This window comes from Procambarus clarkii, chromosome 13 (genome assembly GCF_040958095.1).
Source record: "Procambarus clarkii isolate CNS0578487 chromosome 13, FALCON_Pclarkii_2.0, whole genome shotgun sequence".
NCBI lineage: Eukaryota > Metazoa > Arthropoda > Malacostraca > Decapoda > Cambaridae > Procambarus > Procambarus clarkii.
In genome coordinates this window covers 39,473,277-39,545,365 of record NC_091162.1, presented here as the reverse complement: position 1 = coordinate 39,545,365, position 72,089 = coordinate 39,473,277, and positions in this window count along the sequence as shown.

The following is a 72,089-nucleotide window of genomic DNA, read 5'->3' as shown; positions in this document are numbered from 1 at the left end:
GTGATTTGGTAAAATGCTATGCCCAAGATTACTATCCGAGTGCCGGCGGTGGGGTGGTTCAAATAGCCTCGGCTATCACCTCATTATGTCCGGTCGTGATGGTCAAGTGGATTAAGGTGTCTTGTACATACCAGTTGCGTTGCTCCTGGGAGTATGGGTTCGAGTCACTTCTGGGGTGTGAGTTTTCAGTTGCATATTGTCCTGGGGACCATTCAGGCTTGTTCGCATTTGTGTTCCTCACGTGTGCCCCAAAGAATGAGGTGATTTGGTAAAATGCTATGCCCAAGATTACTATCTGAGTGCCGGCGGTGGGGTGGTTCAAATAGCCTCGGCTATCACCTCATTATGTCCGGTCGTGATGGTCAAGTCGATTAAGGCATCTTGTACATACCAGTTGCGTTGCTCCTGGGAGTATGGGTTCGAGTCACTTCTGGGGTGTGAGTTTTCAGTTGCATATTGTCCTGGGGACCATTCAGGCTTGTTCGCATTTGTGTTCCTCACGTGTGCCCCAAAGAATGAGGTGATTTGGTAAAATGCTATGCCCAAGATTACTATCCGAGTGCCGGCGGTGGGGTGGTTCAAATAGCCTCGGCTATCACCTCATTATGTCCGGTCGTGATGGTCAAGTGGATTAAGGCGTCTTGTACATACCAGTTGCGTTGCTCCTGGGAGTATGGGTTCGAGTCACTTCTGGGGTGTGAGTTTTCAGTTGCATATTGTCCTGGGGACCATTCAGGCTTGTTCGCATTTGTGTTCCTCACGTGTGCCCCAAAGAATGAGGTGATTTGGTAAAATGCTATGCCCAAGATTACTATCCGAGTGCCGGCGGTGGGGTGGTTCAAATAGCCTCGGCTATCACCTCATTATGTCCGGTCGTGATGGTCAAGTGGATTAAGGCGTCTTGTACATACCAGTTGCGTTGCTCCTGGGAGTATGGGTTCGAGTCACTTCTGGGGTGTGAGTTTTCAGTTGCATATTGTCCTGGGGACCATTCAGGCTTGTTCGCATTTGTGTTCCTCACGTGTGTCCCAAAGAATGAGGTGATTTGGTAAAATGCTATGCCCAAGATTACTATCCGAGTGCCGGCGGTGGGGTGGTTCAAATAGCCTCGGCTATCACCTCATTATGTCCGGTCGTGATGGTCAAGTGGATTAAGGTGTCTTGTACATACCAGTTGCGTTGCTCCTGGGAGTATGGGTTCGAGTCACTTCTGGGGTGTGAGTTTTCAGTTGCATATTGTCCTGGGGACCATTCAGGCTTGTTCGCATTTGTGTTCCTCACGTGTGCCCCAAAGAATGAGGTGATTTGGTAAAATGCTATGCCCAAGATTACTATCCTGAGTGCCGGCGGTGGGGTGGTTCAAATAGCCTCGGCTATCACCTCATTATGTCCGGTCGTGATGGTCAAGTGGATTAAGGCGTCTTGTACATACCAGTTGCGTTGCTCCTGGGAGTATGGGTTCGAGTCACTTCTGGGGTGTGAGTTTTCAGTTGCATATTGTCCTGGGGACCATTCAGGCTTGTTCGCATTTGTGTTCCTCACGTGTGCCCCAAAGAATGAGGTGATTTGGTAAAATGCTATGCCCAAGATTACTATCCGAGTGCCGGCGGTGGGGTGGTTCAAATAGCCTCGGCTATCACCTCATTATGTCCGGTCGTGATGGTCAAGTGGATTAAGGCATCTTGTACATACCAGTTGCGTTGCTCCTGGGAGTATGGGTTCGAGTCACTTCTGGGGTGTGAGTTTTCAGTTGCATATTGTCCTGGGGACCATTCAGGCTTGTTCGCATTTGTGTTCCTCACGTGTGCCCCAAAGAATGAGGTGATTTGGTAAAATGCTATGCCCAAGATTACTATCCGAGTGCCGGCGGTGGGGTGGTTCAAATAGCCTCGGCTATCACCTCATTATGTCCGGTCGTGATGGTCAAGTGGATTAAGGCGTCTTGTACATACCAGTTGCGTTGCTCCTGGGAGTATGGGTTCGAGTCACTTCTGGGGTGTGAGTTTTCAGTTGCATATTGTCCTGGGGACCATTCAGGCTTGTTCGCATTTGTGTTCCTCACGTGTGCCCCAAAGAATGAGGTGATTTGGTAAAATGCTATGCCCAAGATTACTATCCGAGTGCCGGCGGTGGGGTGGTTCAAATAGCCTCGGCTATCACCTCATTATGTCCGGTCGTGATGGTCAAGTGGATTAAGGCGTCTTGTACATACCAGTTGCGTTGCTCCTGAGAGTATGGGTTCGAGTCACTTCTGGGGTGTGAGTTTTCAGTTGCATATTGTCCTGGGGACCATTCAGGCTTGTTCGCATTTGTGTTCCTCACGTGTGCCCCAAAGAATGAGGTGATTTGGTAAAATGCTATGCCCAAGATTACTATCCGAGTGCCGGCGGTGGGGTGGTTCAAATAGCCTCGGCTATCACCTCATTATGTCCGGTCGTGATGGTCAAGTGGATTAAGGCGTCTTGTACATACCAGTTGCGTTGCTCCTGGGAGTATGGGTTCGAGTCACTTCTGGGGTGTGAGTTTTCAGTTGCATATTGTCCTGGGGACCATTCAGGCTTGTTCGCATTTGTGTTCCTCACGTGTGCCCCAAAGAATGAGGTGATTTGGTAAAATGCTATGCCCAAGATTACTATCCGAGTGCCGGCGGTGGGGTGGTTCAAATAGCCTCGGCTATCACCTCATTATGTCCGGTCGTGATGGTCAAGTGGATTAAGGCGTCTTGTACATACCAGTTGCGTTGCTCCTGGGAGTATGGGTTCGAGTCACTTCTGGGGTGTGAGTTTTCAGTTGCATATTGTCCTGGGGACCATTCAGGCTTGTTCGCATTTGTGTTCCTCACGTGTGCCCCAAAGAATGAGGTGATTTGGTAAAATGCTATGCCCAAGATTACTATCCGAGTGCCGGCGGTGGGGTGGTTCAAATAGCCTCGGCTATCACCTCATTATGTCCGGTCGTGATGGTCAAGTGGATTAAGGCGTCTTGTACATACCAGTTGCGTTGCTCCTGGGAGTATGGGTTCGAGTCACTTCTGGGGTGTGAGTTTTCAGTTGCATATTGTCCTGGGGACCATTCAGGCTTGTTCGCATTTGTGTTCCTCACGTGTGCCCCAAAGAATGAGGTGATTTGGTAAAATGCTATGCCCAAGATTACTATCCGAGTGCCGGCGGTGGGGTGGTTCAAATAGCCTCGGCTATCACCTCATTATGTCCGGTCGTGATGGTCAAGTGGATTAAGGCGTCTTGTACATACCAGTTGCGTTGCTCCTGGGAGTATGGGTTCGAGTCACTTCTGGGGTGTGAGTTTTCAGTTGCATATTGTCCTGGGGACCATTCAGGCTTGTTCGCATTTGTGTTCCTCACGTGTGCCCCAAAGAATGAGGTGATTTGGTAAAATGCTATGCCCAAGATTACTATCCGAGTGCCGGCGGTGGGGTGATTCAAATAGCCTCGGCTATCACCTCATTATGTCCGGTCGTGATGGTCAAGTGGATTAAGGCGTCTTGTACATACCAGTTGCGTTGCTCCTGGGAGTATGGGTTCGAGTCACTTCTGGGGTGTGAGTTTTCAGTTGCATATTGTCCTGGGGACCATTCAGGCTTGTTCGCATTTGTGTTCCTCACGTGTGCCCCAAAGAATGAGGTGATTTGGTAAAATGCTATGCCCAAGATTACTATCCGAGTGCCGGCGGTGGGGTGGTTCAAATAGCCTCGGCTATCACCTCATTATGTCTGGTCGTGATGGTCAAGTGGATTAAGGCGTCTTGTACATACCAGTTGCGTTGCTCCTGGGAGTATGGGTTCGAGTCACTTCTGGGGTGTGAGTTTTCAGTTATATATATATGTATAAGCAATAAATAGTACCTTACAAATATAACGAAGTTTTCACTAAGAAAATGTAAAAGAGAGACATAAGCAGTAGAAGCATAGGGAAAAGCGCAAAATACTCCTTCCAAAGTACTAGGTCGCAGGACCATTAGCCCGCTAACAGGGCGGGCTCGCGCAGCTAAGGGCTCCACAGGGGTCCCGGCTAAGGGCGTAACGGACTGGCCCAGCTAATGGGCCTAGTACGGGGCCGACCGAGGGCATGGCGAAAAATTGCCAGAGAAAACGATAACAAGTAAAGCAGAGGGAGGGTAGAAGTAAGGCGACTAAAACCTGGACCTAATAATAAAGAACTTAAATAAGTAATAGTATGATACAGTAGGAACAACATTCAAGGTGTTGGGCAAGGCCAGAAGCCAAAAGGGGAATTGGCACGAGATCATTAACACTAAAAGTGACTATAACTAACATCAATAGCAAATAGTAACGAGTGGAGGATAACCCAGCCAACTCCACCGATGCAACCAAAGACCATACGCCAAGTAGGCTTAAAACAATAATATAGTAGCAGAAAGAACCCAGAATAACTCAAAATACAAATAATAGCAGGTTAACCGTAATAATATGAGCAGTATTAATAATACCATTTTTTTTTTTCCACCGAGGGCTGTCATTGATAGATCCAATACGTGAACATTAAATTTGATAAATAATAAATTTAAAGCATCACCTAACAGGTGCAAACTGGAAATGACAAGAGTAAGGTCAAGCACAACATAGAAATCACTGTATAAATAGATAAATAAGTAAATGTCCCACACTGGGGAGGAGGAAGTAAGCAGGGAAACCCTAACCTTAACAAACCAACAATAACGTAGCATGCACAACACGAACACTAGTGGTCAACAAGGGCAAAATAAGGGCTTAACAAACAACAGTTGCCAAATGTAAACTGTAAAATCCTGCCTCTGAACATCAGCAGCTGGAACACCTGCAGCTGGACATTGGCAACTGGTGCATCAACATCTGCCAAAGATAAATAAATAGTGGCAACTGGCCACCAGGGAAAACTTCGGTCATAAGTAGAAGTCCAACTGCAAGACAATTAGGGACCATATAGAACCTGGGAGCCAACAAGGGAATGGAGAGTATATTCGGCCGCTGCCGAAGATACAAAATTAGCGGCAACGGGCCAAGGGGGGAAACTGCAGCAGTAAGGGAAGTGCGACTGCAAATCAGATCATGCTCAAAATAATGCTGGAATATAACTCTTTAGAGAAAACGGGATTAATGCATGAAGCTGAAATAAATTACAATCAAATACAATAAACTGAAAGGAGTGCTAATAGGCACAACGTCGGCTGGAACGCTTCTGCTGGAACTTCTGGGGCTGGCACGTCGGCAGCTGGACCCTTGGGAGCTGGAACGCAGTAGGATGGGCATTATCAGTTGGGACCGCTTCAACTGGAACATCAGGAACAACTTCAGCCGTAGCACGGGAGCTGGTCCAACAACCGCTGGAACGCCAGCAGCTGGACCATGTTCCACCTGAACAGCAGCAAGCTGGGACAGCAACAGCTGTACCCACAGCAGCTAGAACACCGACTGCCGGGAATGTCAGCAGCCAGAACACCAACAGCTGCAGCAGCTGGACACCAAAATTGAGCAACAACGTAGGAAGAGAGTGGCGGCTCGGACACTATAGGGCTGCAGACGGCTGGACCAGCTGCAACAGACCCAACCGAGCATCGGCCGCTAGAACACAGTGACACGTCGCGGGAAGAACGTCGGCCGGACATCAACCCCTGAACGAAGGCAGCTAAGACGTCAGTGGCTTTGAAAACCTTCTGGGCTACACCGGGCAGACAAAACGTCTGGATAAACCAGCGGCCTGGGGGGCCACTGTGGCTTCCGGGCTACACCGGGCAGACAACACGTCTGGATAAACCAGCAACCTGGAAGGCCGCATATTTATATGACCAATATAAATAAGATACCTGAATAACATCGCCAGCTTAACTTATCACAGGAAGAACGTCGGCTGGACATGAACCCCCGAACGCAGACAGCGAAGACGGCAGCGGCTATGACAACCTTCCTGGCTACATTGGGCAGACAAAACGTCTGGAGAAACCAGCGGCCTGGGAGGCCGCAGTGTATTCCGGACTACACCGGGCAGACAACACGTCTGGATAAACCAGCGGCCTGGAAGGCCGCATATTTATATGACCAATATAAATATAATACCTGAATAACATCGCCGGCTTAACTCATCACAGGAAGAACGTTGGCTGGAGAGCAGGCCCTGAACGCAGTCAGCTTAGACGGCAGTGGCTATGACAACCTTCCTGGCTGCATTGGGCAGACAAAAACGTCTGGATAAACCAACGGCCTGGGAAGCAGCAGTATCTTCCGGGCTACACCGAGCAGACAGCATGTCGGATAACAAGCGGCCTGGGAGGCCACACATGTCTGGATAAACCAGCAGCCGGGAGGCTGCAGATTCTTTCGGGCTACACCGGGCAGACAAAACGACTGGAAACGTTTACTGGTACTGGTAAACGAAACTGGTACTGTCTAGCTGTCAGTACTTAATAACTTAATGACAAAGTCAAGAACACAAGTATAAAGGTAAAACGGTAAGTAAAATGACATGCACTTAGGCAATGCATAACTAGCAATAAATTGCTGATGGAACTAATAATAATACGAGTCCAAGATAAACTTAAAGGGAGAGGCATGAGGCCCGAAGACAGCGTCTAGGACATCCTAGCTGACTTAAGTTAAAGGTGAAGCATAAGTTAAACAAACATAATTGTAAACCAGTAAAGTAAAACATGCAGCAAGAGCGAAGTAAAATGCGGGAAATTTGCTGAGGAAACTAAACGTAAATGCAGGGTCAGAATAAACTTAAAGCAAGAGGCAAGGGCCCGATCCCTGCAACTATCACATCCTAGCTGACTTTACATAATAACTTAAAGGCAAAGCAGAAGTTAAACAAACAAATGTAAAACCAGCAAAGAAACATGCAGCTTGACACTGCATAAAATTCATTAATAAATTAAGGAAACTTATGGAAAATACAAGTCCATGAAAACTTAAGGCTAGGGGCCAGAGGCCTGTGACACAGCAGCTAGCCTAACCTAGCTGACTTTACCTAATAACTTAAAGGCAATAAGCAAAAATTAAACAAACAAAAATGTAAAACCAGCAAAAGAAAACATGCAGCTTGACACTGCATAAAATTCAGTAATAAATTAAAGAAACTTATGAAAAATACAAGTCCATGAAATAAATAAATAATAAATAAATAAATGTTTATTTAGGTAAGGTACATACATACAAGAAATTTTAACAAAGATTGGTTGACTTATAGGTAGAGCTAGTACATACAATGCCTAAAGCTACTATTACGCAAAGCGTTTCGGGCATGAAAAACTTAAATGACAAGCTTAATACTAATTGAGCATAAAGAGTAGAATGAAAACAAGAAATGAAAACATAGCTGAAAAAGCAGCACAAATACAATTATGTCGACAAACAGCGCTCTTTAAAAAAAACAGACATTGGTTGACAATAGAAGGGTAAGGTAGGTTACAGGGAATTTATTAGGTATAGCTTCGTTTTTATCTTAAACTGGTTGAGAGAGGTACAGTCTTTAACATGGTTGGGAAGGTCATTCCACATTCTGGGCCCCTTGATTTGTAGAGCATTTCTAGTTTGATTAAGTCGTACTCTAGGAATATCAAAACTGTATTTATTTCTGGTGTAGTGCTCATGGGTTCTGTTACAACCTTCTATGAAGCTTTTGAGGTCAGGATTGGCATTACAGTTTAGCGTTTTATATATGTATAATACACATGAGAGAATGTGCAGTGACTTAATGTCTAACATATTCAGAGATTTGAGTAGGGGCACCGAGTGATGTCTGGGGCCAGAGTTGGATATTGTCCTAATAGCAGCTTTGTGTTGAGTAATTAGAGGACGTAAGTGATTTTGGGTAGTAGAGCCCCAAGCACAAATACCATAGTTGAGATATGGATAGATAAGGGAGTAATAGAGAGTCACCAGGGCAGGGCGTGGTACATAATATCTGATCTTAGAAAGAATGCCAACAGTTTTTGAAGCTTTTTTTGATATATTTAGAATGTGTCCCTGGAAATTCAGCTTGTGGTCAATGAGAATGTCAAGGAATTTGCCATCTAGTTTGTTACAAATTTGGGTATTGTTTATTTTGAGATTTATTTGATTAGAGGATTTATTGCCAAACAGAATATAGAAAGTTTTGTCAATGTTAAGGGTGAGTTTGTTGGCAGTTAGCCAAAGATGGACTTTATTTAGCTCAGTATTTACTGTGGCATTTAGAGCAAGGGGGTCAGGACTGGAGTAAATGAAGGTTGTGTCGTCAGCAAATAGAATTGGTTTGAGGTGTTGGGAGGCATTTGGAAGGTCATTAATGTAGATGAGAAACTTAAAGCTAGGGGGCCAGAGGCCTGTGACACAGCAGCTAGCCTAACCTAGCTGACTTTACCTAATAACTTAAAGGCAATAAGCAAAAGTTAAACAAACCTAAATGTGAAACCAGCAAAAGAAAACATGCAGCTTGACACTGCATAAAATTCATTGATAAATTAAGGAAACTTATGGAAAATACAAGTCCATGAAAACTTAAAGCTAGGGGCCAGAGGCCTGTGACACAGCAGCTAGCCTAACCTAGCTGACTTTACCTAATAACTTAAAGGCAATAAGCAAAAGTTAAAACAAACCTAAATGTAAAATCAGCAAAAGAAAACATGCAGCTTGACACTGCATAAAATTCAGAATAAATTAAGGAAACTTATGGAAAATACAAGTCCATGAAAACTTAAAGCTAGGGGCCGGAGGCCTGTGACACAGCTGCTAGCCTAACGTAGCTGACTTTACCTAATAACTTAAAAGCAATAAGCAAAATGTTAAACAAACATAATTGTAAACCAGTAATAAATAAATGCACATGCAGCAAGACGCTGCATAATTTGCGGGAATAGTTAGCTGATGTAACTAAACGTAAATGCAGGGCCAGTAATCTTAAAGCAAGAGGCAAGGGGGGTGGGGGGCCGTACTCTGCGCCTCTCACAGCCTAGCCGAGTTACTTAATGGCTAACAATAGTTAAACAATCACAATTGCAAAACCAGTAAGAGTAAATAACATGCAGCTTGACCTGCATAAATTGCAGTAATAAATTGAGGTAAATTAATGGTACACAATACCAAGATAATCTTAAAGTCAACGGCATGAGGCTTAAATGTAACTCGGGAACCAGCACAACCTAGGTTGCTTTACTTAATAAATAACTCAATACAAGAAGCAAGAGTTTTAATAAGTTAATAAAACATGCACGAGGGCAATGCATAAATTGTAATAATAAATTGCAGAGAGAAACAAATCGTAGTTGCAAGCCCAAGAAAGGTAACAGCAAGAGGCTTGGACCCGCATCACGGGTCCAAGATAAATAAATTGCGGATAAATAAATTGCGAGGCATAACACATTGGAACTGAAAGACAATATAAAAATCTATATAGCCAGCGTTTAGAGTAGAGTAAACAACAGCACGAATAGGAGCTGGCTTGAGCATTAAATGTCCTGGAACAACAATAACAGCACTACCCAATATATAAACATAGGCATGGGGCGAAAGCAAAGGTAAAATTACAGTAAATATTGTAGCGTGAGGAAGCACGCTATGACTAACAGTCAGACTAAAGAAGCACTTATATAAAGAACATAAATAATAATTAACGGCTACACAAGAAGTCGCCCAAGCAGCAGACCTTACGTCGACTGGGTGAGTGAGCTTAAGGTACAGGGCTGAGCAGATGGGGGAGGTGGTGGGTGGGGGTTGGCCAGGCCTCCTCCCGATTGTGCTTCAAATAACAGCCACCTACTGGAGAAAAAACTAGTGCCCCATAACAACACCGAGGGTCACCTCCCCCTCTAGGTCCACTGCACCTGCATTTGGTCACCAAGGCTGAACCAACAGGCGTGCTTCAGGGGCGCGCCACGGAGGGACCGTGGCACGCCAACACAAACACTGTACCTTAAATGTTGAGAAGGGCAGGACGCCACCCTGACGGGTTGCTCTGGGTCGTTGTCGATAGGAACTGGTGTAGGGTCCATGCTGGGGGAACAGTTGAGCAGGCTAAACTTCTGTGTTTACGACTCACTGGGCAGCAGTGAGCAACGTTTTGTAAGAGAGCAGCTGCTGGCTTGTCGGGAAGAGGGGCCACGCATTCTGCGGCCGGGTTTATATAACCTCGGCTCGTTGCACGCGCAGCTTGGGCGGTTAAAGTCAGCTTCCAGACATACGTTTTCTCTTCCCTCAGAAAACCCACCGTTTTTGGGAAAAAACAGTGTTCCTAACTTGCCCGGGAGGTGTGAGGGAAGAAGCGTAATATTATGGGTAAGCAGGAGGATCGCCAGTGGCTGGACCAGTTGCATGAGTTGCAAATAAATAAAGTGTGACCAACAACTACTGGCCTTCTTTAGTGATTGTGGTATATCTGAAAAATTTAACCCGACCAATGCCAATACTTAAAATAACTCTGAGTGCCTGAGTCTAACCTAACTTAATCTAACCTTGTCCAAGGAGTTGTCTCTGCCTTACCATTTACCTAATGTTCTCTCATTCATATAATTTCCTCAGTAATCAGTCAAGTCTCCATGCACTTATGCAAGCATCTACCTCAATATCATTGTAAAATCTTATTCTTAAATCTAATTTTACCCTATTCTTTTTTAAATTTTAAATTTAATTGTTCTGATTTATGTTATTTATTGAAATTAATTATTGATCTCATTTTGTTCCCTTAATTAAGTTCATACTAGTTATAGGTTAAAGCCCTAAGCTAAATATAATCAATTATCTAAGATTATTTTACTTTACAATCATCATTTGTCAAATTTTGTATATATTCATCTTGACAGTCTCTACTGTTTTTTTTTGTTCTCTCCACCAAACTTGTGTATCCTTCATGGCTATCTAATGATCTTTATTCTACTTCTAATTGTTTCAATTCTTTTGTTTACTTGCATTTATTGTTGTGTTTTGCTATAATTATTCTCTAATTATAGCACACTTTGTATTTATATAAGCATTACCTCAGTGTCTTAGTAAAATCTTGCTCATAAATATAATCTTACCCTGTTATTTTTGTTTTTGCTTATAATTTTTAAATTTAATGGTAATTTGATTTATACACCATTTATTGTAATTAATTACTGAGCTCATTTTTTTTCTTTTTTTTCTTAAGTTCATACTAATTATAGGTTCACAACTAAGCTATATTAATTAATTGATTTTTAAGATTATCTTTACTTTACGATTATTATTTGTCTCTTTATTTTTTGCTACAGATTATTCTTGTCAGTCTACTGTTTTTTTCTTCTCTCTAAACCTATCTACTGTATCCTACCTGGCTATCTACGGGAATCTCTGCTCTACTTCTAATTATTTATATTTTTTTTGTGTATCAACGTTTATTGTTGTGTTTTGCTACAATTACTTTCTATTTACAGCAGTTTTAGTATTTAACTGTTCCTGTAATTGCTTTTCTTATTGTATCGTGATATTATTGTATCTATATGCTTATTGATATTGATCCTGATCGAAATCTTCTGTCCCATACCCACACAAATCAGCACATTGATCATCATTATTGCAGGTATTACACAGCAAATCTTGCAAAAAACAAACTCCTAAATAGCACCTGCTTATCAGTTTACAACCAAAATGTTAGGTCACTTTGTAAACATTTTGATGATATAAATGCACTACTCACAGCACTAGGTACTAATTTATCATTCATCATTTTAACAGAAACTTGGCTAATTAAAGACTATACCCAACTCTACAATTTAGTTGGTTATAAAGCCATTCATAACTGCAGGCCTAATAAAAAAGGAGGTGGCACAGCAATATATAATATATATATTATATATATATTATATATATATTATACAAAGATACCTTCATCTGCAATAGTGTCATCAGTGATAGAGATGACTATTGTGAATATACCTTTGCCAAGTTTTCCAGTAAATACCTTAAATCCTCTCTGACTATCGGTGCCATCTATAGATTTCCTAATACCAACACAGCTTCATTCTCAGATAACGTAAAGAATCTTATCATAAATAACAATCTCAACAAAAATCACATCATTCTGGGAGGTGATTTCAATATTGACCTGGGTCTTCAAAACAACCCTCAAGTTGACTATTTCCGTAACAGCATGCACTCCTGTATGCTAATCCCCACAATCACCAAGCCCACCCGAGTCACTCAAACATCTGCCACTACCCTGGATCACTTATGGACTAATATAATAGCTCCCCTTACATCTGGGGTAATCTATGACAGAACAACTGACCACTATCCTACCTTCCTCATAGCAAACATGGACACAGCCCCACCAGAAAGCAAGAAACTCTCATTCAGGCTACACAGTGAATCAGCTTTAGGCAATCTTTCTAATGCACTTCACAATATTAACTGGGAATCTGAATTTAATAATACACAGGATATAAACTCATTAACTAACCTCATTCTCTCCAAAACTCTAAGCCTCTACAACACTCACTGTCCCCTCCTTACCAAGCAAGTAACTGATAAAAGAAAAAATAACCCGTGGCTCACAAGTGGCATAATCAAATCAATCAACAATAAACATGAATATGAAAAGAAATTTAGGAGTGGCCTAGTTACAAAGGAAGTAGTTAAGAGGTACTCATCAGTGCTTACCAGTATCATAAGAAAAGCTAAACTTTCATATTATGAGACTAGATTCAAAAAGCAAAAGGCAACATGAAAAGCACATGGAAAACCATTTCTAATATCCTAGGAACTAAACAACACTCCTACAACCAGATAACACTCTCTAAGGATGGCCTTACACCGTCATCTGATTTAGAAATGGCGAATGAATTTAATAGCTTCTTTTCATCGGTTGGTGCTAACCTTGCCAGTAAAATCCCACAGACTCGGACACATATGAACACATATCTCTCAGGCAGCTATCCAAACTCTCTTCTCCTCTCACCAGTCAGCCCGACAGATGTTGTGTCCATCATACACTCACTAAAAACCAAAGCTGGGAACATCAGTGAAATACCATCCATTGTATACAAGAGCGCCTCCCAGGCCCTTGCGCCACCTATAACTCTGCTGTTCAACAAATTCCTTGAGTGTCATACCTTCCCTGATATCCTTATAAAGCAAGAATAACACCAGTTCATAAAGGAGGTAATCCGGCAGACATAAACAATTATAGACCAATATCAAACCTACCCATACTATCAAAAATATTTCAAAAAATTATCTACAAACAGCTTTACTCCTACCTCGTAAAATTTGACATTCTTAGCCCCTGTCAGTTTGGCTTCCGCTCCCAAAAGAGTACCAACGATGCAATTATTAGTCTCCTTGATATAATTTACTCAGCCCTTGACAAAAATGAGTTTCCGATTGGACTCTTCATTGACCTGAGAAAGGCCTTTGATATTGTTAATCACAATTACCTCTTACGTAAACTCCATCATTATGGAATTCGAGGAAATACACTGGACTATATCCAATCCTATCTTAGTGATAGACACCAATGAGTAGCCATCAATAATATAACCTCTCCCACTCTACCAATAACCGTTGGAGTGCCACAGGGCAGCATTTTGGGACCTCTCTTATTTCTTATTTACATCAATGATCTGCCTAACGTCTCTAACATTCTGAAACCTATATTGTTTGCTGATGATACTACCGTCATCTACTCTAACCCCAACCCACATACACTAAATAATGTTGTTAATAATGAACTAAAAAAAAGTCCATTTATGGATGTCAACCAACAAACTAACACTTAACATAGAAAAGACCTACTACATCTTATTTGGAAGCAAATCTATAAATGCAATTCAGCTTCAGATAGACAATGTAAACATTAGCAATAAAAATGATGGAAAGTTTCTTGGCCTATTCCTAGACAAGAGACTCAACTTCAGTACCCACATACAACACATAACTAAGAAAGTCTAAAACAGTTGGTATACTCTCCAAAATCAGATATTATGTACCTAACTCTGCTCTCATCTCTCTATATTATGCACTAATCTATCCCTATCTTAATTATGGTGTCTGTTCATGGGGTTCAACTACTGCAAACCACCTCAAGTCCATCATTACCCAGCAAAAATCTGATATCAGAATAATAACAAATTCTGCTTTCAGACAAAAATCAGCCCCCTTGTTTAACTCCCTAAACATGCTAAACATAATCTCACTCCACAAATTCTCTTGTGTCAACTACATTTACAAAACCCTGTTCTTAAATGCAAATCCTGCTCTGAAACTCTCCCTGGACAAATGTAATAGGACCCATTATCACCACACCAGAAATAAATATCTTTTTGATATCCCCAGAGTCAAACTTAATTTGTGTAAACACTCAATGCAAATAAAGAGACCCAGTCTATGGAACTCACTACGTATTGAATTGAAAAGCTGTCCAACTTTTGCATCATTCAAAAACAATACTAAAAAGTACCTAATTTCATCTTCATAGTTTTTTACCTTTTGCTTTAAAACTGCACTGTATCTATTGCTACCCAATCTCCCAATCTTTATGTACCCAATCTGAACATCTTTACCATTGCGATCATTGCTGTCTTCTTATATGTGCTGTCAATCTGCTGTATGGTGTCTATTAATCTTGTTTAAATTACCAATCAAGCTGTCAGTGTAATCAATCAGAGCTTTAATATACCAATGTGCTTTAATATACCTACTAATCTCTCTCATCTCTTTTTATTTTCTTGCAATGTATTTGTTATCATTTTATTAATTCTGACAGAATTTACCTACTTAAAATTATCTGTTAGATTAAGGACCTGCCCGAAACGCTGCACGTACTAATGGCTTTACAAGAGTGCAATTACTGTACTATGCTATGTATTCTCACAAACCCAATGTACCTTCTTGTATATAATTAAATAAAATAAAATAAAATAAAATAGAATGAGGAGGGGGCACCTGGCGGACAGAGATTGCAGCACATTTACCACAGCAGCGTTGTCGGACCTACACACAAGTCTCTTGTTTGCTAACACTGGTGCAAAGATGGATATCCCCATGTAGAAAGGGTAAAGTTCGAGGAGCGCAATGTTGAGCCGGCTCCAGGCCATGCGCCAGGTACCCCTGAACCAGGTCGCTCCGAGTGTGAGTCCGTAACCCTTGGAGGAAGCATCCGCACTCATCGAGAGGGACGTGGCGCATCCCCATCCACTGTCTGGTGGAAAAACCGTTATCCCGTTAAATGCGCCGAGGAAAGTGCGCTAGGCTCCCAAGTCAAGCTTCGCCTCTGCGTCCAACAGGCAGAGGTGTGAGGGACGTTGTACACCTCGTGTAAGCGGGTGGAGTCGTCGGAGGAAGGCCCGGCCCCCCGGTATGACCGTCGTGGCAAATTGCAGTTTGCCGATAATCCCCTGCAGGTCCCGCAGGGGGAGGCTCTCGGCCCCTAGGGCGTCTTCCACAGCAGCCATGTGTTTCATCCTCTTGTCGTCCGGCACCCTTGTCTCCATCCGTCGGGCGTCGATTTCAAGTCCAAGGAAGGTAAGGCATGGGCCCTCGGTCTTGTGGGGGGGGGGGGGGGCGGGCCAAGGGAACGCCCAGGCGCTCGCAGAGGGCAGTGAACACCCGCAGGCTCCGCAAGCACTCGTTGTAGGTAGAACTCACGAAGAGGAAGTCGTCCAGCACCTTCACGACATCCCGCATGGATCCATTGCAGGGCGCTGGAGAACGTCTCGAAGATCCTGCAGGAGGGAGCAGCCCCCATGCTGAGCATCTTCTCGTAGTAGTACCGCCCCCCGTAGGCGAAGCCGAGTAGGTGGTAGTCGCTGGGGTGGACCGGGACGATCCGGAACGCCTCTGCTATGTCGCACTTCGCCAAGTGCGCCCCCGGCGAGCGTCTGACCACCAAGGCCACCGCGTCGTTGATGGACTGGTAGCTAGGTCACTGTTGTTGACTCCCGCGGGATGTTGGCGTTCACGCTCTCGGAGGTATAGGGGTAGCTGAGGTTGTGCAGGAGCCTGTATTTGCCCGGCATAGACTTCTCTCTCAGGGCTATGGGAGAACACTTGAAGTTCTCAAATGGAGGGACCTCAAAGGGGCCCGCTATGCGCCCCAGGCTCAGTTCCTTGTCGAGCATAGGCATATATGTGGCAGGGCCGTAGTTGCTGGGGGGTTACGAGAGGAGAGGGGAGTCCGCGCCCCCTCGAAACCGAGTAGGAACCCCCCCCCCAGAAGCCTCCCACGACATAGTCCCGGAGGGGGTAACCCACCAGGAAAGCATCAAGTGCGTCTGCGTCCACTGGCATTGTGACGTGTGTCTTTCTTCCTGCCCCTGTCCTGTGGGGGGCGACGGGAACGCTTCTCCTTGGCGGTGGTGACTCGAGGTTGGGCCTGGGGGCATGGGCAGTAGGCAGGGTGTCGCTTGTGGCAGTGCGGGCAGTAGTGCTTGAAGGTGCAGGAGGAGACGGTGCAGCCTGTCCCAGTTGCATGGAAAGCGTAGCTGTATCCCGGTGGTAGTCCGTAGGCCCGTGCAGTGGAGAGCAAGCGTTCAGCTGGGGAGGCGATAGTGCGAGGCACCACCTGAATCCACTCCTGCCCGGCACGTTGTACCGACCGAATCTCCAGGTCAAGTCTTAGTGCAGTCCAAGTCCAGCCCGACCTCTCCTTGTCCCACCTGAATGCCTCGTCGTACCACATCCAGTCGCCACGGAGGTTGCGCTTCATGGACTTCACATAGCGGGCATAAGTGAAAAGCGCCCGCCCCTCGGCGGGATGTCGCTCCAGGTAGATTGAAGCAAAAATGTCAAAGCCGTGCCCCCACAGCTCCGGCGTCAGAGGCAGCAAGTTCTTAATGGACAACTGGGCCTCAGAGGGAGTAAATGGCGTGTCTCGGAGGGCCTGGCATCACGTTCATATGCCAGCAGCTCGCGCAAGTCGATGTACTTGTTTGCCCAGACTTTCTCTCGTAGGGCCTGCGGAACGTGCTCACCTAGCATGGTGACGGTGTTGCCTCGCGACCCCCAGGGCTGTCCCAGCCAAGGACTAGTGGAAGGGGGAAACGAGCTCTCTCTGCGGTACTCACTGTTGGAGGACGTGCTGGAAGAGCTGTGTCGGCGCCTTGCCGTGTGCCTCCTCGCCCTTGACCGTGGGCGGCGCACCGAGGGGGAGGCTGTGCGGGTAGGCCGGTCTGTGAGGGCGTCCGTGTCGGCTGCTCCGTCGGGGTTCGTGTTCTGCCATCGCCTCGAGTCGGAGGGGGGGCTCCGAGCCTGTGCAATGAGCGTCTGCAGCGTTGCCCAGTCGGCAGCCGAAAGTTGTGGGGGATGGTCAGCTGCGCCCCCCGTGGCCTTGCCGGTCGGGCGTGCATCGTGGATGTGGTCGCCGTCCGTGTCAGAGCCTCCCGAAGAGGTCTCCGTGGAGGGGGAGGCGAAGCGGGCGGGTTTCGCATTTTGCCCTGGGCGGTTGCATCCTGGCGCCCCTTCGTCACTGTCCTCTCGTTGATGCCGCCCTTGTCCTCTTCTTCGCCGCGGGGGTGTGGGCCAGCTTCTCCGTACTGCGGTGAAGGGAAAAGTAAGCGGGCGACCAGGGCAGGGACAGGTAAGGCAAAGGAAAACATAGCTAAACATTTATAAACATAGATAGCATTTATAAACATAGATAGCATTTATAAACATTAACAAGATAAACATTTATAACATTTATAAACATAAACATAGCACGGGTCGGAGGCTGAGTCAGGCTGAGTCGGAGGTCGAGGGAGGGGGAAGACGTATCGTGCGCGCTCCATTAAAATCGTGACATTAACCGGGATTCTTAGGACTACTGCCATAGATTACTGATTACAGATATAACAAAGTGCATAGTGACCCGCTGGAAAATTGAAAATAGTCATTAACAATAGAACTTTGTGTTAAATAGAGAATAAACGGGAGACCACGTGTGAGCCAGTGAACAAGGCTTTGTGTACATGCGTGTATTAGGAAAAAAAGAGGTCACCTGTACCGACCGGGGGACCAGCTTCGCTACCCTACGCTAAGTACCTGCCATAAAGTTTGAACAAAATAACATACATAATATTACAAATATACTGTATACATATAATATTATAAATATTAAACATATAAATATATATACATATAATTTTATAAAGAGTTAAAAGGACTGACATCAACAAGTGATCCATACAGTGAATTTCAAATACAACACAATACACCAGACAATGGAGAGATGTGGCGAGTGTTCGGGAGTACTGGGAAGACGTAATGCAGGCGTAACGTGCTGCATTTGTAACATAAGATTTCACCTGGGCTGTACAGAATTAGCTCCAGGATGCATAAAAAGGCAAGGAATTTACTGGGTTTGCAAAGAAGACAGATTAATGTTAGAGAACATAACTAAACTGATGAAAAACATTCCCGAGTCACAGAGATTATCATTCACAGACAAGCTACCAGTGATATATGCGGACTGGGAAAAGTCAACATTGGATAACGACCAAAACTCAGAAACAGATAGTTTAGAGAACCGCAGCAGTAGTGTGGAGGAGGAGACTATTGTGGTACAAAATAACAGCAATATTGCAGAGCCAGATAATATAAACGATGAGAGCAACAGTGAGACAGAGTGTATAGATGAAGGAATTGGGACGAAAAACGGAGATGGCTCCAATAAAGAGGTAGACAAGACAGTCACAGATATAAATACCTTGAAAAACGCAAAACCGGAACACATTTGCAAATTCTACGCTAAAGGAATATGCAAATATGGAAAATTAGGAGCAAAATGCCATTTTCTGCATCCTCGAAAATGCAGGAACATGTTGGAGAGAGGTACATGCCGTTTTGGAACAGGGTGTAGATACTTCCACCCTAAATTATGTCAATTTTCAATTAGGGACAAAAAATGCTACAATCTTCAGTGTCCGGAATTCCATGTGAGAGGTACAGAGCGTTATAGACGGGAAGATCAATATGACACTACTGGAAATTTTTTTAGAGGAAGGCAGAAACAGAGTGGTAAATATAAGAGAGAGGAACAGTCAGATGGAACCACTACAGGATTACAGAGGGGAACGGAGATACCCACAAGACTGGAATTCAAATTATCAACAAGCACACAGGTACTACACCAGACAACACCCGTCCTACTACCAAAACTGGACGAATCACTTCCAAAACGACACACCCTGGACGCAAACACTGTGGCCTCCTTACCAGAGCCTCAGATATTAACACCAAGTAAGGCTTCCAGCACTTCCACTAACACGATAACATCATTTATATTTGCCAACATCCAGGGTATAAAAACACGCAAATCCAACAAAGTTCACTTTATAGATGGTCTCCTTCATGAGGCAAATGCAGTGTTTGCAGCCCTAACAGAAACCCCCACAAAGGACTACCATGATAATGAAATATGGATCTCAGAGTACAATCTTTTCAGATGGGATAGGAAACACCGGCTTCAGGGTGGGGTCAGACTCTACAACAAAGACACACTCATCTGTACTGAGCTGCTAAGCACCTCAAATGATATGGTGGAGGTGCTGATAATCAAAATAGAGATTTTAAATGTAGTTATTGTCCTTGTATATAAGTCACCGGAGGCAAACCCTCAGCAGTTTAAAGACCAACTAATGAAAATAGAACACTGCTTGGAAAACCTCACAAATCCAGCTCCGAACATCATCCTGCTTGGGGACTACAACCTACGGCACCTGAAATGGAAGCACCTGGCTAATACAGTAATATCAGAAAGAATACCAGGAAGTAGCCTAAATGAACAGGCACATGCAAATGACCTGCTACGGATGTGCGACAGGTTTGCCTTAAACCAGCAAATAGTAGAACCAACTAGGAAGGAGAACACGCTGGACCTCATTTTCACTAATAATGATGAATTGATCAGGAACATAATGATTACAAATACCTATTACTCAGATCACAACTTAATGGAAGTTATGACAACCATGGGAAGTAGACCTTCAAAACCAGTCCAGATTCCCGGTGGAGGAGATTTCAGCAAATTCAACTTCAATAATAAACAGATAAACTGGGAGCAAATAAACCAGGACTTCACAGAAATAAACTGGGAAGAACAGCTGGAAAATGCAAACCTGAACCAGTGCCTGGAAAAAATAAGCTCAGTAGCACTAGAAATATGTTCAAACCGCATACCTCTAAGAAAAAAGAGGAAGAGATGCAGATTGGAACGGGAACGTCGTTCCCTATATAGGCGAAGAAAACGAATCGCGGAACAACTTGAGAGTCGCACTCTATCTCAAGAACGGCGAAGAAGGTTAGGAAGAGAAATAGAAACAATTGAACGGAAGCTACAAGAATCATACAAAACCCAGGAGAGGCAAAGAGAGCAAAAGGCCATCAGTGAAATAGAAAGAAATCCGAAATATTTTTTCTCCTATGCGAAATCAAGATAAAAAACCACATCTAGTATCGGGCCCCTGCGAAAGGGAGATGGAACTTTCACCGATGACAACAAAGAAATGAGCGAGCTACTGAGGACGCAGTACGACTCTGTTTTCAGCGAGCCATTAAACACACTAAAGATTGATAACCCAAATGAATTTTTCATGGATACGATACCAACATCAAATCATATATCAGACGTCACCCTATCCCCACTGGATTTTGAAGAAGCCATAAACAGTATGCTATGCACTTTGCACCAGGCCCGGATTCTTGGAACTCCATATTCATAAAGAACTGTAAAAAACCACTATCGCAGGGCCTCCACATTCTGTGGAGACAAAGCCTAGATACTGGCGTTATTCCTGATATACTAAAAACAGCAGAGATAGCACCACTTCATAAAGGAGGAAATAAGGCAGAGGCAAAAAATTACAAACCGATAGCACTAACATCTGTCCTGTCTGTGGGTGCAGTCTATAAAATTCCTAACACTGATGTGTCTGAATTCAACTCAAACCTTAGAAATCTAATACTAGATAACAGATTGAACAAAAACCATCTAATTATCGCAGGGGACTTTAATATTGACCTCTGCGAGCCTGAACACCCTACTGCTGTTAGCTTCCTCAACTGTATGAATTCCTGTTTCCTCATACCCTTAATCACTAGACCAACTAGAATCACTGATAGTACTGCTACGACTCTAGATCACATCTGGACCAACATAACCTCTCTGCTTACTTCAGGTATAATCACCGATAGCACTACAGACCATTACCCCACATTTCTCTTAACTAACATTAGCAAACCACCTCTAGAGACAAGGGAGTTAAGCTTTAGGCTGAGCAATGAAACTGCTATAAACTATTTTATAACTGCTGCTGATAATGTCAACTGGGAGTCCGAGTTAGGTAATATAGGGGACATCAACCTAGCAGTGCAATCTTTTCTATAAACAACTCTTAGCCTTTATAACACCCACTGTCCTATGCTTACAAAACAAGTCACAAGCAAAAGACTTAACAATCCTTGGCTTACAAAGGGAATACTTAAATCCATTAACAAAAAACACGACCTTGAGAAGAAGTATAGGCTAGGAACAGTCTCCAAAGAATTCTCAAAGAATTACTCGTTATTGCTATCTAAAATAATTAGACGAGCCAGAACTAAATACTATGAAGATAAATTTACCCAAATAAAGAGCAACATTAAAAAAACTTGGAGCACAATTTCACAAATATTGGGATCAAAGAAGATTTTAAATAACAAACCAACACTCCTTTCCAATAACGTTGGTCAGCTTTCAGCCTCTGATTCAGCTATTGAGTTCAATAGGTTCTTCTCTTCCATTGGGTCATCCCTTTCAAATGATATTCCATCTTCCTGTACTGATGTTAAGGACTATCTTACAGGTAACTATCCACAGTCTCTGTACCTAAAGCCTACTAGTTCCACTGATGTCAATGAAATAATCCTTTCCCTTAAAACCAAGTCTAGTGCCCTCGAGGAGATACCAACTTTAATTTACTAAAAAGCCTCCAGATCTCTAGCCCCTGCTATTGCATTGCTCTTCAACAAGTCACTTGAACTCCAAACCTTTCCTGACATTCTAAAAAAAGCAAGAGTAACCCCTGTCTACAAATGTGGTGATCTCACAGATGTTAACAACTACAGACCTATATCAATCCTGCCTAACTTGTCAAAAATATTCGAAAAGCTAATCTACAAGCAGCTTTACTCTTTTCTAGCCAAATACAATATACTTAGCTCTTGTCAATATGGCTTCAGACCCCCAAAAAAAGCACTAACGATGCACTTATTAGTATGATTAACTTAATTCACGCATCTCTTGACAAAAAGGAGTTTCCTGTTGGGTTATTTGTGGACCTGCGTAAGGCTTTTGACACTGTCAACCATCAAAACCTTCATCTTAAATTACATCATTATGGAGTCAGAGGACACTCCCTGCAATACCTCAAATCTTATCTTACTGACAGGCTCCAGTATGTTTCTGTGAATAATACAATTTCTCCCACCCTTCCCATCAACATTGGTGTTCCTCAGGGCAGCATACTTGGCCCTCTCCTCTTTCTCATCTACATTAATGACCTTCCAAATGCCTCCCAACACCTCAAACCAATTCTATTTGCTGACGACACAACCTTCATTTACTCCAGTCCTGACCCCCTTGCTCTAAATGCCACAGTAAATACTGAGCTAGAGAAAGTCCATCTTTGGCTAACTGCCAACAAACTCACCCTTAACATTGACAAAACCTTTTATATTCTGTTTGGCAATAAATCCTCTAATCAGATAAATCTCAAAATAAACAATACCCAAATTTGTAACAAATTAGATGGCAAATTCCTTGGCGTTCTCATCGACCACAAGCTGAATTTCCAGGGTCACATTCTAAATATATCAAAAAAAGTTTCAAAAACTGTTGGCATTCTTTCTAAGATCAGATATTATGTACCCCGCCTTGCCCTGGTTACTCTCTATTACTCCCTCATCTATCCATACCTCAACTATGGTATTTGTGCTTGGGGTTCTACTACCCAAAATCATTTACGTCCTCTTATTACCTAACACAAAGCTGCTATTAGGACAATATCCAACTCTGGCCCCAGACATCACTCGGTACCCTTACTCAAATCTCTGAATATGTTAGATATTAAGTCACTGCACATTCTCTCTTGTGTATTATACATATATAAAACGCTGAACTGTAATGCCAATCCTGACCTCAAAAGCTTCATTGAAGGTTGTAACAGAACCCATGAGCACCACACCAGAAATAAATACAGTTTTGATATTCCTAGAGTACGACTTAATCAAACTAGAAATGCTCTACAAATCAAGGGACCCAGAATGTGGAATGACCTTCCCAACCATTTTAAAGACTGTACCTCTCTCAACCAGTTTAAGATAAAAACTAAACACTACCTAATAAATTCCCTGTAACCTACCTCACTCCTCTATTGTCAACCCATGTCTGTTATTTTTTTTTTTTTTTTTTTTTTTAATCAACACTGTTTGTCAACCTATTGTATTTGTGCTGCTTTTTCAGTCATGTTCCCCCTTTTTTTTATCTTTATTTGTATTTGTTTTCAACACTTTTTATTCTTTATGCTCAATTAGTATTAAGTTCTAGATATTAATGTTTTTCTTGCCCGAAACGCATTGCGTAATAGTGGCTTTAGGCATTGTATGTACTAGCTCTATCTATATATCAATCCATTAATGTAACATCACTTGTATGTATGTACCTTACCTGAATAAACATATTTATTTATTTATTTATTTACATCGCACATCATAAAAAATTTTGAGAGAGTGCTAAGATGTAAGATCACAAAATACATGGAATCACAGCAACTCCATAACCCCGGACAACATGGTTTCAGAACAGGGCGCTCTTGCCTGTCGCAGTTGCTGGACCACTATGATATGGCATTAGATGCTATGGAAGACAAACAAAACGCTGATGTAATTTACACAGATTTCGCAAAAGCTTTTGATAAATGTGACCATGGTGTTATTGCACATAAAATGCGTTCAAAAGGAATTACCGGAAAAATAGGCAGATGGATCTACAATTTCCTGACCAACAGAACCCAATGTGTAATAGTCAACAAAATAAAATCCAGCCCATCAACCTTGAAGATCTCAGTCCCCCAGGGTACTTTGCTTGCTCCAGTACTTTTTCTCATCCTCATATCGGACATAGACAAGAACACAACCTATAGCACTGTATCATCCTTTGCAGATGACACTAGGATCTTCATGAGAGTAGGCAACATAGAGGACACGGCGAACCTCCAGTCAGATGTAGATCAGGTCTTTCTATGGGCTACAGAAAATAATATGGTGTTTAACGAAGATAAGTTCCAGCTCATGCGCTATGGAAAAAATGAAAATATAAAAACGGAAACCACGTACAAAACTCAGGCAAATCATAACATAGAACGAAAAGGCAATGTAAAGGATCTGGGTGTACTCATGTCGGAAGACCTTACCTTTAAAGAACACAATAAAGTAGCCGTCACAACTGCAAGAAAAATGACAGGTTGGATAACAAGAACTTTTCACACTAGAGATGCTATACCGATGATGATACTTTTCAAAACGCTTGTGTTCTCTAGAGTGGAGTACTGCTGCACAATGACAGCCCCTTTCAAAGCTGGAGAAATTGCTGACCTGGAGAGCGTGCAGAGATCCTTTACTGCTAGAATCCACTCAGTAAAACATCTAAACAATTGGGACCGACTAAAGAGCCTAAAACTGTACTCCCTTGAGCGCAGGCGGGAGAGGTACATAATAATTTACACGTGGAAAATATTAGAGGTGCTGGTCCCAAACCTGCACACAGAAATAACATTACATGAGACCAGAAGACATGGCAGGATGTGCAGAATACCCCCGTTGAAAAACAGAGGTGCCTGGTTGATCCGTCCGGCAACCAGGAGGCCTGGTCGACGACCGGGCCGCGGGGACGCTAAGCCCCGGAAGCACCTCAAGGTAACCTCAAGGTAACGGGGCCAGACGACAGGTGTCTGTTCAACCTGCGCCTGCCCGTCAAGTGCCATGAACCTGCCTCCCGGAGGTGTTGACACAACACTCGCCATACCCTTCACACCACCATGAAGAGCATTTGCCAAATGCTGCAATCAGTCCCACTCGCTGTTCAGAGCCATCTGGAGGTGATGTTCGCTCCAGCTGGCTGCCAAACTCACCACCTTTAAATTACGAAGTGCACAAGGGGACCGGTGCCAGACCGAAGACTCCTGCCATCATCCCAGTTCCCCCAGAAGAACCAGGTGCTGCATCTTCTGCCAGTGGTGGGCCTTCCCCTGATGTAGAGTGGCCACTTACTGGTTCTGGGTTAATGTCACCTACTGTGAGACCACCATCCACAGCTGGACCCCACAGTCAACTGGAAGTGGGGGGATAAGGAACTGGATCAAAATGAGACAGATCGCAACCTCAGCCTCCCTACCACCTCACCCTTGGGTTGCTCCACTGTTCAAGCAGTGGTTGCCCTTCGTGACCGATTGCAGGAACACCAGCAGCAGTCACAGCAGCAAACGGAGCGGCTGCAAGAGCAACTCCAACATGAGAAAAAATCCACCGCGATATTTCGATGATGCTCACGTGTATGAGGGGACTTGTAAGCAATGACTGCTAAACTTCCCCTTCCACCCCTGAACCCTCCAAACATGTGTTCGCTTGCCCATCAGGGGAAACTTCTAGTGATCTTGAAACCTTGTGTAGTGGAGCCCTTCCACGCAGGTTAGCTGCCAAAGTTGTGCTAAAGTATGTTCAAAACGACTCTATAGCTGGAAATGACCGACAAATTGTACTAGACCATTGGATGCAAATGTGTGACATTGGTAATAAACTAAGAAATGTTCCTGGACTTATATCGTAGTGCAATAGATAATATGTATATAGATAATATATATTAAGTGAACTAATAATATCAATAATGCTGACTTTAAATGCACAATTAACTAAGTTATCAGTCCTAAGCTGGAACATTGCATCCCTCAAAAAAAGGTTCTCAGATTTACATCACAAAGTAACACCTGAACACATCGATATTGTATGTCTCCAGGAGTGCAGAGTTCCCGCAAGATCCTCACCCCCGAAATTGCCCTCATTTGTTTCTTACAACCTCAGATCCAGTAACTCTTGCATTCTATACATCAAACAATCCCCATCAACTTCTGCCAGAAAAACAAACTGCCGGTCAACAGTATCATGGAGTAAGGATCTATGTGGGCAACTCTGTTCTCAATGTATTTAATCTATATGCTCCAGCAGGAAAGTTAAATTATATTGATCTTCCGGCCTGCGCTCAAGCAGAGCCCACCATCATTCTTGGTGACTACAATGCTAGACACAAGGACATTGGTGGCTCTCGCTTCAGTAACGGTAACGGGAATCAGCTGCTGTCGCTACTAAATAGTCACCAAGATGTGCAGATTGTGGGTGACCTTGAACCCACGCATATTTGTGGAGGCATTCTAGACCTCTGTGTTGGTTTCAACGTCTCTCACGTCTGGTGCACATCATCTATTGTAACAGATTTGTTGTCAGATCATCACCCTAGATTGACTGCTCTATGTATAGGAAATACCATCCTGTCCAGTGGGACTTTCAAACGCAAACGGCTCAGTGTTCCCCCTGCTCGACGTGAAGACTTTGTTGCTCATGTGTCAGAGTGGCACAGCACTTATGATCCCTCCACAGTCCAGACATTTAACGACGGTCTAGTACAGAGCATTCAGATGTTTGCTGATCCTTTAGGTCGGCCCCCTGCACCATCCAATAGTCGGAACGATATGAAAGGTAATAAACGCCATGCCTATTGCAATGACCCCAAACTGCGTACTTTGAAACGCACTGCCAGACGAGTTGGGCTTGCATATAGGGAAACACGTACGCCGGCAATGCTCAAGCTCTTTCAGAAAGCCCTAGCCAAGGCGAGGGAGCGCATGACAGAGCTCAGGCAAGATAACTGGGAAACTTTTGTTAACAGTCTCAACTCTTACACCCCCTTCAGCCAGGCATGGAAGGATATTAAAAGAATTAAAGGCGATAAGATCGGCCAAGTAGCACACCCTCACCCTCTACACAGAGCAAACGAGTTAGTCGATGCTTGGGCAACCACCCCTAGCTTCAATAATCTTCCCCCAGACATACAGTTCAGATTAAATGCTGCTTACGGAGATCGAGAAAGGCTCGTTGACTTCATGCTCCACAAGGAAGATGAATGCAACGTGCCATTTACTGAGTTTGAATTACTCGCGGCCCTAATCAAAGGTAAAGCCACATCCCCCGGTGAAGATGGTATCACTTATGACATATTGCGTCTGCTCCCTTTAGTACCAGGGAATACCCTGCTTGAGCTGTATAATATGAGCTATGTTACTGGGGAACTTCCTATCTCTTGGACCAACAGTATAATCATTCCAATTCCCAAGCCAAATCAAGAGAATGCTTTCCGCCCAATTTCCCTTACTAGCTGCATTTGCAAAACATTCGAGAGAATGGTCCTAAACCGTCTCCTCCATAGAATAAGAACCATGCTATCCCCCCAGATATATGGCTTCATGCATGGAAGGAGTGTGCATCATTGCATCACCACCTTTCTTACCCTGCACACTGAAAAGTCATATATACCACCTTCCTAGATCTTAAGTCTGCCTTTGATATTGCAAATAGACATGTTATATTGAGTGAGCTTGCAAGAATGAATATTGGTGGGCGGCTTCTTTGTTGGATCAGGGGTTACTTATCCAACAGGAAGTCATCTGTATTTTTCCAGGGGCATAGGAGTGTAACAAGAGACTTTGAACTAGGTACCCCGCAGGGTGGTGTCCTCAGTCCTACCTTATTTAATATCTTAATAAACACGCTGTTAAACTCTATGCCGAGCAAACCCAATTAACGTCCACATCATTAGCTATGCTGATGATATAATGATACACACCACTGGGTATGCTAATACGCAGAACACTCTTAACTCTATATTAGACTCATGTCAGGACCTAGGTTTAATTATCTCAGCAGAGAAAACAAAGATATTAAATCGGCGCCCACCCAGGCAGGGAGGAGCTGTTCGCAAGATGCAACTGTCTGATGGCTCCCAGCTTGACTATGTAAACAGATTCAAATACCTTGGCCTTGAGGTGCCACTGTATGGTCCTGTTGTTTTCAGACTCTGTCGTCAGTATAAAGAGAGGCTCCGAGCTCTCAAGAGTGTTACAGGTTATCACTCAGGCTATGGTGCCAATGTCACAATTGTCAAAATGATGTCCCTTGCATACATCAGATCTTTAGTGGATTATGCTGCACCTCTGCTTGTTTTGATGCCTGAAAGAAAACTTGGAGGGCTTGAAAAATTGCAGAACGAAGCCTTGAGGATAATCCTTGGGTGCCCTCGTACCACAAAGATACTTAATATGAGAAAGGAACTTAATATTCTGAGCGTTGTTGATTGTGTTACTGAAATTAACTGTCAAATTGGTATAAAAATGCTTAAGCTAACTCATCCTATTCCTTGCATAGAAGCCCTCCAGAATTTCTTTATTGAAGATCAGCATTGTTCCAAATAGATAACAAAAACTGGAACTCAACTCAGAATGTATCAGGTTCATGATTTGTACCTAGAGAAACAACAACAGCACTTTCCTGCACCGTGGGAGGTTACACCCTTTCCAGTTTTAATCCCTCCCTTTCCACCCAAGAAGTAAATTAGAGATCAGTCCAAGCTTCGTCTTGAGGCAAAGCTCAACGCCTTAAGCCATATTGATGCTCTGTCCACAGAGCATTCTCTCTCTCAAATCATATACACTGATGGTTCCCTACACCGCACCACGGGTGCAGCTGGAAGTGCAGTTGTTCTGACAATGGGCGATGGCTTGTACTTTGAGTGGGGAGTCCGTATAAACAACTGGGCCTCTACCCTTCAGACCGAACTATTTGCCTTGAACCTTGCACTGAAATGTGTACAAGTCTCCGAACTTGATACATTAATTGTAAGTGACTCCTTATCATTCTTAAATGCTCTCAACTCTTTAAGACATAACTGTAACATGCTCGTGTCCGAAGCTAGACACAAATACAACAAAATTATTAAAGATGGTAACAGAGTCCATTTCATGTGGTCTCCATCTCATGTTGGGCTCCGAATGCATGATAGAGCTGATAAGTTAGCCAAAGAATCTGCCTTTAAAGGAGCCGTTGAGTGTAACCTTGGATTGTCAATGAGCAATCTGAGAGCAGCAGTACACCGAGAACTTCAACAAGATCTTGTAGATCTGAGGCAAAGTGAAATTGACACCAGTAATTCCATCTATCATCATACTATCATGCAAGAGGAGCCACACATCTATGGATCATCCAATAAAATCAGCAAACTTCTAGATGTTACTACTGCTCGGCTTAGACTCGGTTACAAGTATCTGGGAATTCTCATTATCTGCTGATGTAGACCTGACCAAATGTAAACTGTGTCATCAAAATTATTCTCACACCCTCCGTCACTATGTGATGGAGTGCGAAAAGATACGTGAATTTAGAGACAATTCTATAACCAATGTTCTAGCGATGTGTAAATATTTCATTCAAAATGATCTGCTACCAGAAATTTTAGCCAAATATCCCCAGTTTGCTAACTGAAGGTAGTAACTGAGTGATTGTAACCCATCCACCGCTGCCCACTGGATGGGGGGCGGTGTGCAGGACAAACATATAAATTTTGACACTAGCTCTCCACATATGTCAGTTGCTTAATTTAGAACCTGTACTTGAGGTCGATCTCGAACCCATTGTTGATGTGACGACTTATATTGAATTTTGTAACTAGCTCATCAAGATTGTAACTTGCTTAGCTAAATGAATTGTGGGGTTCAGTCCCTGATCCCATTATGTGCCTCTGTAACCCATTGCTCTACCGTCCACAAGATGAGTATGGGGTGCATAATAAATGAACTAAACTAAAAAAAACATAGCATAGAGAAAAAAAATATATATATAATTAATAAATAATAATAATAATAATAAATAATTAATAATAATAATAATAATAAATAAATAATAATAATAATAATAATAAATAATTAAATGAGTAATAGTAACCAACGTCCCTGAAATAAAAGCCTGAAGGAAGCCCGAAACCCCGACGAAAAGACATTACAGAACAAATGATTGCAAGGAAGCTTAAGTGACATAACTAAACTGCGAAGTAAATTAATAATGATATTAATAGATAGAAATAAATAACGAAAAGGATCAAGACCAAATAATAAATAACAAATATGATAAAGTGTACTAATAATGAACAATTACTGATCAACATTGGTGTTCCTCAGGGCAGCATACTTGACCCTCTCCTCTTTCTCATCTACATTAATGACCTTCCAAATGCCTCCCAACACCTCAAACCAATTCTATTTGCTGACGACACAACCTTCATTTACTCCAGTCCTAACCCCCTTGCTCTAAATGCCACAGTAAATACTGAGCTAAATAAAGTTCATCTTTGGGTAACTGCCAACAAACTCACCCTTAACATTGACAAAACTTTCTATATTCTGTTTGGCAATAAATCCTCTAATCAAATAAATCTCAAAATAAACAATACCCAAATTTGTAACAAATTAGATGGCAAGTTCCTTGGCGTTCTCATTGACCACAAGCTGAATTTCCAGGGACACATTCTAAATATATCAAAAAAAGTTTCAAAAACTGTTGGCATTCTTTCTAAGATCAGATATTATGTACCCCGCCCTGCCCTGATGACTCTCTATTACTCCCTCATCTATCCATATCTCAACTATGGTATTTGTGCTTGGGGTTCTACGTACTACCCAAAATCATTTACGTCCTCTAATTACTCAACACAAAGCTGCTATTAGGACAATATCCAACTCTAGCCCCAGACCTCACTCGGTACCCCTACTCAAATCTCTGAATATGTTAGATATTAAGTCATCGCACAGTCTCTCATGTGTATTATACATATATAAAACGCTGAACTGTAATGCCAATCCTGACCTCAAAAGCTTCATAGAAGGTTGTAACAGAACCCATGAGCACCACACCAGAAATAAATACAGTTTTGATATGCAGGCGATGAGTCACAATAACGTGGCTGAAGTATGTTGACCAGACCACACACTAGAAATTGAAGGGACGACGACGTTTCGGTCCGTCCTGGACCATTCTCAAGTCGATTGTGATGAGGAGGTAGGGACAGACAATAAATAGGCAAGAGAGAGCTGAGTAGGAAAGTCAGGTGTAGGGGATAGTAGTAATGGAAACTGCAGCAGGCCTATTGGCCCATACGAGGCAGCTCCTATTATAACCACCGAAGGAGAAGTAATAGGGAAAAGAAGAGGATAGCAAGGGAGCGTAGGAGAAGACAATGAACAGAAAAAGGGAGAAGAGAGAAAGAAAAGGAAAGAGAAAGAAAGAAATGGAAGGGGGAAAGCTTATGTTAAGTCACGTTTGTTAGAAAGATTAGAGCATTTGAGTATATACTGTGAAAGGGAAGAGTCCACAGCAACAAAGCCAGGACTCAATTTCATGTTGGGTACATTGTTTATAAGAGCCGATTCTACAAGACGGCGTCTGTGTAGAGTAGAGACAGAAAAGATTATTTTCGAGGAAGACCAATCAATGGGATGATTAGAATCCCTCCCATGTGAGGGATTCAAATCAAGGGACCCAGAATGTGGAATGACCTTCCCAACCATGTTAAAGACTGTACCTCTCTCAACCAGTTTAAGATATAAACGAAGCACTACCTAATAAATTCCTTGTAACCTACCTTACCCCTCTGTTGTCAACCCATGTCTGTTTTTTTTTTTAAACAACGCTGTTTGTCTGTAATTATCTTTAATAATTTGTAATTGTATTTGTGCTGCTTTTTCAGCCATGTTCCCCCCTCTTTTACCTCTATTTTTATTTGTTCACAGCACATTTTATTCCTTATACCCATTAGTATTAAGCTTTAGTCATTAATGTTTTTCCTGCCCGAAACGTTTTGCGTAATAGTCACTTTAGGCATTGTATGTACTAGCCCTATCTATTAATCCAACAAACTTTGTAAAATCTCTTGTATATATGTACCCTACCTAAATAAACATTTATTTATTTATTTCATTAAAATACCCATGCAAAATATGGGACTGCAACCAACATGAATAAGTAAATAGTAACCCTCCTATTGAAAGCACCACTTGTGATTACAAATGTGAGAAAAGGGGGACTGAAGAATAATTAAGAGCCTAGCATAAGCAAGAAATAAAGGAAAATGAAGTAAGCAGGCAAATAATTAATAGGCAAAAGAAAAAAGCTAAAGAAACATATTTGTACTGGGAAGTAATGGAGAATTTAAAGTAATAAGTATCCACAGGGAAGAAAAGCATAGGTAATAATGAATATAAAAAGTATATAACTAATAATGAGGAATAAATAAATACCCATGAATGAAAAAGGAACTGAATAACCGAATAAATAAGTATTATTGCACAAACTTGAACCCATGTAAAGTAGACGTGGAAAAAAAGGGAATTAATTGAATTGAAACGTGACTGTTAAAGAATTAACAAGAATAAATTAACTTGTGATTTACAAAAGGAAGGAATGGGGGAAAAATAATAATTAAGAACCTAGCTTAAGCAAGGAATAAAAAGCAATAAAGTAAGCAGGCAAATAATTGCAAATAAAGCATAAAGAAACATGTACTGTGAAATAATAGATAAATTTAAAGAGTAATAAGTATCCAACAGGAATGAAAACATAGATAATAAAAAATATAATAAAGTTTATAACTAGTGATGAGGAATAAATAAATACCCGTGAAAGAAATTGGAGCTGAATAACTGAATAAATAAGTAATAACATGCTTACCTGTAACACTTGTACTGTAGATGTGGAAAAAGGGAATTAAATGAGTTGAAAAGTGACTTAAATAAGTTAACATGAATAAATAACTTGTGTTTTACCAATGTGAGAAATGGGGGGGGCGAATGAATAATTAAGAACCTAGCTTAAGCAAGGAATAAAAAGAAAATAAAGTAAGCGGCAAAAAATGCATACAAAGCGTAAAGAAACATATTTGTACTGTGAATTAAGATAATTTAATGAGTGATAAGTATCCAAATAGGAATGAAAAGAAGAATAAATAGAATTATATAACTAATAATGACGAATAAATGAGCGAACTACTGAGGAAGCAGTACGACTGTTTTCAGTGAGCCATTAAATGCACTAAAGATTGATAACCCAAATGAATTTTTCATGGATATGATACCAACATCAAATCATATATCAGACGTCTCCCTATCCACACTAGATTTTGAAGAAGCCATAAACAGTATGCCTATGCACTCTGCACCAGGCCCGGATTCTTGGAACTCCATATTCATAAAGAACTGTAAAAAACCACTATCGCAGGCCCTCCACATTCTGTGGAGACAAAGCCTAGATACTGGCGTTATTCCTGATATACTAAAAACAGCAGAGATATAGCACCACTTCATAAAGGAGGAAATAAGGCAGAGGCAAAAAATTACAGACCGATAGTACTAACATCGCACATTATAAAAATTTTTGAGAGAGTGCTAAGAAGTAAGATCACAAAATACATGGAATCACAGCATCTCCATAACCCCGGACAACATGGTTTCAGAACAGGGCTCTCTTGCCTGTCGCAATTGCTGGACCACTATGATATGGCATTAGATGCTATGGAAGATAAACAAAACGCTGATGTAATTTACACAGATTTCGCAAAAGCTTTTGATTAATGTGACCATGGCGTTATTGCACATAAAATGCGTTCAAAGGGAATTACCGGAAAAATAGGCAGATGGATCTACAATTTCCTGACCAACAGAACCCAATGTGTAATAGTCAACAAAATAAAATCCAGCCCATCAACCGTGAAGAGCTCAGTTCCCCAGGGTACTGTGCTTGCTCCAGTACTTTTTCTCATCCTCATATCGGACATAGACAAGAACACAACCTATAATACTGTATCATCCTTTGCAGATGACACAAGGATCTTCTTGAGAGTAGGCAACATAGAGGACACGGCACACCTCCAGTCAGATGTAGCTCAGGTCTTTCTATGGGCTACAGAAAATAATATGGTGTTTAACGAAGATAAGTTCCAGCTCTTACGCTATGGAAAAAATGAAAATATAAAAACGGAAACCACGTACAAAACTCAGGCAAATCATAACATAGAAAGAAAAGGCAATGTAAAATCAAAATCAAAATGTTTATTTAGGTAAGGTACATACATAAAAGAGATTTTACAAAGAGTGATGGATTTATAGTTAGGGCTAGTACATACAATGTCTAAAGCCAATATTACGCAAAGCGTTTCGGGCATAAAAAACTTAAATGACTAAAGCTTAATACTAATTGAGCATAAAGAGTAAAATGAAAAGATGGAATGAAAACATAGCTGAAAAAGCAGCACAACTACAATTCTGTCGACAAACAGCGCTCTTTAAAAAAACAGACGTTGGATGACATTAGAGGGGTAAGGTAGGTTACAGGGAATTTATTAGGTATAGCTTCGTTTTTATCTTAAACTGGTTGAGAGAGGTACAGTCTTTAACATGGTTGGGAAGGTCATTCCACATTCTGGGCCCCTTGATTTGTAGAGCATTTCTAGTTTGATTAAGTCGTACTCTAGGAATATCAAAACTGTATTTATTTCTGGTGTGGTGCTCATGGGTTCTGTTACAACCTTCTATGAAGCTTTTGAGATCAGGATTGGCATTATAGTTTAGCGTTTTATATATGTATAATACACATGAGAGAATGTGCAGGTGCACATTCTCTCATGAATGTACATTCTCTCATGAATGTGCTTACATCTGGGGTAATCTATGACAGAATAACTGACCACTATCCTACCCTCCTCATAGCAAACATGGACACAACACCACCAGAAAGCAAGAAACTCTCATTCAGGCTACACAGTGAATCAGTTTTAGGCAATCTTTCTAATGCACTTCACAATATTAACTGGGAATCTGAATTTATTAATACACAGGATATAAACTCATTAACTAACCTCTTTCTCTCCAAAACTCTAAGCCTCTACAACACTCACTGTCCCCTCCTTACCAAACAAGTAACTGATAAAAGAAAAAAAAACCGTGGCTCACAAGTGGCATAATTAAATCAATCAACAAAAAAACATGAATATGAAAAGAAATTTAGGATTGGCCTAGTTACAAAGGAAGTAGTTAAGAGGTACTCATCAGTGCTTACCAGTATCATAAGAAAAGCTAAACTTTCATATTATGAGACTGGATTCAAAGAAGCAAAAGGCAACATGAAAAGCACATGGAAAACCATCTCTAATATCCTGGGAACTAAACAACACTCTCACAACCAGATAACACTCTCTACGGATGGCCTTACACCGTCATCTGATTTAGAAATGGCGAATGAATTTAATAGCTTCTTTTCATCGGTTGGTGCTAACCTTGCCAGTAAAATCCCACAGACTCAGACACATAAACAGACACTGTTTATGTGAATGAATGTCTGACCAGGTTCAGGCAAAATCTCTTTTATAAACTGGGTGGTTTCTGAAAAAATTCCCCTAGAATTAAACACTGTTTTGTGCGAGATGGTAAAATTATAGCTAGGAGGACTGACACTGGAAAAACCTATTCAATAACCACTGAAGCTCACCTTAATTCTTTCCTCAGTGACTGTGGGATAACTGCTGTATAGCCTGAATTCAAATTATAATCTCATTTAACTACCTTTGTGTACTTTAGCTCTGCCTTTCCTTTCAAAAGGTTTTAACTTTAGTTAAAAAAAAAAATAATAATATAATAATATTGTCATCATTATTATTGTCTTTTTTCTGTTTACTCCCATGTTCCATAGTACACTGGCTTTGCCTGTGTCCTCTAGTATTAACTTCATTATCCAGTGTTCCTGAGTGTATCTCTATTTAAACTACCTCAGTTTGTAGTTTATTGTAATTGTAGTAACAATTATTTTGTTATTAATTATTCTAGTTCATTTTTTACATTCCTAGTTCCCATTAAGTTTTTTTTTTTAATTAAAATTACCATTAAGTTTATATTACTTTAGAATTTTTATTCTACTTTTTTCTTTGTTTTCTATTTTGTAATTTGCCATTCTTGCCTTGTTTTCCTGCAAACAGCCTTTTTATGCAGACAAGTATAGACCCAGAACTAAACCTCTTATCCACTATCTATGACAATTATCACTTCAATGATCAAAATTGCAGATATTTTACAGCACATGATGTAAACAATGTATTAACAGATAATCACAATATCTCTGTAATCAACTTGAACGTTAGATCCCTAGGTAAACACTTCGATGATGTTAGTGTCTTGATTGAAACTATTGACAACAAATTCTCTTTTATTATACTTACTGAAACGTGGTTGAAAGAGGATACTACTCAACTCTTTAACATGCCTAACTACTCGGCAATTCACAAGTGTCGTCAAATTCAGAGAGGTGGTGGTACTGCTCTTTACTACCACCAAGACCTAACATGCTTAAAAATAATTAGAACTAGAGACTGCTGTGGGGAGTATATCTTCGCCAGTTTCAGAGTCAAGGGTGCCGAGTCTGTCCTGTCTGTGGGTGCAGTCTATAGAATTCCTAACACTGATGTGTCCGAATTCAATTCAAACCTTAGAAATCTAATACTAGATAACAGACTGAACAAAAACCCATCTAATTATCGCAGGGGACTTTAATATTGACCTCTGCGAGCCTGAACACCCTACTGCTGTTAGCTTCCTCAACTGTATGAATTCCTGCTTCCTCATACCCTTAATCACTAGACCAACTAGAATCACTGATAGTACTGCTACGACTCTAGATCACATCTGGACAAACATAACCTCTCCGCTTACTTCAGGTATAATCACCGATAGCACTACAGACCATTACCCCACATTTCTCTTAACTAACATTATCAAACCACCTCTAGAGTCAAGGGAGTTAAGCTTTAGGATGCACAATGAAACTGCTATAAACAATTTTATAACTGCTGCTGATAATGTCAACTGGGAGTCCGAGTTAGGTAACATAGGGGACATCAACCTAGCAGTGCAATCTTTTCTTCAAACAACTCTTAGCCTTTATAACACCCACTGTCCTATGCTTACAAAACAAGTCACAAACAAAAGGCTTAACAATCCTTGGCTTACAAAGGGAATACTTAAATCCATTAACAAAAAACACAACCTTGAGAAGAAGTATAGGTTAGGAACCGTCTCCAAAGAATTCTCAAAAATTACTCGTTATTGCTATGTAAAATAATTAGACGAGCCAAAACTAAATACTATGAAGATAAATTTACCCAAATAAAGAGCAACATTAAAAAACTTGGAGCACAATTTCACAAATATTGGGATCAAAGAAGATTTTAAATAACAAACCAACACTCCTGTCCAATAACGTTGGTCAGCTTTCAGCCTCTGATTCTGCTATTGAGTTCAATAGATTCTTCTCTTCCATTGGGTCATCCCTTGCAAATGATATTCCATCTTCCAGTACTGATGTTAAGGACTATCTTACAGGTAACTATCCACAGTCTCTGTACCTAAAGCCTACTAATTCCACTGATGTCAATGAGATAATCCTTTCCCTTAAAACCAAGTCTAGTGCCCTCGAGGAGATACCAACTTTAATTTACAAAAACGCCTCCAGATCTTTAGCCCCTGCTATTGCATTGCTCCTCAACAAGTCCCATGAACTTCAAACCTTTCCAGACATTCTAAAAAAAGCAAGAGTAACCCCTGTCCACAAATGTGGTGATCTCACAGATGTTAACAACAACAGACCTATATCAATCCTACCTAACTTGTCCAAAATATTTGAAAAACTAATCTACAAGCAGCTTTACTCTTATCTAGCCAAACACAATATACTTAGCTCTTGTCAATATGGCTCCAGACCCCAAAAAAACACTAACGATGCACTTATTAGTAAGATTAACTTGATTCACGCAGCTCTTGATAAAAAGGAGTTCCCTGTTGGGTTAGTTGTGGACCTGCGTAAGGCTTTTGACACTGTCAACCACCAAAACCTTCTTATTAAATTACATCAAAATGGAGTCAGAGGACACTCCCTGCAATACCTCAAATCTTACCTTACTGACAGACTCCAGTATGTTTCTGTGAATAATTCAATTTCTCCAACCCTACCCATCAACTTTGGTGTTCCTCAGGGCAGTATACTTGGCCCTCTCCTCTTTCTCTTCTACATTAATGACCTTCCAAATGCCTCCCAACACCTCAAACCAATTCTATTTGCTGACGACACAACCTTCATTTGCTCCAGTCCTAACCCCCTTGGTCTAAATGCCACAGTAAATACTGAGCTAAATAAAGTCCATCTTTGGCTAACTGCCAACAAACTCACCCTTAACATTGACAAAACTTTCTATATTCTGTTTGGCAATAAATCCACTAATCAAATAAATCTCAAAATAAACAATACCCAAATTTGTAACAAATTAGATGGCAAGTTCCTTGGCGTTCTCATTGACCACAAGCTGAATTTCCAGGGACACATTCTAAATATATTTAAAAAAACGTTTCTAAAAATGTTGGCATTCTTTCTAAGATCAGATATTATGTACCCTGCCCTGCCCTGGTGACTCTCTATTACTCCCTCATCTATCCATATCTCAACTATGGTATTTGTGCTTGGGGTTCTACTACCCTAAATCATTTACGTCCTCTAATTACTCAACACAAAGCTGCTATTAGGACAATATAGCCCCAGACATCACTCGGTACCCTACTCAAATCTCTGAATATGTTAGATATTAAGTCACTGCACATTCTCTCATGTGTATTATACATATATAAAACGCTGAACTGTAATGCCAATCCTGACCTCAAAAGCTTCACTGAAGGTTGTAACAGAACCCATGAGCACCACACCAGAAATAAATACAGTTTTGATATTCCAAGAGTACGACTTAATAATCAAACTAGAAATGCTCTACAAATCAAGGGACCCAGATTGTGGAATGACCTTCCCAACCATGTTAAAGACTGTACCTCTCTCAACCAGTTTAAGATAAAAACGAAGCACTACCTAATAAATTCCCTGTAACCTACCTTACCCCTCTGTTGTTAACCCATGTCTGTTTTTTTTTAAACAACGCTGTTTGAATGTAATTGTCTGTTAAAATTTGTAATTGTATTTGTGCTGCTTTTTGAGCCATGTTCCCCCCTCTTTTACCTCTATTTTTATTTGTTCTCAACACATTGTATTCTTTATACCCATTAGTATTAAGCTTTAGTCATTAATGTTTTTCCTGCCCGAAACGCTTTGCGTAATAGTGGCTTTAGGCATTGTATGTACTAGCTCTATCTATTAATCCAACAAACTTTGTAAAATCTCTTGTATGTATGTACCTTACCTAAATAAACATTTATTTATTTATTTTATTTTATTTATTTAAGAATAACGCGGCTGTCTCCCCCTTAGTGGCTGCCTGGTTGGGGAACCGACCCTCCCTCCGACAACAATAACAAACCTTCCCAGCTGAGTGAAGCGTCGTCACTGACTCGAGCCATGCAACAGTTATGTAACCATATGGAGCAACTTAAACGAGCTGCCTCCCCATGTTCCGACTTTAAGCGTCTCGCTGATAATCCATGGCTCAAACTCAGATACATGATGACCAAAAGTCTATAATCCGGGAGCAGTCGAACCTGACAATGAAGCTACAAACTAGAGTGATGCTTTGGTCATACACAAGATTAACCAAGATCTATCTGCCAGAGTCAGCCACGTCGAACAAGAATTAAGCTCTCTTCAGATCTCGGTTACTAACTTTAAATCAGCAGAAACCTCTTAAGAAGCAAGAAAAGATGTTACAAAAGTTAGAGAACCATTTTAACTCCCTACAACAGCAACACACTGCAACCCAAGACGAATTAGACCAACTTAAGCTCCTTGATTCTGTCATCATCTCATCACATGATTTTCCCCATGAAACTGACAGAGAAGACTGTACTGCCATCGTGATCCAGGAATTGCGTAAGAAGATGAATTATTCAATCGAAGCAAGAGACATTAAGTCAGCTTATAGAGTGGGTACGAAATCATCTGGAACAAATAACAGGAAGATTCGTGTGAAATTAGATAGCTGCTCCCGCAAGTCAGAACTTATCACTGCTGCAGTCGCTAGGAAATCCACTGTTTATGTGAACGAATGTCTAACCAGATTCAGACAAAATCTCTTATTTAAACTACATGGAATCTGCAAAAGATACCCTACTATTAAACATTGTTTTGTGCGAGATGGTAAAATAATAGCTAGGAAGACTGACTCTGGTAAAACTTATGTCATAACCACTGAGGCACACCTCACTTCTTTCCTGGATGACTGTGGGATAACAGCTGAATAACCAGAACATAAGTTGTAGTCTCACATACTACCAAAGTGTACTTAAGCTCTGCCTTTCCTTTCCAAAGGTTTTTTATTTTTATTTTTATTTTTATTTCTTGTTTGTCATCTTTGTTGTTGACATTGCTTGTTTTTTACTCTTAATTATTTGGTCTTAGTTAATCCCCTTGTCACTAAACCTCGGGTTTTTTATTACCCTGTTATATTTAAAGTAACTTGTATTTGTTTCTTGTAATCATTTATTGGAATTAATTAATAGTATAATTGTTAATACAAGCATCTTCCTCAATATCATAGTAAAATTTTCCACATGAATATACTCTCACCCTGTTTATTTTTACACCTAGATTTATATTAGAGTAAATTTCTAGATTTACTTAAATTTATGTCATCTTTTTTTTCTTGGAATTATCTATTTGAGCTCACTTTGTTTTCTTAGGTTCATACTAATTATAGGATTTTAATTAACCATTACTAAGCTATTTATCTTTAAGATCATTTTACTTTATGATTATTATTTTTCTTATTATTTTTTATTTTGCATTTATATTGTCAGTCTCTACTGATTTTTTGTTTTTTCTTTTATCTAATTTCTATGTCCTTCCTGGCTATCTATTGGATCTTTATTTTACTTCTAATTTGTTACTATTTTATTGTATTTGCTTCAATTCTTGTGTTTTGCTATATCGTGTATCTTGTATCGTGATCCCTCTGCATCTCTATGCTCACTGATATTGATCCTGATCAAAATCTTCTCTCTCATATCTACACCAGCCAGCACATTGATCATCATTATTGCAAGTATTTCACAGCACACCAGGCAAAAAACAAACTCCAAAATAGCACCTGTTTATCAGTTTACAACCAAAATGTTAGATCACTTGGTAAACATTTTGACGATATAAATGCATTACTCACAGCACTAGGTACTAACTTATCGTTCGTTATTTTAACAGAAACTTGGCTAAATAAAGACTATACCCAACTCTACAACTTAGCTGGTTATAAAGCCATTCATAACTGTAGGTCTAATAAAAAAGGTGGTGGCACAGCTATATATTACCGAGATACATTTATCTGCAACAGTGTTATTAGTGACAGAGATGACTACTGTGAATATACTTTTGTTCAGTTTACAATTAAATCCCTTAAATCATCCTTGACTATTGGAGCCATCTATAGATTTCCCAATACTAACATAGCTTCTTTCTCAGATAACCTAAATAATCTTATTATAAACAATAATCTCAATAAAAACCACATCATTCTGGGTGGAGACTTTAATATTGACCTGGGTCAACAAAATTGCTCTCAAGTTGACAATTTCCTTAACAGCATGAACTCCTGTATGCTAATTCTCACAATCACAAAACCTACCCGAGTTACTCAAACATCAGCCACTACCTTGGATCACATATGGACAAACATAACAGCTCCCCTTGTATCTGGTATAATAAACGACAGAACAACTGACCACTATCCTACCTTTCTCATAGCGAACATGGACATAACACCACCAAAAAGCAAGAAACTTTCATTTAGGCTACACAGTGAATCAGCTTTAGGCAATCATACAAATGCACTTTACAATATTAACTGGGATTCAATAATACCCAGGATATAAATTCATTAGCTAACCTTTTCCTCTCCAAAACTCTAAGCCTCTACAACCTTCATTGTCCCCTTCTTACCAAGCAAGTAAGTGCCAAAAGATTAAACAATCCATGGCTCACAAGTGGCATTCTCAACTCAATCAACAAGAAACATGAATATGAAAAGAAACTTAGGATTGGCCTAATTTCAAAGGAAGTAGCTAAAAGGTGCTCATCAATGCTTACCAGTATCATAAGAAAGGCAAAACTTCCATATTTTGTGAATAGATTCAATGAAGCAAAAGGCAACATGAAAAGCACTTGGAAAACTATCTCTAGTATCCTAGGAACTAAACAACACTCACATAACCAAATAAAACTCTACAAGGATAGGGATATACCGTCAACTGATTTAGAAATGGCAAATGAATTTAACAGTTTCTTTTCATCGGTTGGTGCTAATCTTGCCAGTAAAATCCCACTGACTCAGACACACATTAACACATATCTCTCAGGCAGCTATCCAAACTCTCTTCTTCTTTCACCAATCAGCCCGGCAGATGTTGTGTTCATCATACACTCTCTAAAAACCAAGGCAGGGAACTCCAGTGAAATTCCGTCCATTGTATACAAGAGCGCCTCCCATGCCCTTGCTCCAACCATAGCTCTATTGTTCAACAAATCTATAGAGTGTCACACTTTCCCTGATATCCTCAAAAAAGCAAGAGTAACGCCAGTCTATAAAGGAGGCAATCCTGCGGACATTAACAATTATAGACCAATATCAAATCTACCCATTCTATCAAAAATATTTGAAAAAATTATTTACAAACAGCTCTATTCCTACCTCGTAAAATTCGACATACTCAGCCCCTGCCGGGATCACAGATCAGCATCAGGAGTTTGCAACCTGCAGCCGTCACGGCTGGACGTGTCTCTTGTTGCTCCTCACCTGCGAGCTGCCTAGCCAACCAGATAGTGAGGGGGTGTACATCCTTCGACCTGCCCAGGAGGGTGGGTCAGCTGTATTGCCTCGGCTCGGCCCTCGCCGGTACTAGCCACACAGTACCATGGCCTTCAAAGTTAAGGCACGGTTCCTTGAGAACCACGCTTTCGGACGAGAGGAAATTCTCAACGTTCTCAAAGCCACCACCAACACAGTACCAGACGACATCCAGCAGGACGACGAAGGTATCGTCTTCTCTTACTCCACCGGAGACGACCTTGAACACCTGTTCACACCTGCTGCTACATCTGCACTCTATGATGCGGATATTACCCTCATCCAACCACGACGTTTTCAAGCTGAACGAACCATCTTTGCCAGGAGAGTAAGCTCATGGATCACCGAGCACGAGGTGGACGTTATCCTGAACAGTATCAACAGGGAAAACGAAAACATGACAGCTGTCTCAGCAAAAATCATCGCCAACAACAACGACACTCGCTCCACCTTGAAAGTGACCTTCACTACAGCTGCCGCAGCGGACCAGGCCACCACCACAGGATTTAGGTGCTTAGGCATCAATACTCCACCAGCTTCAGTGCACAAGGAACGTTTTTACGAGGTAAGCCAGTGCTACAAGTGCTACCAGTACTCACACGTGACCAGGAAGTGCCCTCAAAGTGTAAACAAGTGTAGTGTCTGTGCTCAGGACCACCATTATAAACAGTGCCGCGCCGAAGTCACGTGTTGTGTAGTGTGCGGTGGTGACCATATTGCTATTTCTCATTTGTGTCCTGTGCGACAGGAAGAAATTAAGAAGCTCTCGACAGCTGGACGGGCTTCCGCAACTGCTCGTGCTCAGTCACCATTCAACATGCAAGCCGCCATTTTCCCGGAGCTCCCGAGAGAAGTAGTAGCCGCCCACCAACGTACCAACCAATGGGGACCCGGCATGCAGTCCGGCAGCCAACCAGCTAACCAATCACAGACCCAGCCTCCACCTCCACCACCAGGCTCCTCCCATTCGTCGACTCGGACTTCGCCACGGCCGTTGCCGGTTACTGTCACCGACCTTAGCACTGCACATGCTATCACGAAACTAGTGAGTGACATTACTGGTTCCAACTACCGAGAATTTGTGAGGATTCTAAATATCGTCTACAAGGCTAACGGACTCCAGACCATCACCGTACCCGACGAAGTCTTCCCCACGTCTGCCTCAGCTTCCACCTCAGTTACTGAGCCGGAAATCACTGTAAACGCTGCCGCACTTGTTGACCTACTGTCTGCCACTGTTCCACCCACTACTCCAGTTGCTGCTGACCCTACACCAGACCCAGTAGAGGCTATTAGTCTCTCCACACAAGACAACGACCCTCCTGCTCCTGTTTATGCGTCTTACAATTGCCCTAGAGACCTGAAATTTAATATTTCTCAGAAACGTGTCGCAGCTCGGGAGTGGAACATCGACTACGAAAACGGACTGAACGATGACGGAACCCGCAGAGAGTTTTGGTACGTTGATGCTGACACAGTTCGTTACTGCACTGATGTTACCATGCTCCACCCTGCCATTATATTGACCCTCAATACTACGTGAAATATCCGAAACACGCCGCTATGATAAAGAAAGAAATTCAAGAACGAACGGGCAATGAACCTTCATCCCAGCAGAGTCACCCAGCACCTCTTCATACCAAACCTTCAGGGACCACTGTACTAGTCCCGACCCTTCAAACCCATTGTCGGATGATGCTCCAGCTCCTGGTCCGGCCTCAGACATTACTGTGAACGATACTGAACCTACTGCAGCTGCAACATCTGCTCCTGGCATGGTAGCAACCCAGAAGCCGACGACTTCTCATCCACCATCTCCTGTTACATCTCCACCCACAGTACATACATCCACTGAACCTTCTACATCTGCAATAAGTCCTACTGCTGCTACTAAACCATCAGGAACATTACTTCCAAGACCCACATCTCCTGGTATGTACTCATCTGACTCATCAGATGAGGATGTCTCTGTGGGAACGACATCTCCACCTTCACAGAAATATAACTATTCATCTGCCGATTTTCTTTATGACTCTATTGATACCACAGCAATGTCAACACGAAGTCGGACCGCCAAGAAAGACAAGCCGAAAACAAAGACCAAAGATCAGAGCTTGCTCCCACCATCAAGAAAGAAGTAAACCAATGAAGTAAACAACCTTCAATTACCATCAACTGCCAGCTGCTTGCGTTCCTGGCCTCTGTGTGGACTGCAAATGACGCCCTACTCAATTCTACTTCCATCTACTCAAGTTCTAATCCGCGGTGGTTGGGCCACCGATCTTTCATCTACCCTCTTCACCTCATCTCCAGATCCTTGCTCAAGATTTCTGCAACCTCGCCCCGTTCTTCCATCCCCTGCTTGCCAACTCTATGGACATTTTCATTTCATTTCAGCCCCTGCCGGTTTGGCTTCCGGTCCCAAAAGAGCACCAACGATGCAATCATTAGTCTCCTTGACGTAATCTACTCAGCCCTTGACAAAAATGAGTTTCCGATTGGACTCTTCATTGACCTAAGAAAAGCCATTGATACTGTTAATCATAACTACCTCTTACTTAAACTCCAGCATTATGGAATTCAAACCAAAATCAAATCAAATGTTTATTTAGGTAAAGTACATACATACAAGAGATTTTACAAAGAATGATGGAATTATAGATAGGGCTAGCACATACAATGCCTAAAGCCACTATTGCGCAAAGCGTTTCGGTTATGAAAAACTTAATACTAATTGAGCATAAAGAATAAAATGAGTGGAGAACAAATAAAAAAAAGATATAAGAAGGGCGGAACATGGCTGAAAAAGCAGCACAAATACAATTCGGTCGACAAACAGCGTCATTAAAAAAAAAAACAGACATTGGTTGACAATAGAGGGGTAAGGTAGGTTACAGGAAATTTATTAGGTAGTGCTTCGTTTTTATCTTAAACTGGTTGAGAGAGGTTCAGTCTTTAACATGGTTGGGAAGGTCGTTCCACATTCTGGGTCCCTTGATTTGTAGAGCATTTCTTGTTTGATTAAGTCGTACTCTAGGAATATCAAAACTGTATTTATTTCTGGTGTGGTGCTCATGGGTTCTATTACAACCTTCTATGAAGCTTTTGAGGTCAGGATTGGCATTACAGTTCAGCGTTTTATATATGTATAATACACATGAGAGAATGTGCAGTGACTTAATATCTAAAATATTCAGAGATTTGAGTAGGGGTACCGAGTGATGTCTGGGGCCAGAGTTGGATATTGTCCTAATAGCAGCTTTGTGTTGAGTAATTAGAGGACGTAAATGATTTTGGGTAGTAGAACCCCAAGCACAAATACCATAGTTGAGATATGGATAGATGAGGGAGTATTAGAGAGTCACCAGGGCAGGGCGGGGTACATAATATTTGATTTTAGAAAGAATGCCAACAGTTTTTTAAGCTTTTTTTGATATATTTAGAATGTGTCCCTGGAAATTCAGCTTGTGGTCAATGCGAATGCCAAGGAATTTGCCATCTAATTTGTTACAAATTTGGGTATTGTTATTTTGAGATTTATTTGATTAGAGGATTTATTGCCAAACAGAATATAGAAAGTTTTGTCAATGTTAAGGGTGAGTTTGTTGGCAGTTAGCCAAAGATGGACTTTATTTAGCTCAGTATTTACTGTGGCATTAAGAGCAAGGGGGTCAGGATTGGAGTAAATGAAGGTTGTGTCGTCAGCAAATAGAATTGGTTTGAGGTGTTGGGAGGCATTTGAAAGGTCATTAATGTAAATGAGAAAGAGGAGAGGGCCAAGTATGCTGCCCTGAGGAACACCAATGTTGATGGGTAGGGTGGGAGAAATTGAATTATTCACAGAAACATACTGGATCCTGTCAGTAAGGTAGGATTTGAGGTATTGCAGGGAGTGTCCTCAGACTCCATAATGATGTAATTTAAGAAGAAGGTTTTGGTGGTTGACAGTGTCAAAAGCCTTACGCAGGTCCACAAATAACCCAACAGGGAGCTCCTTTTTATCAAAAGCTGCATGAATCAAGTTAATCATACTAATAAGTGCATCGTTAGTGCTTTTTTTTGGGTCTGAAGCCATATTGGCAAGAGCTAAGTATATTGTGTTTGGCTAGATAAGAGTAAAGCTGCTTGTAGATTAGTTTTTCAAATTTTTTTGACAAGTTAGGCAGGATTGATATAGGTCTGTAGTTGTTAACATCTGTGAGATCACCAAATTTGTGGACAGGGGCTACTCTCGCTTTTTTTTAGGATAACTGGGAAGGTTTGGAGTTCAAGAGACTTGTTGAAGAGCAATGCAATAGCAGGGGCTAAAGTTCTGGAGGCTTCTTTGTAAATTAAAGTTGGTATCTCCTCAAGGGCACTAGACTTGGTTTTAAGGGAAAGGATTATCTCATTGACGTCAGTGGAATTAATAGGCTCTAGGTACAGACACTGTGGATAGTTACCTGTAAAATAGTCCTTAACATCAGTATTGGAAGATGGAATATCATTTGCAAGGGATGACCCAATGGAAGAGAAGAACCTATTGAACTCAATAACAGAATCAGAGACTGAAAGCTGACCATCGTTATTGGACAGGAGTGATGGTTTGTTATTTAAAATCTTCTTTGATCCCAATATTTGTGAAATTGTGCTCCAAGTTTTTTTAAAGTTGCTCTTTATTTGGGTAAATTTATCTTTGTAGTATTTAGTTTTGGCTCGTCTAATTATCTTAGATAGCAATAACGAGTAATTCTTTGAGAATTCTTTGGAGACAATTCCTAACCTATACTTCTTCTCAAGGTCATGTTTTTTATTAATGGATTTAAGTATTCCCTTTGTAAGACAGGGATTGTTAAGCCTTTTGGTTGTGACTTGTTTTGTAAGCATAGGACAGTGGGTGTTATAAAGGCTAAGAGTTTTTTGAAGAAAAGATTGCACTGCTAGGTTGATGTCCCCTATGTTACCTAACTCGGACTCCCAGTTGACATTATCAGCAGCAGTTATAAAATTGTCTATAGCAGTTTCATTGTGCAGCCTAAAACTTAACTCCCTTGACTCTAGAGGTGGTTTGATAATGTTAGTTAAGAGAAATGTGGGGAAATGGTCTGTAGTGCTATCGGTGATTATACCTGAAGTAAGCGGAGAGGTTATGTTTGTCCAGATGTTATCTAGAGTCGTGGCAGTACGTTCAGTGATTCTAGTAGGTCTAGTGATTAAGGGTATGAGGAAACAAAAATTCATACAGTTGAGGAAGCTAACAGCAGTAGGGTGTTCAGGCTCGCAGAGGTCAATTTTAAAGTCCCCTGCGATAATTAGATGGTTTTTGTTCAGTCTATTATCGAGTATTAGATTTCTAAGGTTTGAGTTGAATTCAGACACATCAGTGTTAGGAATTCTATAGACTGCACCCACAGACAGGACAAACTCGGCTCCCTTGACTCTGAAGCTGGCGAAGATATACTTCCCACATCAGTCTCTAGCTCTAATTACTTTTAAGCATGTTAGTTCTTGGTGGCAGTAAAGAGCAGTACCACCACCTCTCTGAATTTGACGACAGTTGTGAATTGCCGAGTAGTTAGGCATGTTAAAGAGTTCAGTAGTATCCTCTTTCAACCACGTTTCAGTAAGTATGATAAAAGAGAATTTGTTGTCAATAGTTTCAATCAAGGCACTAACATCATTGAAGTGTTAGCTAGGGATCTAACGTTCAAGTTGGTTACAGAGATATTGTGATTATGTGTTAATACATTGTTTACATCATGTGCTGCAAAATATCTGCAATTTAGATCATTAAAGTGATGATTGTCATAGATAGTGGATAAGAGGTTTAGTTCTGGGTCTATACTTGTCTGTATAAAAAGGCTGGTTGCAGGAAAACAAGGCAAGAATGGCAAATTACAAAGTAGAATTTAGCTATAAAAGGGGGAAAATATATAAACAATACTATACAAAACAAACACAAAATGAACAATAAAAGAAAAAAATGAGGTAGCTTACAAGGGGCTTACAGGGGTACAATGGAGTAAGGGAGTATGGCGAGGCTAGGCTACCTAGGTAATAAATGAAATTTATTTATTTATTTATTTATTTATATATATACAAGAAGGTACATTGGGTTTGTGAGAATACATTGGATAGTACAGTAATTACATTCTTGTAAAGCCACTAGTACGCGCAGCGTTTCGGGCAGGTCCTTAATCTAGCAGATAATTTTAAGTAGGTAATTTCAATCAGAATTAATAAATGAAAGATACATTACAAGAGAAAAATGAGATGAGAGAGATAAGTAAGTATATTAAAGCACATTGTTATATTAAAGCTCTGATTGATTACATTGACAGCTTGATTAGTAATTTCAACAAGATTAATAGACACCATACAGCAGATTGACAGCACATATAAGACAGCAATGATCACAATGGTAAGGATGTTCAGAATGGGTACATGAAGATTGGGAGACTGGGTAGCAAAAGATTCAGATAAACAAGATTTATCTTGTTATCTTTAGATTTATCTGACAAGAAACAAGAAAATCAAAGAAAAAACATATAAACATGGACTATTCAATACAAAAGATATAGATATACAAAACAAAGGTATAAGCAAGACTATATAATACAAAAACAAATTGAACAAAAAAAAGAAGAATGAGGTAGATTGCTTATAAGTACTCTCAGGTACACTGTAAGTAACAATTTGCAATTTGAGATACAGGCAAAGTGTACATTGTACAAGGGTACAATGGAGTAAGGGAGTATGGCGAGGCTAGGCAAACTAGATAATAAATGAAATCAAAGAAAAAAGTTGAATAATAAACATAGGCAAATTTAAGCTAATGATTATTAACTATAAATAGTTCAGTTATGACTGTATAATTAATAAGACCTAAAGAAATATTAATGCACTCAATTAATTGAGTCCAGTAAATGACTAGTAAAGAGTAAATTAAAAATTAAGTTAAAAAGTGAAACAAGGAGACTTAGGATACCTAGCCCGCACTAGGTGACAAGGGGGTTAATTAAGTTGATTCATTGAGATTGATAATAAGGTGAGACAAACCACATTGGGAGAGGAAAGTGATGAGGTTCTCTTCGTTAGCAATTGTAAACATTTTACCCTCTGCAGTCTTTCTCACATTAATCAATCCATCTCTAACGAAGCACTAATGAATCGCATCTGGGTTTTGATGACGGATTTGACGCAGGCGGTAGAGGAGTTGCTGTCTGTTCCTTGTCAAGCACTCGTTGATGTATATTCCCTTCCGTTGGGATGCAGCTGTCCGGACAAGATGCGATTTCATGGACTGGGAAGCCAGCTTCAGGCGAATTTTCCGCTGGTTTTGGTTTTGTCCTGATGGATTCTTTTTGCCTACTCTGTAGGCAGCAATAATGTCAGTTTTGTTTAGAATGACCTGCAGTTCGTTTTTTATGAGAGCCTGAGCTATTTCAGCACACTTTTCACCTTCACGTTCCACAGGTATATCTTGGGACGACACAATAACAGAGTCTAGCAGCTTTTGCTGATCTTGTTCTTCCTGGGAGACGGAACGTTGGGCGGATAATGTACTGATACATGCAGTCATTTTGCTGAGAGCTTCCTCCTGTTTTTTATGGCTTCATCAGTTTTCAAAAGATTGTTTTCCTCACGGAGATCATTCAAGTCATGCTGGAGTTGATCTTGGCTAGCCTTAAAGTTTCAAATTTCCTCGCGGAGGAGGGTTATTTCTTGTTGTTGATGATGGAGATTCGCGCGGTTTGCTAGATTCTCATTTTGAAGACTCAAGATGATAGCATTTTGAGACTCAAGGACTAGGCCCAACTTTTTGAACCACTGATTCTCGGTCCAGTTAGGGAAATCCGGAGAGGGACCGGAAGCTCGCTTGAATTGCGTAAACTGGGATGTTAGCATGTTAATAGGAGAGGATTGAAAGGACACCGCTCCCTGGCTCAATGGGGTGGAGGGGAGGGCAGCACCGCCGCCGCGGACCCCAGAGCTTCCAGACGGAGAAACACGAATATTGTCAGAGTTGGCCGGGATGGATGCCTTGTTAGGGGGTTTGTTGCCCTTATTTCCCTGCGCAGTCACATTTTTAGGAGACATGATTGGTTGAGAATGGACTGGGAGTATATGTTGTGAAGAAACTTGCGTCAGGCAGCGCGGTGGTGGGCAGAGGCGGCAGCATGCACTGAACTGAATTCGAAGCCTTGCCCTTGACTACATCCGATCCTATCTTAGTGACAGACACCAATGTGTAACCATCAATGATACAACTTCTTCCACTCTACCAATTACCGTTGGAGTGCCACAGGGCAGTATCTTAGGACCTCTTCTATTTCTTATATATATATAAATGATCTGCCTAATGTCTCTATTATTCTTAAACCTATATTGTTTGCTGACGATACTACCCTTATCTATTCAGACCCCAACCCACGTACACTAAATAATAAAAATGATGGCAAGTTTCTTGGCCTATTCCTAGACATGAGACTCAACTTCAGCGCCAACATTCAACACATATCTAAGAAAGTCTCTAAGACAGTTGGTATACTCTCTAAAATAAAATATGTTCCTAACTCTGCTCTCCTCTCACTATATTATGCACTAATCTACCCCTATCTAATTATGGTAACTGTGCATGGGGGTCTACCACTGCAAACCACCTTAAGCCCATCATTACCCAGCAAAAATCTGCTATCAGAATAATAACAAACGCTGCTTTCAGACAACTCTCAGCTCCCTTGTTTAAATCCCTAAACTTGCTAAATATTAACTCCTTCCACACATTCTCTTGTGTCAACTACATTTACAAAACCCTGTTCTTAAATGCAAACCATGCTCTGAAGCTCTCCCTGGACAGATGTAATAGAACCCATTATCACCACACCAGAAATAAATATCTTTGATATCCCCAGGGTCAAACTTAATCTGTGTAAACACTCTATGCAAATCAAGGGATCTAGTCTATGGAACTCACTCCCTAGTGAATTGAAAAACTGTCAAACTTTTGCCTCATTTAAAAACAAAAACACAAAGTACCTAATTTCATCTTCTTAGTTTCCTACACTGAGCTTTAAATTTGCTCTGTACCTAGTGTTACCCAATCTCCCAATTTTTATGTACTTAACCCAAACAACCTTATCATTGTGTTCATTGCTGTCTTCTTTTATGTGCTAGCCATATGCTGTATTGTGCCTACCAATTTTTGTCAACTACCGTTCAAGCTGTCATTGCAATCAATCTGAGCTACCTATGTGCTTAATATACCTACAATTTTCTCTCATCTTTTTCTTTCTTGCCTTGTAACTGTTATCATTTTTTATAAATTTTGCAAGTATTTACCTACTTAAAATTTTCTTAGATTAAGGACCTGCCCGAAACGCTGCGCGTACTAGTGGCTTTACAAGATTGTAATTACCATATTATGTATCCTCACAATCCCAATGTACTTTCTTGTATATAAATAAATAAATAAATAAATAAATAAATAAATAAATAAATAAATAAATAAATAAATAAATAAATAAATAAATAAATAAATATAGTAACTAAAGAAGAACATCTCAAGAGGCTTTTTGAATTTAATCGCATCCCATTTGGGGTCACTAATGGAGTGGCCAGTTTTCAAAGAGTAATTGATGGCATCCTCGAGAAAGAAGGAGTGAAGGGTACCTTCGCTTATGTAGATGATGTCTGTGTGTGTGGAGATTCTGAAGAAGACCATGATAAAAATCTGAAACATTTTATGGATGTTGCGAGAAGGTATAACATTACCCTGAATCTTGAAAAGTGTAGTTTTCGACTCAGGTCTATAAAGCTGTTGGGATATCTTGTACAAGAAGGAGAAATTAGACCAGACCCGGAACGCCTCGAGCCACTGTTAAACCTTCCACTACCAAGTAACACAGGTTCTTAACGCAGAACAATAAGGATGCTTGCACATTACTCCCGTTGGGTGCTGGGCTTTTCTGAGAAGATCCGTCCTCTCTCTCATGCCAATGATTTTCCCTTATCTGCTGCCGCTGCAAAAGCTTTTGAAGGATTGAAACAAGACAATGCTGAGGCAGTGGTTCGAGCAATCGACCCAACAGGTCCTTTCGCTGTGGAAACCGATGCTTCAGATCATACTATTGCCGCTACCCTAACTCAGAATGAACAACCAGTAGCTTTCTTCTCCCGAACACTTTCAAATAGTGAACAAAGGCACTCATCGGTGGAGAAGGAAGCTTATGCCATTGTGGAAGCCCTAAGGAAGTGGCGACACTATCTCATTGGACGCCATTTTCGGCTTGTGACTGACCAGCACAGTGTTGCTTTTATGTTTAACTCTAAATCAGCTGGTAAGATTAACAATGATAAAATTGCTAGATGGCGAGTCGAACTCTCCTGTTACCACTATGACACTGTATATCATCCTGGTAAAAAGAACATCCCCGCTGATGCATTCTCACGTGTATGTGGTGCCACCAGTGTGGATGAACTAAAGGAATTACATGACAATCTGTGTCACCCTCGAGTGTCTCGTATGGCTCATTTTGTCCGATTTCGAAATCTGCCTTATTCTGTGGAAGAAGTGAAGAAGATGACTAATTCTTGCTCTGCATGCTCTGAACTTAAACCTCGGTTTTGCAAGTTTGACTCTGGGCATTTAATTAAAGCTACTCAGCCATTTGAAAGACTCAACATAGATTTTATAGGACCGCTTCCATTACATTCAAGGAATAAATATATTCTTACAGTTGTAGATGAATTCTTTAGACTCCCTTTTGCATTCCCTTGTTCAGATATGACTACTGGTACAGTAATTCAGTGCCTGGTGCAGTTGTTTGCAATCTTTGGTATGCCTGCATATATACATTCTGATAGGGGAACTTCCTTTATGTCTGAGGAGTTGAAAAACTTTCTACTCAAAAAAAGGGTAGCAACTAGCTGTACGACTCCTTACAACCCTAGAGGAGATGGCCAGGCTGAGAAGTACAATGGGATTATTTGGAAGATAGTGCTGCTAGCTCTTAGGACGAGAGGCTTAGATGTATCCCAATGGGAAGTTGTTCTTCCTGATGCATTCCACTCTATTCGATCACTGTTGTGCACCTCTACAAATTGTACACCACATGAACGATTCTTCCGGCATACAAGAAGGTCTACTTCAGGGCGAACTCTACCTACGTGGCTAGCTTGCAGCGGCCCTGTCCTCTTAAAACGTCAAGTGCGGCAAAGCAAAAATGATCCTCTAGTTGATGAGGTTGAGGTCGTAGACGTGAATCCTGAATACGCCCATATCAAGTTCCCAGATGACAGGATTACCACTGTATCATTAAGCCACCTCGCACCCATGGCCACTGAGGGCTGCGAGAGTTTGGACCCCAATCTCAACATTCAACAGCAACACCCAGCGATTGTGAAAGCTGGGGTAAACCCCAACCCGCCTCATCCTGAACTACTTTGTCCCGAACCACCTAACCTAGAAACGCCTAATTGAGAACCTTTCTCTGACGTAACACTCCCTCGAGAAGGTGGTATGCAGGAACCGACTGGAACACTAGAGGGTTCAACTTTGCAGGAGTCCCTTAGACGATCTGGAAGGACGCACAGTACCCCTACACATCTGCGGGACTATGTTACTTAAAGCTAGATGGGGTGAATGTAGTAAAAGTGTTATATATTATCGTATCGGATGGATGCTCGCTTGACTGTTTTGTTTGGATGCTCGCTTGACTTGTTTGTATCGTCAGATCAGCTGTATGGTGCTTGTGTACAGGTTTGTGTAATGTTAACTTCTAGTTTAATTTCTGTATATTTTAGCTTTAGTCATGTGCAGTTGGCTTATTGTTATAGTGAATAGACAGTGCTTAAACTGTGTTTAAGTATAGTGTATTAAAGGCTTGTGTTATTGCAGGATGTAACTGTACTGTAATTATTTGATCAATAAAGCCACATGCCTGGCGACGCTTCTCATTCACCTCAGTGAGTTTCATATTTATTTAGTAGTCCTGGATACAGCATTGTCGTAGACGTTGAGACGAAGCCTGGAGCAGAACAGAGAGCTGAGTGAGGCCGGAGTCGTGGAGCTCTATGTGGGAGAGCGTGGCGGCTCAATTGGGAATTGTGAGTGTCTGAACTCGGGGAGCGAGAGCGTGGCGGCTCGATACGGTCGTAGTCTTCTGTCGGCTCTGCGTCGAAGCTGTAGCGTCTTGGGTCGATTAGAACTGTACATGCCGAGTGCTACATTGTTGACTGTGGAAATTGTACTGTGTGCTATTCATCAAATCGCTTGCTTCTATGGTGATTACACCTCAGCTCCCTCCAACAAGATGAGAGGAGTATTACCTGTAATTGGGGAAAGGATTGTAGCTCCTGTAATTGTGAGATTTTTCTCTACGCCTACCTCCCTTAGGAGGTGGACTACAAGTTTAAAGTCTGCTCACGGCAGTTAAGCATGAGTCCAATAGAAAAAGGAAAAGCGGGAGCAAACCGCCAGGCCTCCACCACCAAGGGTGAAAACCTGTCCACAATAGGCCGCTGGCTCCTCCTAGTTAAACAGGACGTTAAAACTAATAAAGGGTAACCGACGGGTTCTCACGATCAAATATTTATATTTGATGTGGCGCTATGAATTGGAATTCGAATTCCCAAGAACAGCCGTCGTATCAAGATCACATCAACATTTAATAATATGCAGAAATATGGTGGAATAATATGGTTGAAGGGTTGACATGAAAGACCGTTTTCTATAACATAACAATTTATTAATAACAAGAGACTAACTACTACATTACCGAGTTTACGTTACGTTAATGTCCATCCAGTGACACGATAACAAACAGCTAAATAGCAACCCTTGCTGTGAAGCTGCATACTGAACTAACCTGAACACAGGTGTGCCCACTGATGACGCAATATTGCAAAACAAAGAAAAATATCACAGACTAAGTTACACCACAGCGAATGGTTACGTTATTGTACATCAAGTGGCATTTGCAACACAGCTATTCAACAGCCCCTCGAGAAGTGACAGCAGGCTCCATCTTGCTGACACTTCGGGCTGACAACATGAACTAACTGAACAAATGAAGGATATCCACTGAAGACAAAGACACAAGCATGCAATCAATAGTGTCTCGGTTTCCCTGACAGCTACTCTAATCACAAACTTAGGGGTCCTCCCGCCCCCCAGGAGAGACCCACGTAACTAGGCGGGTAGTCCAACAGTGACCCCCCCCCCCTATCACAACCCAGTGTGAACACTCTTTGCAACTCCCTACAAGAAGTTGCAACAAAGACAGGCAAGGCGGGATTCTGGGACACAGCTCCACAGATCCCTAGATGACTCTACTCTCGTCACCAGACGACAACCAAAAGAAATTGCCTTAAGTGATTAATTACGTTAATTGACTGATCGCAGCAGTCAGCAACAAAGTACTATGGTAATCACAAACAATTGTCTCACACTAGACAACAACATGATGATACTCTACGTTAATCTTTAACACTTGTCTCTCTTGTTAACAATAACTCAAACTTATATTACATCACACTTGACTCCTTGCAAGTATTCAGTGAGTAATTCTCAATTAAGGTCAAACGGACCACTAATTACATCCCCATTGAGTTACGTTAACTAGGCCTACCCTAACTTGGTAGCTTCTCCACAGTCTGTGTCTAAAAATTACTAGTGAGTGTTAATTACCCTAATTAATTCCCTAATAAATTCTGAGCAATTAATTAACTGTCACCAGGACCGATAATTAATCATCCATAAATACGTCTCACTCCGCACTGCCTAAGCAGGTCTCATCAAACACGGTGAATTCACGGGAATGGAGTTAATTACCCTAATTAACAAGATGTGCCACTAATCCACTGTCCTCAGACAGGATATGATTAATACAACGATTTATGCTAGCTCCATGACCTCGCTTTACCGAGTCCTCGGAGCTCTCCAATGTTAATTACTCCACTAATTAACATGAGCCACTAATTGCTATACCCCAGAAAGGTAATTAGTCTCGAGCAAATTACGTTAACACAAATACTGACAGACTCTGACAGATCCTCTCCCACTACGTGAATTCATGATGAGAAGGCTAATTACATAATTAGCTAGAGTGGTCAATTAGTTGTCACATGGACAATTAATTGCTCCCGAGACGTATCTCACTCAAGCTCAACAGTTTTCTCTCAAAACAGCCCTCACTCACTCCACAATACTAAGTGTGCACCCCTTATCCAGTTAATTACCCCTTACTTAATTAACTCACTGAATCCTTAAGTCCTCAACACAACTTAAAGAAACAAAGTAACCCCAGCATTACATAGGTCACACTACAATGGCATGCAACATCATAAAAGCACTGCCCACATATGGTTGCGGCTACTGCAACTCGCTAATTACTGTGCCCACACAATAATGACACACGGTTGTGCAACACACAAAAGTATACTAATATCTTCTTGCACCCGTTTGCAAAGGACTACTGTGAACACACACACTTACCTCAGCAAGGCAATTAACCCATCAATTGCCTGCTCTCATTAAGTACTGTGAATTCCCCTGAATAATCCTAGAGGTCCCTTAAACCCTCAACACAGTTCCTGGGGCAATAATATCGTATAAACTGATAACAATACTGCACAAACCTGCAACATAATGATGCCATCAGCATACCCCACATGCTAATGACATCATTAGGCAATCAGTCAGCAATCACATCTACTGACTCACCACACAGCACAGTACATAAAGCATGCAAATGAACATATAGAAATGGCATTCACATAATCAATGAAAATTATATCATCAAGTAAATGTAACTAACTACACAGACCTCAGAGCCCCCACTGACATCCCTGCACCTGGGCTGCCCACCTCTAATGATTATAATTTTACGGTACTCTATGGCATTAATTCAGTCTGAACGATTATATAGAATTGACAGGCTGGATCACTTATATGGTAAATCTCTACACTGACCAGTTACATACTCTAGTCAGTCTACTATATTTATACATTATGATACTACAGTGTGGTCCCGTCTATAATATCTATCTCCAGGTACCGCCCTATCAATCACCTGGACCCTACTGACAGCTGTCACTCAGCTGCTTCTCTAGCCTGGCGAGGCTCTGAGACAATTCTTACCGTGAATTTCCACCGGTACCCATCACACTGTACACAATGATAATAGTCCTATCACAACCCTTATTTTTTTCACAACTACCACACTAGCTGTCAACACTTAGTTTGCTTGCTCCTCATGCGTCGACAAGATGTGGCCCTAGGCTGTCCCGGGAAAGTGGCCAAGGCATGTGGCCACCGCGTGGCCCACAGCGCCCCTCCCGAGCTGAGAGGGGGGGATGGGGTGGTGGTAGCCGGCGCGCGGGTGGCCTGGGTGGGTGGCCTGGCGGTGGCCACGGGTAGTGCACGACGTCATAGCACCCCACCCGGCTGAGCGGGTGCGCGGGTGGCCTGGGTGGGTGGCCCCCCCCCTCAAGCAGTTGGCCAAGGTGGGCAGCGCGGGTGGCCGCGGGCGGGCGCGCACATGGGTGCCTCAAGCTGGCAGGCTGCCGCCCACAGGAGTACCCACGCGGCTGGGGAATCACTAACAACCCCATCAAACCAGAGCCTGCCCTGCTCTACACTGGGGTGACAATGGCCGGCGGCGTCCCCACACTGACGCAGCCTGGCAGAATGCAAAGTCCAACATGGGCCTGTAATATCACACTCACTTACACTGCCCAACACCAATTGTCCATTGCCACTAGACAGGATACTCGACCCACCTGTTACACCATGAGGCTCTGCCTGCTGCCTCATGCGTGAACACAGTCAACTGTCTCTTTAGCTTTTTACTGTTCCTTCTGTAAATCCTTGGCCCCAATTCACCTAATTGGGCCTTGACACAACCCCTGATGGCAGGAGTGCCATATTCGATGAGTAATTTGGACGACAGAAGCGATTAACGGGAGGTGGAGGTGGCCAGCCCGCCACCTCCACCAGGCACTTCTTCCTCCGCTGGCCGCCCAATTCAAACTGACTCCCTGGCGGGCAGGGAAACTCAAATACCCATACCTCCTCCCTACTTTGTCTTGACCAATCAGCTCGAAGCCGGCACAGCTCCTCGTGCCTAAACCAGTCACAGGCCTCCGTCACCCTCGGGCGTCCTGTGACGTCACAAGGAGGGGGAGGCCTAAACAAAGGCGCGATGTCTCCCATGTGGGGGGGGGCAACGTTCACTCCACTCTCCCCCCCCCCCCCACCTCTAACGGTTTTAGTCAAGTACCTCACATCCCACTTCACTCTCACCTCGATCATCCTGTTTCACAGAAACAGAAAAATCTCTGTAATTCTCTCTACAGAGCCATCACAGACTTCTGACTACTCACAAATGATAGTCCTTAACATAAGCTTTCAATCAACACCCAACAAGCATATGTTATTTTGAAAGCTTTAGTTTCTAGAGTGACTAGCCTAATCTAGAAACTAGAAAAACTAGCTGAGGGATCTAGATCCCTCACAGTAATTAGTGCTAATTAGTTATGCTATTAAGATGAGATAATGGAGCGAGTATAAGATTTATACTTATAAACAACATAAACTCTCCGCTTACTTCAGGTATAATCACCGATAGCACTACAGACCATTACCCCACATTTCTCTTAACTAACATTAACAAACCACCTCTATAGACAAGGGAGTAGTTAAGCTTTAGGCTGCACAATGAAACTGCTATAGACAATTATATAACTGCTGCTGCTAATGTCAACTTGGGGTCCGAGTTAGGTAACATAGGGGACATCAACCTAGCAGTGCAATCTTTTCTTCAAAAAACTCTCAGCCTTTAAAACACCCACTGTCCTATGCTTACAAAACAAGTCACAACCAAAAGGCTTAACAATCCTTGGCTTACAAAGGGAATACTTAAATCCATTAATATAAAACATGACCTTGAGAAGAAGTATAGGTTAGGAACCATCTCCAAAGAATTCTCAAAGAATTACTCGTTATTGCTATCTAAAATAATTAGACGAGCCAAAACTAAATACTACGAAGATAAATTTATCCAAATAAAGAGCAACATTAAAAAAAACTTGGAGCACAATTTCACAAATATTGGGATCAAAGAAGATTTTTGAAGAAGAAACCAACACTCCTGTCCAATAATGATGGTCAGCTTTCAGCCTCTGATTCTGCTATTGAGTTCAATAGGTTCTTCTCTTCCATTGGGTCATCCCTTGCAAATGATATTCCATCTTCCAGTACTGATGTTAAGGACTATCTTACAGGTAACTATCCACAGTCTCTGTACCTAAAGCCTACAAATTCCACTGACGTTAATGAGATAATCCTTTCCCTTAAAACCAAGTCTAGTGCCCTTGAGGAGATACCAACTTTAATTTACAAAGAAGCCTCCAGAACTTTAGCCCCTGCTATTGCATTGCTCTTCAACAAGTCCCTTGAACTCCAAACCTTTCCAACTATCCTAAAAAAAGCGAGAGTAACCCCTGTCCACAAATGTGGTGATCTCACAGATGTTAACAACTACAGACCTATATCAATCCTGCCTAACTTGTCAAAAATATTTGAAAAACTAATCTACAAGCAGCTTTACTCTTATCTAGCCAAACACAATATACTTAACTCCTGTCAATATGGCTTCAGACCCCAAAAAAACACTAACGATTCACTTATTAGTATGATTAACTTGATTCATGCAGCTCTTGATAAAAATGAGTTCCCTGTTGGGTTATTTGTGGACCTGCGTAAGGCTTTTGACACTGTCAACCACCAAAACCTTTTTAAATTACATCGTTAGGAAGTCAGAGGTCACTCCCTGCTGTAACAAGAGAGCAGTACATAGTACAACATAACATCATAACAGCATGAACAAGCCACGTGGAGGATGAACAAACCACAGGCGCCAGTCAGGCGGCGGCAGACAATGTAAAAGTTACACCTCTGGACAAGTTAGCCATAGAGTCAGGTCAACGGTCATCGAGTCACAAAGAGGTCAGAGTTGATGCCGTCATGATAATCTTCAGGGATTAACCCCTAAACATCAAATGCAAAACCCTCATGTTCAGCTGAGGAGCAGATGATGAGACAGACAGTAGAGTGGGCGCAGCCCAGTAGGGAGGTGTGTGTGTGGACTCGGGGAAGGAACATCATCTCCAGAAAAACTGTGGAACAACATACGAGTAAGTACGGCTCTCTTGTACTAAAGTACCTCATTCAGTACCCTTGGCCTCTAGTAGGGAATATAGTTAGGGAGGGTCTTATTTAATTAATTCAATAAAGTCATATATTAAGTGTTATAAAATGTGTATTAATGGTTCCTTGTCTTAGTGATATTGGGCCTACCGTCCCCTTTGCCCCAGTGACCTAGTGTTCTTAATTATTCCATACTCCTCCCCCCGTTCGTCTTCCGTGTTGAGGTGTTAGTATTGGGTGTGTCCCGCCTTATTCTTGTGTACTCTATAGTTCCCAAGTGGTCAGGATTATTCGAGTGTCAGGCCAGGATCCTTGTACCGTTCAATTGTCCTCTACACCTGTCCTGGTAGGTTATTCCATCTGCAAGACCTACGACTCTCACTCCGGTCCCCTGTCCGGTAACTCAGGGTGGTGGCAGCGTCACTCGGTAACTCATACGATTGGCTGTGACTACGATTATCTCTGTCTTTCTGTCTCACTCTCCCTCACTAGTGTCTCACTCTCCCTCGCCCTCACTCGCTCTCGTTCTCCCTACCTTGCTCTCGTTCTCGCTCTGCCTCACTCCTCCTCTCTCTACCTCTCTCTCTCTCTCTCTCTCTCTCTCTCTCTCTCTCTCTCTCTCTCTCTCTCTCTCTCTCTCTCTCTCTCTCTCTCTCTCTCTCTCTCTCTCTCTCTCTCTCTCTCTCTCTCTCTCTCTCTCTCTTCTGTTTACTGGTTTACGTCTTCGTATGACGGCCCGAGTGTTAACATCTTATAGATCGATATAGCATCTGTTATTACCATAGAAAGAGCGGAGATTGCACGGATAGCTCAGTGGTAGTAGCGGGGTGTGGCGGTCGAGAGAATGACAAGGCGAGATATTACAATGGTGGCTTAGCGGTGGTGAACATTGTTTTGCAGTGTTCAGGCTCATGCGTCTTGTGCTGTTCGGTGTAGCTATTAAGTAGTTTTAAGCGGTGGTTCTGTTCATATTATCGCGATTGACTGTTTACTCCATTTGAACGCGATAATCTTAGTTGTACTGGTATTGTACAGCATGCTAGTGTGGACTAGTGTGTCAGTTGACTCACGTCTAGGGACGCCTGGCGTTTGAAGTCTGGTCACAGGGTGTGGCAACAAGTTTTGAGCTGGGACCCGCGAGAGTAGCGAGGGAAATAGTTCTGGGTCACGTGATGTGGCTGTAGGTTTAAGGAGTAAGAGTAACTATTAGTTAAGCTCATACGAGCAGTAATTACAGTTTCCCGATAGGAAGTACAAATAGTTTCTATCAGTGAATTATTGTTAATGAATAGTGCGTGGGAAATTGTGTATTGGTATTGCGTAGGGAAAATTGTCTCAACGCGGTGAAAATATTATCGATTATATTCTGTCATAAGAGCAGGCAGATTGAAAACTAATTACGTTTTTTGGGGGGGTTTAGAAGTGACATTGAAATTACCATCCTTGTTAAGTAAAGGGGCTAGTTATAACGACGTTGTGAGTTTTTGTCTTGTTCTCAGGGAATTATTGGTAGTTCCAAAGATCTTTTTGTATATTTTTTTTCTTCTTCAACATTTTTGGGTCAGCGCTAGTCCGGTGAACTAGTCGTTCGGACGTAGTTTATTGGCATCATGAGTTCAGATAGCACGGTTCAAGAGTCAGGTGACGATCCACAAGGTGCAGGTGATGGGGTCACATCAGGTCACACGCTGGGTAGCCGTCCTTTGTCCACCCCTGATACTCAGCAGCCTAATGACATCACCCCTCCCCCACTTCCTCCCAGACCGACCCCCCAGCCCAACACCCCAGGGGCGCGGCGGCCTGCACCTTCCCCACATACCCCTCCCCAACCACCCCCCCCCCCTCCCACCTTACCCATCCTCAGAAATTAGGAAGCGCCTCTCTGAACCCCTATATGTGAACCTTCCGGCAGGGCGCTTACATACGCCTACCCAGGGGTCCACCCAGGGGTCCGGTCAGGTGACTATCCCCACCAATACCACCCCACCTCTCCCCCCTCACAACCCCAACCTTGGTCATACGACCAAACCCTCCTCTACCATGCTATGCCTTTCCCAGAACCAACCCCTAGAATCCCCTGCCTCACACCAACATCACCCTACCCAACCCTCCCCCCGACCTAACCATCACTATAACCCTACCTTACACCAACCCTTCCCTCCCCATTACCAGTCCTTCCCTAACCATTGTCAACATCTACACTCCATGCCCCCTGCGTCTCATGGTATGCGTCAGCCCCCATTTTCATCATTCTCATTGCCTAGACCAGTGTTGCCCAAACTAATTTGCAAAGAGTTACCGACAAACATAGTGGAACGTAACCGGAAAATAGACGACTGGCTAGGGCAAGTAGGTTCATGTTTGCCAGCTGCCCAGGATGACTGGGTGAAAATAAATTTAGCAGCGGGAGCTTGTATAGACCCTAATGGTTCAATAATGCAGGACCAGGAGTTTCAATATTTGCAAACATGGCCAGAGTTTGTGTTAGCAATTAAGAGACGATATAAAGAGAAAATAACAGAGGAAACAGCTAATAGGTATTTAGCTAGTTTAAAACGAGGCCCAAACGAAACGCTCAAAGATTTTGGAACTGGCATATTGCGTAGAGTGCGTGACTTGAGGCATGAGTTGGGTTACGATGACCTGAGAATTAGTCAGAAGGCTAAACAACTGGTGTGTATGTCAATCCATCATCAGTGAAATCCCATCCATTGTATACAAGAGCGCCTCCCATGCCCTTGCGCCACCTATAGCTCTGCTGTTCAACAAATCCCTTGAGTGTCATACCTTCCCTGATATCCTTAAAAAAGCAAGAGTAACACCAGTTCATAAAGGAGGTAATCCGTCAGACATAAACAACTTTAGACCAATATCGAACCTACCCATACTATCAAAAATATTTGAAAAAATTATCTATAAACAGCTCTACTCCTATCTCATAAAATTCGACATTCTTAGCCCCTGTCAGTTTGGCTTCCGCTCTCAAAAGAGTACCAACGATGCAATTATTAGTCTCCTTGATATAATTTACTCAGCTCTTGACAAAAATGAGTTTCCAATTGGACTCTTCATTGACCTGAGAAAGGCCTTTGATACTGTTAATCATGACTACCTCTTAAGTAAACTCCATCATTATGGAATCCGAGGCCATGCACTGGACTATATCGAATCCTATCTTAGTGATAGACACCAATGTGTAGTCATCAATAATATAACCTCTCCCATTCTACCAATAACTGTTGGAGTGCCACAGGGCAGCATCTTGGGACCTCTTCTTTTTCTTATATACATTAATGATCTGCCTAATGTCTCTAACATTCTGAAACCTATTTTGTTTGCTGATGATACTACCCTCATCTACTCCCACCCCAACCCACATACACTAAATGGTGTTGTTAATAATGAACTAAAAAAAGTCCACTTATGGATGTCAACCAACAAACTAACACTTAACATAGAAAAGACCTACTACATCCTATTTGGAAGCAAATCTACAAATGCAATTCAGCTTTAGATTGACAAAGTAAACATTAGCAATAAAAATGATGGAAAGTTTCTTGGCATATTCCTAGACAAGAGACTCAACTTCAGTACCCACATACAACACATAACTAAAAAAGTCTCTAAAACAGTTGGTATACTCTCCAAAATCAGATATTATGTTCCTAACTCTGCTCTCATCTCTCTATATTATGCACTAATCTATCCCTATCTCAACTATGGTATCTGTGCATGGGGTTCAACCACTGCAAACCACCTCAAGTCCATCATCACCCAGCAAAAATCTGCTATCAGAATAATATCAAATTCTGCTTTCAGACAACACACAGCCCCCTTGTTTAACGCCCTAAACATGCTAAACATAATCTCACTCCACAAATTCTCTTGTGTCAACTACATTTACAAAACCCTGTTCTTAAATGCAAATCCTTGTCTGAAACTCTTCTTGGACAGATGTAATAGGACCCATTATCACCACACCAGAAATAAATATCTCTTTGATATCCCCAGAGTGTTATGACCCTGGGTTCTCCAGTGGAAACCAGAGGTCAAAATTGAGCTATTAAACTTTCTAGTAGTACAGTTAAGTGCATCTCGAACGGCAATTGTTTGTATCTTCCCTGCCAGACGTAAGACTATTATTGTTTCTCAAAGAGCATTTAAAGACTGAGCTGGGGGTTGATTATTAAATAATAACATAGGCACCAACTTTGCTTACTAATACTTTCTAATCATTCATAAAGTAACAATACGTTGCATAGGGGAAGATCTTTAATGTGCTTAGCTGCACGATCAATTAGGCTCCTTCCGGCACCACGACATGAGGGAGGCCAGCTGGTCGCTAGGAGCTCTCTCTTCTCTGGCTGGTGTTCGTGCGGACGAGACCTACTCTGTGGCTGCACCCCTAATCTCCTCCCTTCTCCTCTTACTTATTTCCCTTACCCTAAGTTCCTGTACCCTTAAGTTAAGTATTATATGGTGTTAAGTGTGCCTACTCTGGTAGTAACGATTGGTGAGACCTGGGGATAGTATTTTGCCAGTGTTTGGGTACCCCTAAGGGTTGTGTTTTGTATTAGGGTCCCACGTGGTTTCACTACCCTAAGCTGCATCCAGCTTCAGTGCTTATCCAGTAGTACTTTACCCTAGCTTGTTATTAGTGTAAACCTTGTATCCTGCCTACGTGGACCAAGGCTCTTAACGTAAGATAGTGTGGTAAAGTTATTATTATTATTGTTATTGGTGTGAGTGTATATGGGGGGTTGTTAAGGGGTTAATAAATAAGTACATGAATTACAGAGTATCTCTTCTTCCAGTGTGGGAGCGCATTGATCAACCCTTAGACTAACATATATGGTCTTGTAGCAAGTTATTACTACTGTGGATAGTTTATTTTGGGGGCCGGGCCTTTTAGCTCTCCCATATTTGATACTCTTGTCTTCTAACTACCCTTACCCCTTAATAGTACCAGTACCCCATAGAAGCCCCACACATATTATTTATAACAAGTGGTTGGCCAGTCCGGGAGGAACATTATAAGTGTAAAAAATTAGATTCTTGAGTGCCAAAATTAAAATTTTTTGTTTTCCGCAGAACGGTTGTGTGCTAGCCTAGGGTCCAGCTCATCTAGCAAAGGACATTCTTGCACTGACTGGACACCCAGCTGGATCCCTTCACGATTAAGGTTAGTGTGGCCTTGTGTTAGGGGCCGTGCAAATTTTTGTTTTTTTTCCAATTTTTATTTTTTAATTTTTTCTTTGGCTGGGAGCTAAAATTGTTAGTGATGTCATCTGAAATGCAGAAACTGGCAAGGGAGCCTTCAGTGGTAGAGATAAAGAAACTTAAAAAGTCTAATTTAGTATTGTTAGGCCAGGAATTTGGCCTAGAATTAAATGACGCGGATAAAAAGTGGACTTTGGTGAATGAAATATTACAACATTGTATTGATGAAGAACTATTGGCAAGTGATACACCTTTATGCCAGCCTAGCCAAGCAGAAAGTGCAACTCATAGGGATAGAGAGTTAGCTTTAGAGTTAGCAAAAATAAAATTAAAGGAGCAAAGACTCAAAACCGAGGAGGCTAAAATTAGAGCGAATGCCACTGGACCTCCACCTGCCGGGGATTCAAACCCCAGGCATTATGAGAAAAAGCATAATTTGCCTGAATTTTCCGAGTCAGACCCTGAAAGGTTTTTCAACCATTTTCAGAGATTGGCCATGTCCATGAACTGGCCAAAGGAAGAGTGGGTGAAAATTCTACAGGGAAGATTTAGGGGTAAAGCACAAGATATTTTTATAAACATGCCTGACGACGAGTGTTTCGAATATGATAAAGTCAGGGAATGTATTTTGCGGGCATATGAAATTACTCCTGAAGCTCACCGCCAAGTTTATCGCAACCTTAGGCCTACTCACAACCAACCGCTCACTGAATTTGTTAGTGATCAAATTAGATTGTTTGATAGATGGATTCGCTCGGCGAAAGCCGAAACATACGAGGCTCTCAGGAACTTAATTTTAATGGAGCATTTTATAGATATTATGCCAGAGAATGTTTCAAATTACATTAGAGGAAGGGTAGAGGTAAATTCTAAAATAGGGGATTTGGCCAAGTTGGCAGAAAACTACCAATTGGCGGGCAAAAGGCCCAATAAAAATAATTATACCCCACAGAGTAGCAAAACTTATACCCACAGCCAGTCCAGACCAGCTCATTCTAACCCTTTACCTAATGCACCTTCTGTTTCAGACATAACTAACCCTGTTAAAGTGTCTAGCCCCACGGCACCTAAGGGTGAACCGAAGGGTAATTCTGTTAGTAATGTCTCTTCTCCCCGACGTTTTTGTGGTCACTGTAATCGTCCAAACCACACTATTAGCCGTTGTTGGCAACTGCACCCGAAAAAAAGACCCAATGCTCTAGTTGTGACACAGGGCTTGAGGCCTTCGGAAGGGTTAGGGAGTAAGACCTCCAACCCACAGTGGTTGAACTTGCTTACCCCATTCTTATCGAAAGGGAGACTACTTTTGTCTGAGGGTTCTTCCTGGAAGGACGTGGTGATCTTCCGAGACACCGGTGCCATCCAGACTTTTATTTTAGAGAGTGCGTTGCAAGGTGCCAACACTCTCGACACTGGAGAGGTGGTACTGGTCGAGGGTGTCACTAGTGATACTCGGGCAGTACCCCTCCATAAGGTTACCCTGGAATCTGATTTCCACAAGGGTGTTTGTACAGTCGGAGTCACTTCATACCTACCTTTCCCTAATGTTGATGTAATAGTTGATAATGATTTAGCAGGGGATAAGGTAGGGGACTCCAGACTGCCTATTATGTTGCCTACCCCTAAGGTTTGCCTGGATCCGCCCGCCGCAGAGGATAATGTTGTGTACCCTGCGTGCGCGGTGACCAGGTCTATGGGACTTAAATGTAAGGGCAGCCCTGTGCTTGCCAAGGTGGTAAATCCCGAGGTCACGAGGAGCTTTCCGAGTGGTGAAAACCAAGTGGACCTCGCGGACACATTCATGGCCCGACTCGATGACGTGGCCGAGGACATTGTGGAGAGCCTGCCACCACCAGCTACTGAGAGTAGTGGGGAGGTGGAGGAGAACACTGTTGAGCCTCGGCCAATGGCATCTGACCAAGGCCTAGACGCCTCCTTGAGTGAGTTACAGAAAGCTGACCCCACTCTTGCAGATTGTCATGAATCAGCCGTCTCTATGGAGGAAATTGTAGATGCAGCAACTGGGTACTACTACAATGATCGGATTTTGATGAGAAAATGGAGACCACAGAGTGCTCCCTTGTCAAATGAGTGGGAGGTAGTCCACCAGGTTATGTTGCCGACCTGCTATAGAGAAAGAGTTTTGGCAGCTGCTCATGATGATCCTATGGGGGGACATCAAGGTATTAATATTACATATCACAAAATTTTAAAGTATTTTTTCTGGCCCAAGCTGAAAAGCGATGTGGCAAAATTTTGTAATGCGTGTATTGTTTGTCAACTGGTTGGGAAACCAAACCAGACTCCACCTAAAGCTCCTCTAAGGCCTATTGTCGTGCCAGAGGAACCATTTTCTCATGTGGTAATGGACTGTGTTGGACCATTACCTAGAACTAAGTCTGGTAATATTTACCTAATCACGATGATGTGTATCACTACTCGTTACCCAGAGGCTTTTGCTGTAAGGAACATCCGAGCAAAAACTGTTGTTGCTCGTATGTTGCAATTTTTTTCCACTTTTGGACTGCCTCGGGTCGTGCAAACTGACAATGGTACTAATTTTAAGTCTGATGTTTTCGAGCAATTTTGTAAGGAACATGGAATAACTCATAAGGTTTCCAGCCCATACCATCCACAGAGTCAGGGGGTAATTGAACGTTTCCATCTAACTCTGAAGCAGATGTTGAAGACATCGTGCGAGAGTTCCCACACCTTCTGGGATGAGAATTTACCGTATGTTTTGTTTGCGGCTAGAGAGGGATTACAAAGTTCACTGGGCTGTTCTCCTTTTGAGTTAGTCTTTGGCCATAAAGTTCGTGGACCCTTGCAAATGTTACAGGAGAATCTGTTAGGGAACGTAACGTTAACCGAAGGTTCGGCTTTCTTTGCGCAACACCACCAGAGACTCAAGGACTGCAAGGCGGCTGCATTAAAGTATCTTGGCAAGGCCCAAGAAAAGATGAAAGAACGTAACGATGCTAAATCTAAGTTACGGGTATTTCAGCCTGGCGACCCTGTCCTGGTATTAAAGCCTCGACTAGGGAACACGATGTCCCACAAGTACGAAGGCTCCTTCATAGTGACAGAAAAGACTGGGGACCTCACGTACAAAGTGAGGCACTCTGACAAACGTAACCAGGTAATGCTCATACATGTAAATCGACTGAAGAAGTTCCAGGGCCCCAGGCCCATTGCACTAACCAATGTTTCCATTTCCAGTGAGAGAGGGGATGATTGTTCTGGGGACCCAACTAATCTCATTTTCAATAATTCTAGTTCTGTGAATGCTGTGGAGGAGGGACTGTCCCATTTGCAGATGGCCCAACGTGAAGAGGTGCAGTCGTTGGTTGATGAATTCTCCAGTCTGTTCGGGGAGGTCCCGACCCAGACTGATGCCATTTGCCATGATGTCGAGTTGACGGACTACACTCCCATTCGCCTTCAACCCTATCGGATGAGTCCAGAAAAGAAGGTCATCGTACGGAAGGAGGTCGACTTCTTGCTCCAGCACGGCCTCATCCGGCCGAGCCAGGGCTCTTGGTGCTCGCCCTGCCTTTTGGTCCCCAAACCAGACGGCTCCTGGCGATTATGCACCGACTATCGGCAGCTCAACAAGGTGACCATTGTGGATGCCTATCCGCTGCCCCTCCTCGAGGACTGCATCGACGAGTTGGGAAATGCCAAGTACGTTTCGAAATTCGACCTCTCGAGGGGGTATTATCAAATCCCACTCACTGAACGTGCTAAACAGCTAACCGCGTTCGTGACACCCGAGGGTGTTTTTGAGTATCAAGTGTTACCGTTCGGCTTGCGTAATGCCCCTGCCATGTTCCAGCGACTCATGAACTCTCTACTCGCTAAGGTGCCAAATTGTCGGGCGTATTTAGATATCGTGCTGTTTGACAGTAATTGGGCTGACCACATAGCTAGGTTACGCCAGTTGTTTGCCATCTTGAAAAGGGCAAATCTTACCTTAAATGCTAAAAAGTGTCATTTTGGCCAAGGCACAGTGACGTACCTCGGTTATGAAGTGGGCCAAGGAAAAGTGTTACCTCGGCAAGATAAAATCAGTGCCATTCTGGAGTATCCAGTACTAAAGTCTAAAAAGGACGTTCAAAGATTTATCGGTATGTGTGCGTACTATTGCCGTTTTTGTCAGAACTTTTCCAGTGTTGCCACTCCTCTCACAGACTTGTTGCGGAAAGCCGTTAAATTTAAGTGGTCATCAAACTGTGCAGAGGCATTTACAAATTTGAAATTGATCTTAGCTTCCGCCCCAGTGCTTGCTAGTCCAAGGTTCGACCGACCGTTTAAAATTCATGTTGACGCGTCTGACTCGGGTGCTGGTGCAGTGTTGTTGCAAACTGGGGATGATCAGGTGGAACACCCAGTATATTATTACTCTGTGAAATTCGACAAGGCGCAACGCAATTATTCAGTGGTAGAAAAAGAGGCATTGGCGCTAGTGTTAACATGTAAAAAGTTCAAAGTTTACCTCACAGGTAATATAGTGGAAGTGTACACGGACCATAACCCACTAGTCTTCCTGACTCAGATGAAGGGTAAGAATAAACGCATCCTCAGGTGGGAGTTGTACCTACAGGACTTCAATCTTTCCATTACCCACCTACCGGGCAGACTCAACGTGATAGCCGACGCTCTGTCCCGGTTGCCTGAATAACATTCATCTGAGCCACAGAAAGCCATTTACCAACTGTCATGCTTTAGTTAATTTTTTTTAGGTTCTCCTGTGACATTAAATATTCCATGTCCAATTTCTTTACTTCCCTGTTCTTTTATTTTTTGTGTTTTTTTTTCTTTCAGAGAACTCCTATGTATTTTTTTTTTTTTTTTGGAGAGAAATTGTTTTTGATTGATTTTTTGTTTTTGTCATATGTTTTTTTCTTTTTATTCTCTGTATACTCTTACAAAAAAATATGACTACTATTCTAGTAGTCACATTTTTTTCTCTCTGAATGGGGGAGGAGTGTTACGACCCTGGGTTCTCCAGTGGAAACCAGAGGTCAAAATTGAGCTATTAAACTTTCTAGTAGTACAGTTAAGTGCATCTCGAACGGCAATTGTTTGTATCTTCCCTGCCAGACGTAAGACTATTATTGTTTCTCAAAGAGCATTTGAAGACTGAGCTGGGGGTTGATTATTAAATAATAACATAGGCACCAACTTTGCTTACTAATACTTTCTAATCATTCATAAAGTAACAATACGTTGCATAGGGGAAGATCTTTAATGTGCTTAGCTGCACGATCAATTAGGCTCCTTCCGGCACCACGACATGAGGGAGGCCAGCTGGTCGCTAGGAGCTCTCTCTTCTCTGGCTGGTGTTCGTGCGGACGAGACCTACTCTGTGGCTGCACCCCTAATCTCCTCCCTTCTCATCTTACTTATTTCCCTTACCGTAAGTTCCTGTACCCTTAAGTTAAGTATTATATGGTGTTAAGTGTGCCTACTCTGGTAGTAACGATTGGTGAGACCTGGGGATAGTATTTTGCCAGTGTTTGGGTACCCCTAAGGGTTGTGTTTTGTATTAGGGTCCCACGTGGTTTCACTACCCTAAGCTGCATCCAGCTTCAGTGCTTATCCAGTAGTACTTTACCCTAGCTTGTTATTAGTGTAAACCTTGTATCCTGCCTACGTGGACCAAGGCTCTTAACGTAAGATAGTGTGGTAAAGTTATTATTATTATTGTTATTGGTGTGAGTGTATATGGGGGGTTGTTAAGGGGTTAATAAATAAGTACATGA